This window comes from Ailuropoda melanoleuca, chromosome 1 (genome assembly GCF_002007445.2).
Source record: "Ailuropoda melanoleuca isolate Jingjing chromosome 1, ASM200744v2, whole genome shotgun sequence".
In the NCBI taxonomy this organism is placed as follows: Eukaryota; Metazoa; Chordata; class Mammalia; order Carnivora; family Ursidae; genus Ailuropoda; species Ailuropoda melanoleuca.
Window position 1 is genome coordinate 200,888,065 of NC_048218.1, and position 71,873 is coordinate 200,959,937.

The 71,873-nt window shown below is 43.0% G+C and overlaps 2 protein-coding genes across 10 annotated transcripts; one reads left to right on the forward strand and one right to left on the reverse strand.

The window, feature by feature from the left end:
* The first annotated feature begins 3,211 nt into the window (after positions 1-3,211).
* On the forward strand, positions 3,212-4,194 carry LLCFC1 (LLLL and CFNLAS motif containing 1). The gene is made up of 3 exons (XM_034647805.1): positions 3,212-3,236; positions 3,351-3,471; positions 4,016-4,194. Exons 1-3 carry the CDS (start codon positions 3,234-3,236, stop codon positions 4,192-4,194), a joined length of 303 nt encoding a protein of 100 aa, XP_034503696.1. The 5' UTR covers positions 3,212-3,233.
* A 604-nt stretch (positions 4,195-4,798) lies between these two features.
* KEL (Kell metallo-endopeptidase (Kell blood group)) lies at positions 4,799-24,000 on the reverse strand. 9 transcript variants are annotated; one of them, XM_034638585.1, is made up of 19 exons: positions 23,436-23,999; positions 22,995-23,142; positions 22,515-22,691; positions 20,885-21,009; positions 20,539-20,560; positions 20,414-20,462; positions 17,435-17,513; positions 17,147-17,227; positions 16,768-16,916; positions 15,598-15,727; positions 9,201-9,311; positions 7,936-8,034; positions 7,617-7,694; positions 7,069-7,169; positions 6,778-6,888; positions 6,568-6,635; positions 6,185-6,354; positions 5,767-5,862; positions 4,799-5,080 (listed from the first exon to the last, which is right to left on the reverse strand). In XM_034638585.1, exons 1-19 carry the CDS (start codon positions 23,475-23,477, stop codon positions 4,919-4,921), a joined length of 1,998 nt encoding a protein of 665 aa, XP_034494476.1. In that variant the 5' UTR covers positions 23,478-23,999; the 3' UTR covers positions 4,799-4,918. The 9 variants fall into 9 exon arrangements, with proteins under 9 accessions (XP_034494476.1, XP_034494459.1, XP_034494454.1 ...); XM_034638568.1 differs by having other exon boundaries at positions 17,147-17,335; XM_034638563.1 differs by having other exon boundaries at positions 17,147-17,335; positions 17,435-17,497; positions 20,414-20,560; positions 23,436-23,524; positions 23,706-23,998.
* Between the last annotated feature and the right edge of the window lie 47,873 nt (positions 24,001-71,873).

Sequence of the window (71,873 nt, forward strand, 5' to 3'; positions counted from 1 at the left end):
AGAACTGGCCTTAAAGTTGGAAATTTAGCTCCAAATCACCTGCCACAACTTGTTTCTTGGGAACCTTCTGCCTGTACAGATATGAGAGACGTGGGGGGACGTGGGCTGAGCACCCTCCCCCTTGGGGATCTTCAGGAGCAGGGGACCCCCCCTTCTTTTAGTGTAAGACCTAAGGATGGACAAAATGACCTTTAGAGGAGAATTGAAAGGAGACAAATAAGGAAAGGAGGAGATGTCAGAAACAGGAGGAAGCACGCTCTCACCCAGGGAGTGGGGAGGTGCCAGCCAGGAAGCGAGAGGCAGTCACCTTGTAGGGCCATTTTCTGCTTTGCTGGAGGTTGGGGCAGTGTGGGATGGTAATGGCCTCTGAAGCCTTGGGACTTCCAGTCTAAGGAGATGGACAGAACGATAAGGTTGAGGTGGGGGTTGTAGATGCGCTGATAAGCAGGGGGCTGGCAGAGAAAGGAGCACCTGCCTGCCGAGGCAACACTCAACCCATAAAGCTAATCCTGGAGGCGGTGGGGGCGGGGAGGGGCTGGCCCGGTCAGAGCCGCACAGAGCAGGTGCAGGGGGGCTCGCCACCAAGGGCTCTGTCCTTGGATCCGGGGTGGGGGGAAGAGGAGGGCCCAGGAACGGATCCCTACCTCTGGGTCTCCACCCTCTCATTTGCCCAGGTCCACTGCACAGGGGTCACTTCTATGTAGATAATTTTGGTAACGGCAGTACAGTACTGTAAACATATTTTCTCTTCGTATGATTTTCTTAATTCTCTCTAGCATACTTTATCATAAAAATACAATATATAATACACAATATGTAATATTGTGTATTACATATATAGTATTGTGTATGCTATATTATAGCATACAAAATACGTGTTAGTTGACAATTTATGTTTTTGGTAAGGCTTTGGTCAACAGTAGGCTATTAGTTATGTTTGGGGGAGTCAAAAGTTACACTGGGATTTTGACTGCGTGGGGGGTCAGTGCCCCTTAACCCCATGTTCAAGGGGCAACACTACTGCCTAATCTTTAAGGAGTTCCCTGTTCTCCTCTGGCTTCCTCCCCTCATTCCTCCACCCTTGTCATAACCCCTGCCACAACCCTATTTCTCCCTCCTTCCTTCTCATGCTCCTTCAGCCTCTTCTGTGGACACGAACACCTAGGACCTCTCTTCCTCAGGTAGCAGCCTCCCTGCAGTCTCAGGAGACTTAGCGATGGCCCCCAGGGGCCCAGGGGCACCTTACTACACTGTCAGGTCCCAGAGCCCCTTGGTGCCAAAGCAGTCAGACCTCACACTCTGATGTGATGAGGAGGGAAATGAATCATACCTGGATTTTATTTTCTAGGAAACACTCTCCCATTCCACCTCCCCACAGCCATGTAGGGAAAGGACTTGAATACTACACTTTAAAACATTAATAGTGATTTTCACTGAATGGTGGAGTTACTAGCCCTTTTCGCTTTTCATAGATTTTAAATACTTTTGTAATAACAACAATTACATTCCTGCAGGATTTATCTCTTCCAGCGCAGGGAATGGGACAGGTGGGTGGTGAGGAAATGCGAGGAACAGTGGTCAGTACAGCCCAGTTCTTTCCACACCAGCCTGCCCCACCCCAGCCGCCCTCCCCATCGATATGCACAGAGCCTGAGATGGCTTCTTTTTTTGCCAGGAAACAAGAGACTCCTCCCCCCAAGTAACCAGATTAGTGATTTTTTTTTTCCACCCAAGCATTGTTTCCTGGACCTGAAGGTCAATGAGTGCAAGGTAGGGGTGAGCAGGGTCACTTGCTTCCTTCAATCTTTCTTCCCCCACCATCAAGTGACCTCCTGTACCACTCCCCCGTCACCGTGTCACCTGGCCTGGATCAGCAGGAAGCATACAAGAGGTAGTAAGGCTGTCCGAGGAGAGCCTTCAGGTGAGCACATCTGCTAGCAGGGGTCCGTCTGCGGGAAGGAGTCTCCACTCGCACTCCATGTCTGTAATTTTCTTTTCCAGAAAGGGCACACATTTCTGTGCACGGCCCAGCCCTTGCATTTGGTGGTTTACTCGGGAGTGGGATGCTCGGGCTCCAGGAGTGGCGTGAGCTGGTTGTGCTCGCTCAGCTCTGCCCGCAGTCTCCTCCACCTGCCCCAGCACCCCTCTTGTAGCTCGTGGCCTGCGCTGGTTTCTGGTTATCCGGGCAGGTCTTCATCCTATCTCCCAAGCTCACCCCACCCCATCCCCATCCCCAACCATCTCTGCTCCAGGAAGTAATTAGCCACAGCCCATTACTGCCAACACATCTGTGCTCACCAGGTTCCTGGGCATGGCGGGCCTGGGGCACCGGGCAGCTTTCTCGAGATCTCTTATTTAGGGTCCTCGCCTCTCTACCATGCTGGTTCTTCTCTAAAGACTCTAATACTTCCATCGAGCAAGGAGTTTAGAGAATGAGCCTCTAACAACTTTTTCTTTGTGTCTGAGAATAGAAGAGGCTATAAAACTAGAGAAGGGGGGGTTCAGTCTTCCAGTACACAAGAGCAAAGGCTTGGGGAGAGGAAAATCTAGGGGAGGGTGAGGAATGAGGGAATAGTTTCTTCGTGAGTGCAGGACACCCTGTTCTCTGTCTCTGTCTCTAATATGCACACGTGTGCGCACGCACACACACACCATGTACACTTCCCTGCCCGTCCACCTGTGCCTCTCCACTTCCCTCATTTTTGATGGGCCTGAGTTTCACGTACAGCCCAGGACTTGAGGATCTGATATTTTCACATCTGTTCTGGGCCTCAGCCTCTACAAGCCACTTTCCTTGGAGAAAGGCCGCATGGAAGAGAGGAAGATGTGATGTCTAGAATGAAAAGAGGTGGTCAAGAGTGTTGCTCTGCCCCTATTGTCTGGGTGATGCTAAGGGCAAAAGTCATGTCTTTTGGGAAGCTTGGTTTCCTCATCTGTATAATGGGTATAATGATCCTATAACTTTGAGTCCCGGTTGCTATGCGGAGCTCATGACAAAATGGACCTAAAAGTACTTCGTAAATTCTTCAGTCATTTGGTTGCTCTCCACAGGATGACCCACTGCTATCATCCTAGAACCTTCTGCTGTCTGCTACCAGCTACTCACCACTCTCTTGCCTGGCAATGGAACTCTCTAATGACCTGAATGAGGGGCAGGCCCATGGCTGTGATGTCACAAAGCTCCTGAAGTCAGAGGTCCTGTGGAAGCGAAGGGAAGAAAACGGTGCTGGGAAATGGTAAGGGCCAGGACAGGGATAGGGGAGGGAGGCAGGGGAGCTGGCTGGGCACTGGGGAGTAAGGAAGGCCAAAGGCAGCGGATGGACAGGCTCATTACTTCCCTGGGCTCCCAGCTCTGCAGGGCAGCGTTCCTGGCTGCCATCCTGCTGCTGCTGCGGGTCAAGGGGGTGAAGCCTCAGAAAGGCAGCCTGGACCCCAACGAGGGGAGTCAGAACAAGGAGATACCCTCTACAGGTAGGTAGAGAAGAGAGGACGGTGTCTGGAGCCAGGGATCAGATCTCTTCGGAGTCAGTCCCCCACTAGTTAACAGGCTGGAGTAAAACCTGAGATAGGTTTGGGTCCCCTATTATTGTAGTGTGAAAGGGTCACTAAAGGGTTTAGGGCAGGGTTCTCAGCCAGGGCCATATTCAGGGACATGCCACAGGTTAGCTGAAAGTGCATGCGTCTTGTGTGTGTATGGGCACAGGTGTGTTTGTCTGGGAAGAGCCTCTGGTTTCTGTCTTTTTCTTAAGATGGTCCCTCCATCTCCAAATGGTGTAATGCACTTCGGAAGAGACAGTTCGAGGTGGAAATAGGGTGTGTGTGCTGTGGTTGAACACAGATTGGAGGAGACCTCTAAATGGTCAAGGACAGCATTGGCACAATTGGGCTAAAAGCCCCAGGCCCTAACTTCTTCCCAGATTTTCCAACTTTGTCGTGTTCCTGGCACAGGCCAGGGTCAGGGTGGGGGCAGGTTAGGATCAGCCCCCTCAGTGCCTTCCCCTCTCCCCTGTTCCAGAGCAGGATCAAGAGCAGTTTGAAGAGCACTTTGTGGCCTCCTCAGTGGGTGAGATGTGGCAGGTTGTGGACATGGCCCAACAAGAGGATGATAAGACATCAGACACGGCAGCTCTACGTGACCACCTGTCGGACCTAGCCTTCTGCTCCAGTCTGGCCAGCATCCTGGTTTTTTTATGAGGGACATTGAGGCTGAGGTGGTGGCCTGGCTCCTGGATGAGGACCTGGATATCTATCTCCGCTTCATGATAGCTTACTGACCCTCTCTCCCCGCTGGGCTCCAGGGCACTGCTCCCAAGGGAGGCATACTCATGGCTTCCTGCCTCTGGCCAGTGGCTCTTCACCTCAGGATGCAGCATCCGAGAGATCCTGGCATTGGCCTTCCAACCACCCGTCGTCACAGCCTGACTGCCTTCCCACCCTCTGAGCTCCATCTCCCAGGTCAGGAGACACCAGACCCATGCCCTTCTCTCTCCCGCACCTCTCCTGGCTCTGCTCGGGACATACGTTAGGGGAAGGGGGTAGCAACAATAAAAGTAATAACAATAAAATCCTGAAGACACTTGCGGGCAGCTTTCTGAGACTTAACCGAAGCCCTTTTGTCTCTGACTGGTCCGTTCAATTGCTGGACCTGTGGCCCACTGACCTTTAGACCCACTAGTTCACCAATCATTGGTTCTCTCCTCTTCTTATGTCTCTGGAACTCTCTTGGCCTTTTCTCCTCTTATCTTTTCTGACTTCTAGGCATAGAACATACCAAGAAAGAGTCATTAAGGGACAGACAGATGCCAAGTGCCAGTTTTTATTTTTGGAAGGGAAGGAGAAAGGGGATTTATTGCCTGATTCCATGAATGGAGCAGGGAGATGTCGTGACATCTGAATTGGAGTCTCTGCGGTAGCCAGGTTACCAGAGTTGGCAGCGGCTGGAGGGGTTCATGAGGGCACCATGTGGACAGTGGAAATGTCTGGCAAAGGCTGGGGTGTTGCTAAGGGGCCCGTGGACTCGAAGGGTGGGAGGGCTGTAAGGATCCTGGGGCTCCTGGGTACCAGGCTCCCTACACATCACCTGTGGAGAAAGAGAGGTGCACGCGGTGTAAGGAGAAGGACAGAATTTTCAGGTAGATCAGCGTCAGTAGGACGAGGCAGACCGGTGCCAAGGTAGTGACTAGGGACAGCAGACAGAGATGAGAGCAGGGATCCGGCCACACATTTGTCAGTCAGTTAATCTGGCAGGAGGCGTGTGAGGGGGGCCTGGGCTGTGCAGTCAGACCATTTGTCAGTGACTGAGAGGTGGGGTTTATTGGAAAAACTCTGTGAGGGGGTCTTTCAGTATACTGAGGAATTGGGGGCAGTGTCTTGTTGAGGGAGCACGTGGTACTTGGGGGTGCTGTCAGATGGGGACCGTACCTGGGGGCGAGGTCTCTGAGAAGGAACGTGGTCTATAGACAGCCTGTCAAAGGCTCATTTTTGAGGAGAAATGAGAGGGAAAAAACTTGTGCTCATCTCAGGGATTTGGCAGTAGCGTTTTTTCTTTATTTGAAGGGGGTGCTGAATTTGGTAGAAGAATTTATAATACTATGAAAAGATGGCCCCAAGTGGTATGTATGAAAGGATGACAGTGGGGACTTCTGTGGCAGAGGGTTGGGGCTGTTTGGGGGAAGGTGTTTCAGCGAGGAGCCATTCTTTAAGCATTAGCAGTAGGGTACTCCTCTGACATGGAGTGAGCTGCGGAGGGAGGTGGTGGCTGCCTACCTGGGCATAGCTTCGGAAGAAGAGTTGCTGAGGACTGAGGTCCAGGTTTGGCAGGATGGTCTCCCCACGGTGCCATAGCAGCCTCTTGCTGTATGCCTGGATATGGGGGTGGGATGGTGAGTAGCCCTTAGACTCCAGACCCACGGCCATTTGAAAGTCTGATGCCCTGCACACAACACCCAAAACCAGTTCGTGGCCTTTTTGCCCACGTTCTGCACAGACACACTGGTCTAAGCCAGGAAAAAATGTACTTGTGAGATCTATGGATATTCTAGAAAAGAGGGATCTGTGGGGTAGGAGGGGGATCCCTATCTGTTCAGTGGGTATATGAAGGGTAGAAGGCTTTACAACTATGTTTGCATGACGGATCTAGAAGGAATGGCTATTAACAGATCCTGGTCTCTTGGATGGGAGTTACCTGCAGTGCAATGGCCAGCCCCCCAATGTCTACAGCATTCTCCAGGAATGTCCGAGATCCATTAAAGAAGGTTCCATTGGGTAACGGAATGGTCTCATAGTGGTGTTTCAGGCACAGCAGCGCCCCCTGTAGGGCACGGGTGTCACAGGCTGGGCAGCCCCCAGGGAGTACTGTTGAAAATGGAGCCAGGTGAAGAAATAGTAAGGAGCCCTACAAGGATGAGGACAAGGGGGTACCACAGACTGGGCTGGCCCCCAGAACCATTGCAAAGGATTCAGAACTGTCCCGCCTGGAGCCCCCCCTTTCTCCTTCTCTTGGCCTCTTTTGGGGCCTTCACCTGGGTTCCCAAAGGCCCCACCTCCCAATGGCCCACTGTTACCCACAGAGCTGGTAGAAGATGTGCAACAGCTCATGGGCCATAATGCTGCCAGCAGCGCCAAAGTTCACGGCTCTGGGGAGACAGAGGTTTGTCTTACTCCCAGAGTCCTTCCAAGTTTTTGACCCCAATTCTCCAACCACAAGTCCCATCCATCGTAACATCTGTCCACCGTGCTTGGGAAATCCCCTGCCCACCGTCAGGGAATGGCCCCTACCTGGGGTAGCCAGGGTGGAAGAATGGCGGTTGGAGGAGTCCAGCTGGGAAGACCACCACATGGTCAGGTATTGAATAATAAGCATTGACCCCCCAGGGGGACACCTGCCACCTATGGGAAGAGCACACATGAACACCAGCTGCATCATTTATGATCCCGCCCACCAGACATAGGAAGTCCCTCTCAACTACTGTCACTGTTCCTGTTTCCCCAAGCCCCCAGCTTTCTTTCCTGCTAATCTTGAATGGGTATCTCTGAGATGCAGGGTCTGTGTCTCTCTTGCTCTTATACCTGTGGTAGGGGAAAGACTGCAAGAAGCTCTGGACAATTCTAGCTCGGAGGGATCGGACACAGCTCAGGAAGGACTGCAGGTAGCTGGGTCCAAGCTGTATCTGGGAGGAGGCAGGAGGTGACTCGGATACACAGAGACAAATACAGATACACACTAACATACCCTCGTGGGTACATCTGAACACAGACAGAGAAGCCCCGACACACAGTCATCCATAGTACAGTGGACAGCAGCACAATGACACGACCACGTGTCAGTGCAGACAGGCTTCACACGAATCAGCGCACAGATAAACACACTCAGGCAAGTCATAAGAATGCATGTGTATGTGCATGCACACACACTCAGTGTGACCTGAAAAGGTCAGTTCTTCTGCTGGCAGGACCCCCAGTGTGGATATTCACCCATAAAACCCAGCCAATAACAGAGCAAGGAAGGGGTTAGTTAGGGATTGCCCAGGATGAACAGATTGTCTGCCACTCAGGCGGGTCAGGGGGCTGAGGAGGAGCTGAGGACTAATGAGGAGCTGGCAAGGGCAGGGACCCACATCGTTGTATTCCTGTCTGGCCAGTGATGGCTTCAGGGCCCATTCAGGGGCCCCCATCTTCACCTGCAGTTGGGTGACCTGGGGAGAGACACAAATGGTAGAAGAAACCTAGCTACCCCAAGTTTATCAGAGGTAATTTCTCATGCTCACTGCCCTGGTCCCACCTTTTATATTGTCACCCGGATGCATGCGCAGCGTACTGGCGTTTACACTTGCCATGTGTCCTTGTGCCTTTGCCCTCTCCTCCCTCCAGGGTGATCTCTGGATCCAATACTCAATTCCACCCCTGCTGACTCCTGTCTTTCATGCCTGAAATTACCCTGTTCTGGGCCTCTTTTCGGGTCTTCTCATCCATCCAAGGAATCCTTCTGAGGCGGCTGACGAGGGCATTCTTGATCGCTGTGAATAGTTCCATGGCCTGTGAAGGAGCCGGGATAGAGAAACAGGATCAGGGCCAGCCTCCATCTGGGGTCCTGCCCACTGGGACTGTAGGAAGGGCCCTGGCCCCAAGGAGTTACCGGAGAAGGGGGAAGATCTCTGAGAGAGAAAGTAGGACGTCATATTTATTGGGTGACTAGAAACCCAGAGCACAGAGATCTGTGGGGACAGAAAGGAGGTGCCAAGCACAGAAAGGGAAGGTGGGAGCTGGTCACTCCTGAGGTGAACAGGGGAGACGGTTCCTTTCTGTGGGGAGATCTCAGCCTGCCAGGGGAGGGAGACACCGTCCTTACCCTTGGCCAGGCAATCCATTCAGAAAGCAGAGGGAGGAAGAGAACCATCATTCCCTTCTCTGCTCTTGAGGGCCCTTGTCCTCACACTCTCTTTATTAAGACCTCCTTTTCCTCTCTCCATCTTCCTGGGCATTTCAGCTTTCCAACAAGCTGAAGTCTTCCCAGCTTTACACCCAACTGGGTGGTTACTGCTTTCCCAGCCATCTACCATCTTGTTTGTATCCTTTCTTGAGAGAGATAAATGAATGATGATATCAGAAGCCTGAGCTCAAATCCTGACTCTGACTCTACAATTTGGTAGCTGTGTGATCTTGGGCAAGCTACTTAACCTCTCTGAGCTTCAGTTCTCTCTTCTCTAAAATTAGGATACACTAGGCATTAAAGTAGTTCATGCAAAGTGCTTACAAGAGTATCAGCCTCATGGTAGGCACTCAAAGACTACTCAGTACTCATTTACTTGCACCTTTTAAGATTATATCATTCCATTCTCCTGTCGTTTCCTGTGTTGTTAAAAAATCATAGATAAACAGGGAGTAGCCTTAGAGGCCATGAAGTTCAATTTTCTCATTTTATGGTTGGAGAAACACAAGAGCAGCAAAGTTAGGGAACTTGTTCAAATTCCATGCATGTTGTGCACACCTGTGTCCCGTAGCAAAACTATGCAAACCCTAGGGATGCAGCCTGGCCTCCTTCGACTTCTCTCCCATAGTGACCCTCTCTCTCTCTCTCTCTCTGACTGCCTGACTCCCCGACTGTCCAGACCATCCAGGAGGGCACAGTCAATAGAATTCGGAGAGAATGATTGGGTGGGAAGGGGTGGAGGGATGTGGGCTGGGAAAGAGCCCTCACATACAGCACTTTGGGTGCTCGGGCTGAAGGCCTCACGGACAAACAAGGTTGCCAGGGTAGGCTCGAAGAAGGTTCCTGTCTCCTCCACACACTTCATCCATCGAGGGCGGGCAGGCTATGGAGACAAAGCTGGAATGAATGGCTCCCATCAAGCATTCTTCCTCATCTATCTCCCCACGCCTATCTTGTCTAGACCTTTACCCCCAGAGGAGGCTCTCTTTTCATGTCTTTCTGGGTTCGTCTCACTTTGCTCTAGCATTCTTTTTGGTGATACACGTAGGGATGTTGCCGCTTGGTAATAAAAGAGGTTATGTCCTCCAGGATTAGTCTCGTGAGCCTGGATCGGGCAGATCATACTTATTTATTGACTACTGAATTTGAAAGCAAGTCCTCTCAGAGGCACCCTTCTGGAGAACAGAAAGACTCCTGGGTAGGAGAGGACTACATACCAAACCTCTCACCTCGGAGGTCTGTCGGCCACCTGGTCCCCACCCGCCACATGCACCATGCTGGTAGCCCAGTAAAGGCTGCCACCCTCTCATGTTTTTTTGTTTAAAATGGAAATTGGAGAAGGTAATTCCTCTCTCCTTTCTGCCACCCTCCCCCACTCTCCAATGGTTATCACGGATCATCTGGTAGGACTTTGTCTTATAAAGAAGAAAATGATCAGAGTGAAAATGGGTTTTAGATGCCATATTGTTTGGTAGGAGAAGGGGAGAAAAGAAGACTAAACGTGAATTCAGAGAGCTAAGAAACTTTCGGCCAAATCAGGGAAAAGAGGATGAGATGAAGGACATATCATCAACTTCAAAGGCAGACAGATGGTTAGACAAAAACTCAGAAGGGGGTTGGCAACTGGGGTGTTCTTAGCACAGGGACAGAAAAAATAAGCAACACAAGAGAGAGATGCTGGGGAGGTGTTTGCGGTGGGTGTGGATGGCTTTGAGGAGCTGACCATGAAGTGGGCCCAGAGATGACACAAAGCCAACTGAGAAACACACTCAAGAAGACCGAGGGTGAGAGAGCTGCCCTAGGAGAAGGCTGAGCTGGGACTCTGGAAAAACAGCTAATATGCTAATTTGGGGTAAGTGGGATGAAGTCACAAGACTTCATTCCTGTAACTTATTTACTCCTCACAGATCTCCTCGCAGGGAAGGTAGTTAGCTTGCCACTATGCTTTCTGGTGCCAAGATTGGACAGAGAGTTTAAGGGGCTTCCCACAAGAGAGGAAACAAAAAGGGAAGGCCAGTGTCGTCATTGAAGAAGACACTCCGGAGCCTGCCTATTCTGACGGCCACCATCTTGAAGGTTGCTTCAGACCAGTTGCCCACACTTGTGTGTTCTTGTCCCCTCTTGTGAGGTTAAGGACTCAGCCACTTTCTATAGTGTATTGGTTGCAGCTCTAAAACACAAACACGCACACTAAAGATGAATTGAAAGAGAACCTGGATCTGACAGCCATGACTGGGTCAAGGGCAGGCTCTGCTGCTCACCTTCAATGTCTGTCCACCCCCCACAGGCCTCCTGATGACAGGCTTGGATCTGAGACCGCCTTTCATCAGGCTGTTGTCGGGGGGAGCGGGGAGGGCCCACCCCCGGGGCAGCAGCAAACACATCAACCTTGAGCTTGTTAGTGTGATCTGCCTGCCCTTTCCACACCTCCTGGTTCCTGAGTTGTTTCCTGATCCCTTTGCTAATGCCTGCCCATTTTTTCCAACAGCTTTCGCCTCCTCCATGCCTGTCCCCATAGCCTTGGCCCCAGCAGGCTCTAACCTGGTTACTGGAGAGCATAGATGCCACCTCAGACTACCCATTGCTAACCTCTGTGAAACTCTGGGATTCTTTTGGTTGCAGTTGTGCTGGGTCACATCTCCCATGAGCAGGAAAATAACTTCCAGAATCTATAGATAAATGCAGGTCTTGGGGTGGAAGTTGAAAAGTTATATATTCATCTACTGGGGGTTCTGAGTATCTGAGCTGTCTCTCAAGACATGGAATGATAGAGCATACCATATATATTAAAAATAGAGAAAAAGAGGGGCACCTGGGTGGCTCTGTCAGTTGTGTCTGATTCTTGATTTCAGCTCAGGTTCATGAGATTGGGCTCCACCCCGGGCGTGAAGCCTGCTTAAGATTCTCTCGCTTCCTAACCCTCTGCCCCTCCCCCAACTCTCTCTTGTGTGCGCTCCCTCTCTCTAAAAAAGAGAGAGAGAAAGAAATATAGAGAAAAAAATCATTGCCAAAATATAAAAGATGAAAGAAATACTTCAAACTCAAGATAATGAAGCCCAGTAGCTTAATTTTAGGGAACAGAAGACAAGTTGTAGATATAACCTTAGAACCACAAATAATAATATTTAAGAAATAATAGAAATCAGAAAAAAATTCTAGGAGTCTGGAGGGAGGCACAAATTTTCTTAATCTGCCGTAGAGGGAAAGTAAATTTTAGAGATTACAGGCCAGCCAGGAATCCTTAATGTTAATTTCGACACCCAATTCTAGAATGAGTCATTAAACCGATCATTTCTGAACTCTTGAGAAACAGCATGTAATTACTAAGGGATCGCTGAGGATCACTGAGGCCAAATAATGCCAAAATAATAACAATTTTTCTGGTTACAAGCTTCACCAAACTAGGATAACCCAGAGACCAGGAGAGACAACTCAGATAGGGGCCATGTGGTGGCGTCACTGAGAAGCAGCTGGCGTCAGACCCACAGGGCATAGAGGGACAAGGGTCAATGGGAAGAATAGAATAGAGCTGTCTCACTCAGCCCCTGTCACTTGTGACCCCTGAAGAATTCCAGCCCGCTGCTGCCTACGTTTTATGTTTACCACACACGCACACAAAAATGCTGGAGATGTGACTATCGGCGTGCCATCTCCTAATTTTTGACTGTTGGTGATTAGCTAAAAGTTTGTCAAAAGCTTTAAGGCCAAGAAAACATGGCGACTGGCCAAATTCTTCCTCAAGGAACCACCACGATGCTATCTCTGAACAGAGAAGTCAGCATTTACTAAATGTGGGTTATTAACCCCTGCACTTCAGTTACACGAGCTGTCCACGGGAGAGGAATACCTGTCCTGCCTCCCCCACTGCATTGCTTGGGAGACCAGGTGAATCAACACATTGAAAGCGCTTTGTGAATCTTAATGTGTTGCCGTTGGTTCCGTGGAAGCATTTGGTAAAGCCATAAACTAAGTCCTTGTGAATGAGATGCAGGAATCTGTGTTGGAAGATAGTGTAATTTGTGTGGCTGCTTAGCTGGCTGGACCATAATGAAACCTCAGTGACTCATGACTCCAAGTCCGCATGAGCTTCCCTTACCATCCTACCAAAAACTGCAACACGCTCCCCACCTAGTGCACCGTCTCGCCCTTTCCTGGTTTCTTTCTCTGAGCTAATCACCACCGAACATATTTTATTACCGTAGTTTTTTGTCCTTCTTCCTTGGTCAGAATATCAGTGTCTGAGGGCAGGGGCTTTTGTCTTTTGTTCACGTGGTATCCCGTGTGCGGAGAGAAGTCTGGCACATAGGAATATTTATTGCATAAATGAACTGATGAATTTATAGCTAGGTCTTCCATGACCCTACATGCTGTTCTTCCTTCTTCGGGATTTTAATCATAGTCCAGATGAAGATACACTAAATAAAATTGCAAATGACCAAAGTGGGAAGGGAAAGGTAATGCAACAGAGGACTGGAACAAAGGCTAAAATTACCTGAACAAATCGGGATGTTGGGCTGAATATAAAGAGTTCACTCAACAGGTACAAATGTGATGTTCTCCCTTTACTTCTCCAAATTCAGCTGCTCAAGTTTAGTAAGACAAAGACCTGGCTTAACAGCTATTACATTGACTGTTCATTCAAAATCATTCAACAAAATATGGCCAGATAATGAGACCTAGTGTTTCTGAATTAGGACGCTATCAGTTAGAATTCATTCCAAAGAGTATGGTTAGAAATCTGCAATTAATAACCATTGGGTAGGACCACGAATTTTGGTCACATCAAGGGCAGTGCCTTGGCAGTGTCTGAGTCCCCTCTCCTCCTCACAGCACACGTCCATCAGAGTGCCTGTTGCTTACCTTCAAAATATGTCTTTTGAAACATAAAACAGATCAATCTTTCTGTAGGCCTCCATTTCATGCCGAGAAAAGCCAAGTCCTGCCAGTGGCCTATTGGGCCCTGGAGGATCCCCTCCATCCCCCTCTGATTTCCTCCCTTCAGCTCTCTGTGCCAGTAGCAGCAGGCAGAACCTTCCACGCAAGCCTCGCTCATCTCTTCTCAACCAGAGCTACAGGGGGATCCCCCACATGGCCCCAAAGTTTAGCCAGCCTGCTCCGTGCCTTGTCCAAATGAAATGATGTCCCTTTCTTTGCCAGAAAACCCTTTCAACTCTCTAGACAACTGCCTCTGTCCTGCCTCCAGCACAGAGATCCCACTGCCATTCAAACCCTCCCTCAGGTCTCCCTCTTGGGAACTCTAAGTGTTTGTTGTGCGAGCCAGAGTCTTTCTGGAATGCAGGTACACACATTCGTTTACTCCACATGGAACTGCTTTTGTGCTACAAGGACAGAGCTGGGTGGTTGCAACACAGACCGTATGGATCACAAAACCAAAAGTATTTACTATCTTGACCTTTGTAGAAAGAATTTTCCAACCCATTTTCTGTTTTCCTACCCACTTATTTCTCAATCCTGCACAGTATGTAATTAAAAATGTGGCCTCATGAGGTGGACAGGTCTGTTTTGGGGTCTGTTTCTTTACTTAATGAGCTGTGTGGCCTGGGGAAAGTTATTTGCCCTTTCTGAGAACCTTGGAGTGTTTCTGGAGGGTTAAATAAAAGCACCCACACTAAGTGTTCCAAGCAGTGCCTGACATACAGTAACACTCACTGTTCATTAGCTATTATTCTTATTCTATTTGTTGGTGGAACTTGACTCCACTTTCAAGCCCAAGGACAGCTATAATCCTAATGGGTATATGAGGATGGACATAATGGATATAAAGGATGTATATATAAGTATATAAAGGATGGCAACTTTAGCAATTTTTAAGCCTTCTAAGTCCTTTAAGTGTGATTTCAGTATCGGCACACTTACATCCTTCAAGAAGTGCCATCAGACCATGGTTCTGGGATTGACAGGAAGCTGTTTGTTGCCAGGGATTTTGTAGTAATGCCAACTAAGAGGAGTTGGAGCTCTGTCTCCTTCATCTGTGTCAAGAGAAAGGCTGGGTAGAAGCTTCTTGGGGACTTGCCCACTTGAGTGAAAGTCCTAAAAAGGAGTGTTTTGTTGTTGTTGTTGTTTTGTTTTGTTTTCTCTTACCACAGCGATTAAGCACAGACCCTCAAGCTAGACTACCAGAGTTCAAATCCGAGCTCTACCAACTTACTAGCTATATCACCTTGAGCAAGTTACTTAGCTTTAGTGCCTCAGTTTCCCCATCTAAAACAGGAATAAATGATATGCCTACCCCATGAAATTCTTCAGAGGATTAAATCAGTTCATACATATCTAAAGGATATGCGAGAAAAATATCTCACTCCCAATACTTGATAACCACATGGCAGTCCCTATGCATACATTTCCCCTCTCTGAATTCCACAGATGCTTCAGGTGGCCAAAGCAGTGAGTTTCTCCAAGCCACAGAAATGGTCCACAAATTACTAAGAAAAAGAAATCCCAGCGATTTTCAAGACTACACTGAGACCCTGACTGAGGTTGGAGCATACCTAATGTTCTAGATACCCTTGCTTACATTTGGATGTGTCTGACCTAGGGTTTCAAAGTTCTTGGTAAAGGAGGGTCTCCACATCTTATGTGACATGGGAGACCTGGGTTAGTGTTCGCTACACAGCCACCACCTCAGATATATCGGGATCTGGACCACAAAGCCCATGCTGTGGCCCAACAGATCCTATTAGATGTCAGAGATGAACTCTTTGTGAATCGCATTTGAACATCAAACACTGGAGTCACATAGATAGAGGAAAGGCCACTGCTTGCTACTCATGTCTGGCATCCCAATGAATCCTAAGCTTTAGGTCCATGTCCTTAAATCACAGAGCTCTAGATAACTAGGCAAATAGTTTAAAGGTCATGACAAAGGAAAAGCAATTGTTGATCATTTTAGAGTCTTATATTTACACCTTAATACTCAGCCAAAGTCAATAAAAGTAGCCAGATGTGTGTAAATGTCTGGTACCTGCCATCTCAGTCCTCAGTATAAGTACTGTAGGGCCAACCTGTCTGCTTCTATGGAAACACCAGATATTGAAGGGCACTGCCCTCATGCCCTCTCCCTGGGAGACATATGCCAACATTTATCCCTCAAAATGGCAAATGCTCCTTTAGCCCCCGTTCTGGGAAAATTCATCCCCTCCTCTCCTCACCATGGGTGGTCTTTCGGTCAGCTCCCCCAGTTTCTGGATCAACGATCTGTGTGCCTCCTGGAATTTACCGTCCAGGGCTGGAGAAAGGGTCCTCACCAGCCCCAAGATCATGTGGCTCTGCAGAAAGTCTCTGCGGAGGGAAGAGAGACGGGACACATACACCCAGGGCTCTGGGGGTGCCTCGAGAACAGCCTCCACTTGTGTAGTCACCTTGATACTCCCGGGGGAAGGCCCTTCTCTTCTGTATCTATAGAAAATAAGGGCTTGACCTTGGAATAAGTCAAGAAGAGCTTTTCTTGGTGTGAGCTGGAGAATGATAGTAGAAGGAACTAGATGCAGAGGTGACTTCTCAAGTCGCAGGGAGTGAAGGGTCTGAGCTAGAGGAAGACTAGACTTCAAGAATTTAACCAACAGATTCATCTACTTCCACAACCAAGAAATCTCAGTTCACTTTACAGCTGATTTGTAACTTTACATAAACTTGCTCACACCCACAAGAATGGCCCTTGGCTTCCTTCACAAAGAATTTCTAGAATTTGCTGCTACTGAGTTCCTATGAAGAAAGGCCTTGAGCCTGAGCCCCTGGAAGGAAGCTGCTGTCTTCAGGTAGTGGCCACCCAGGCACTGGGGTTGGCAGCCCAACACAGACCCTTACCCACAAGGGCCTCAGAATTCTCTCACAGCTGAGAAATGGCCTCTCCCCCAGCTTTTCCCCCAGAGAACCCCCAGCCTTCACTTCATCCATCCACTGGGCTCACGTGTCTCCACCTCCTGCCCACACCTCCCAGCTGCTGACAAGACGCACATGCCTTCCCTGTCCCAAGTGACCAGCCATCTAGCATCTCCTATAGCTTAAGAGGGTCTTCACAGGTTGGGTTCTACTCCCAGCAAGCCCTGTATTTTGCTGGACACCTGTATTCCTCATTTTATGTGGGCCTTCCCTTTCCCGTGTCCCCCAAGCCTCTCATATTTCCTGTTTTCTCCATTCCCTCTTGGGCCATCCACCCCAACCGTTCTCTGCCCTTTCGTGTCCGAGGATCCCTTCCATCAAAGGTCCTGGGAGGACCTTACCAGCATGCATTTTCCATAATCTTCTTTGTCCCTGAGGCCTCTGGGTCCTCAGACCTTTTCCATTGCCCTTATACTTCCCCAATCCCACCTGAGGCAAACCTGTGTAATGAAAGCTGCTCTTCCACCAGTTGAGACATGTTTTTCAAATACTCCAGATCATGGACCAAGAGGAGCTGGGAGGGGCTCAAGGGCATTGGCGTGAATGTCGCTTGCAAGCAGGACAACCAGTCGATGGCAGGGGCCATTTCCTTAGAGGAGGGACACAAAGGCTGAGGGGGATGGGATTGAGGAGAGGGGGTTTCCCTCCCTTAGGGTTTGACAGGGAGTGGGGAGGGGGGTGGTTGGGGGAAGGGATGGAACCAGAAAAGTTAGGGATGGGAAGGAATTAGGGAATGAGGAGAAAGGAGATAGGGAGAACAAGAAAGTTTGGGAGAGAAGCCCTCATGCCCATCCTCCTCCAGTCCCCGGTTCAAGGCACCTGCAGTTGGTCAATAGTGACCATCTGGAAGAGCTTTCCCTGTGCCCGCCGCTGCTCCAGGGGCCTCAGAAACTGAAACAGCTGCGAGGTAATGGAGATGGACAGGAAGGCATGTTCTTGCACCTTGTTTGGTTCTCCTCCCAGCAAGGTTCCCAGCTGGTTCAGATAAGTCAGGTATTCCCGCACAATCTGGGGGAGGGGCAACCTCAGTCACAGCCACCAGAGCCCCCTGCCTTTCTCTGAGCATCAGAGGTCAGGACCTGACCTTTGTCCACAGAGCCATCTTACCTGAGCATAGATCTTCTGTTCCTGCTCTTGCTTGAGGGGAACATCAAACTCTGGCTGGTCTATCTGGACACAAGAGATACTGGAGAGAAGTAGGGAGCATGGAGGAAGGAGAGGACAGGTGTGGGGAGAAGGGGAATGTACCAGGGAAAAGGGCCTCAGGACACAAAGAAGGAGCAGAGAGGACAAAGTAAGGGAGGGATTGGGGCTAGGGCGATGGGAGGAAAGAGTTTATACGTGGAAATGTCAAGACAGGGTGGGTATTTCAACCAGTTAGGGGGTGCTCAGCAAAAGAGAAACATACTAATCCGTGTCCTGAAGGGAGCCATCCCCTGTGCTAGGGCCAGGTCTAGAGTTAAGGAAGTGAGAAACTCTCTCAGGCGCAAGATTTAAGAGGTACTAAAAACGGTAAACAACAGTAATCCTAATCGGTATTTTTTAAAATAAAAATCAATGCTAAAATCCACGCTGACTAAAATATCAAAGCTTTGTTCGTCATGGATTTTTTCCCGAAAATCCCAAGTGTATTTTTTTATTCATTTTGAAGAAAAATTAAAGATTCTTTTCTTAAGTCTGCAATAAAATTTCAGTCCATTTTGGGGAGAAATAATCTCTTCAAAAAAACCCACAATGAACAAAAATTTCATATTTTGTTTATCATGGATTTTTGCATTGGCTTTGATTTTTTTTAAATATTAAAATATTTATTTTGGTTACTGTTTTTGGTATCCTCTTTAATTTTACACACAGGTAAGTGACTCACTTACCTCATCTGCCCCACCTTAGTCCTGGCATGTCCTTGATTCTGTTCTGAAGATCGTCGCCCCCACACTTTGCCTTTTTCTGCTCCAACTTCAATATCCTGCTCCCACCTCGAGCTGTACACTTCCCCCAATCTTGAAAAATCTTTCGCATGGCTCCTTTGTCACGTTTTATGTCCACATTTTGAAGAACTAAAAATCATCTATGTCCCTGCTTCAACTCCCTTGCCTTCCTCTAAAACTCTGTACAATCTGTCCATTTCCAGAACTGTTTTGATACTCTCTTCTAGAAGCTTCCCAATGGTGTCTTCTCATTCCTTATTCTCTGAGCTCAGAAAACTCTGGAATCCGTGACGATCCATCCCTCCTGAGATGCTCTTCCCCTGTCCGCTGTGGCTCAGCCATGCTGGTCTGACTCGCCCTCCCTGCCCCCAGACCCCCAGTGGGGTGCTCCCTCTGCTGTCCATCCTGTCTACCTATTTTTCCCCTCAGAGTCCATCCAGTCTCCAGTTGATGGTAACCATCCTCCTCCCATTCACAGTACATCAAAACTGTGGGGTCATTTTCCAATTTCTCCATTTTTTTCATTTACATTCAGTCAGTCACCAAGTCCTCTGGAAGCACCATGGACCATCACCACTGGGATGAAGTTGCCTAAATCTTCAAGCCTGGCCTTTCCTTTCCATTTCAATTCCTCACAATCATCTTAGTTCAGATCCTCCAAATTGGCTTACCTAGACTCCTCAACATCTCCAGGTTGACCTCTAACATCGCTGCCTCTGCTTAAGTGCAATGCACAGCCATCATATTCGAAAGGACCCAGTAGCATTTTTTTCCATTAAGTCGAAGTGATCACCTCCATCTGGCTTCTGAGGCCAGGAATAATCAGGCCCAACCTCAAATCTTCAGTCTTGCTCTTATCTATCTCCTGCCGCACCTCACCCCTCCCCCAAATCCTCTGTTCCACAAATCAGTCTTCTCACTGACGCTACAGAGGAGTCACACCATTCCAGCCTCTTCCCTTAGCTCAGGACTTTCCTGAAGCCCTCCTCATGCCCTTAGCTTCACCTTCACCTATGTGATTCAACCACCTTTCAAGACTCAGCTCACATTCTCCCCTCTCTGAGCCATTCCTTAACCATTCCAGATCTTAACTACTCCCTAAAGGCCACACCGATTAAGCTCCTGAGCATACCCTTTAGAACAGAAATTTAGAATGCCTCGTACTGAGTAACAACAGCTTTTCTTGTACATTCATCTCCACATAATTCTGTGAAACTTCTGAGAGCAGGAGCCAAGTAGATGGCATTGCATTGCCTACCACAATACTGATACCTTCAACGTTTTTATTTATTTGCTTGTTTAGCAAACACCTGCTGTGGGCCTCTGGCTGCCTGGCCCTCTACTAGATCTACTAGATCCTGGGGAACAGAGATGAATAAGGTGTGGTCCTGTTTTCAGGGGCTCATGGTCTTTAACATGGTGTTCGATGATGAGATTTGGCAAGTGGGAGGACAGAGGGGTCTACCTAACTCATAACTAGGGTGTCAGTGAAGTCTACCTGTAAGAGATAAAAATCAAACCCCAAATTTGAAAAGTATGTAAGAGTTTTCCAGGCTGAGTTTGGGAGGTTCAGGAGCAGTGTCACAAGCGAAGGGAGTCATAGATTCAAAGACTTGAGGAATATTCTTGAAGCTGTGAGGGAGCATGATTTGAGGTTTGAGGGGGACAAGGGATGGGGCAGGCGATAAGGCTGGAGAAGTGTGTAAGGGTCAGATCACAAAAGGACTTGCAAAGCTTTGCTAAGGATTAAGAACAAGATCGTGATGACCTGGTGAAGCATTGGAGGCATTTAAACAAAGACAATAGCATGATTAGTTCTTGGTTTAGAAAGGTCCCTCTAGCAAAAATGAAGGGTAGATAAGAGGAGAGCATACTGGAGACAAAGGGGCTAATTAAGAGGCTGCAGGGGTAATCCAGATAAGCAGTAAGGAAGATGGGAACTACATCTGTCTTCTCCGGACTGGCCCTACTGCTCCTTTCCCTAATTTCACCAAGTGTTCCTGGCTGTCACATCAATAATTTTCCCTTAAGATAGGGATATTTCCTGCATTGCACATTCATCCTCATTCTCCAGCCCACAACCTTCCACTAGGAGATGCTAGGCTAGAACACAAGGCAGGCCCATGTCTTACTGCATTTTTGCCAGTGCATCACTCACCTGGATGACTGGCGTGTATGGAGGGGTGGGACGAGGTCGCAGATAGGCTCTGAAGAATGGAAAATAACCATACTGACTCATCAGAAGTCTCAGAGTTCGGTTAAAGTCTAAGGAAGTCCAATTACCGGAGATTCGCCAGCCTCCGAGCTGGGAAGCAGAAAGATAGGGCTCAGCATAGGGGGATGGCCTGGGATACCTGCCCCTCCACCCTTCCTCAGACAGCCGCTATTTCCTCACTACTATTCTGGGTGCTTGGAACCCTCGAGGCTCCACCTCTATACTTCTTTCTCTATGATACCCAGGGTCCTTATGCTTCCAGAGGGTACTGCCATTTCCATTTCCCTCCTGGAACTTGGAGAACTCTAAGAAAGAGATATCCCCTCCCTTTGTAGAAAAAAAGGGGGGGCAGCCCTGAGCATACACTGGTCCTATGCATTATGTATCTAGAAATGTTAGTGCCCCGGGTCTCACCTCCTCAATGACTTGTCTGAGGGGGGCAGCCCCAGCAGCCTCGATGGCATCTGTGTCCATGCAGGAGCTGTAGAACTGGAAGGCTTTCTCCTCCCCAGAGCCCAGGTGCCAGGAACCTGGGGCTTCTAGAAAGGAAGCATGAGAAAATTAGAGGAGTAGAGAGCTGAGCAGGGAATGTGAGGGAGAAAGGAGAGACTCCCAGGGAAATGGAAGGAAGGGGAGGAACACAGGGATGCAGAGGCGGAATGATGGGAGGGCTGGATCAGCTCAATGGGGGAACAAGTGCAGGGAGAGGGAGTGTGGGGAAGACTGAGAAAAACAAAGGAGACATGAAAGAGAATCAGGGAAGAAAAGACATGGGAAAGAAGGAAGAAACGAGAACACCTAGGATCACCTATGGATACGGGAGAAAGGATGCAAAGGGAAGGCAGGAGGGAGGTGAGTGAAGAGATTAGAATAAATAGGGAAACCAGAGAACATTGAGGGACTGGAGGGAGGAAAACTCATCCAGAAAGGTTTAGCAAGGAGAAGAAACAGGGTCCAGACCCTTGCTCAGGACCCCAGGAAACAAGCAATAACCCAAAGGCATATGTTTTGGAATCAGCCACCCTGTAATACCCACTGCCTATCCCTCAGCCCCTGATACCCTTCACTCTCTTGTGGGCAACAGCATTCATTCTGAGCAAACATTTTCTTTTCATCTCTGGGCCTTCACTGGAAGCATGGCCCCTCTACCAAGGGAAGGCCTGCCTCCATTCCTTCTCCATCAATAGGAACGCAGAGGGATACATTCAGGTGTCCCAAATTCCAGCAGATACCACCACAGGCTCCCTCAGCTTCCTTATGCTGGAAATGTGTGCCTATCGCACCCCATCTCATTCCCCATCCTCACTACCATCTTCCAACTTCCTGGAACCCCCTTTCAACCTCCCAGATGGCCGCAGCTCCTCCCTCAGACTTTTCCTGTCAGTTCCTTCATCTTCTCCACACACAGCCTCTTCTGAACTCCCAGCGCTTTAGGTAGGCCCTGTTCTATTCCAGCACACCTTCTGCACCTGTCTGGATCCATTCCCTGGCACACAACCAGATAATCCACCCCTCCCACCACTTCTCACCCCACTGGCCACATCATCCCAACCAGCCAGCCCCAGTATCCCCTTTTTTCCAGTCAAGCTTTCACACCAAGGTCCAAGGTTTCCATGGAGAACAGGAGATAATGGTGAGAGGGGGCCGGGAAGTGCCGGGAAGTGCCCGGAAGGAGAGGATGACACTGACCACTGTTGGGGCGCTACAAGACAAGCAGGGTGGGGGGCTGGTGGCTGAGAGTGATGGACACCTGAGCTTATGTGCAGCAGGTTGAGCGGATGCAGGTGGCGAAGGTCCCAGGCATGGGAGAGAAATTGAACATTTAGAGGCAGTAACAAAGAAGGGGAGAGCTTGAAGAGAACACAGTAGTCCGTGGGCAAGCAGGAAAGGAAAGATGACAAGAGGGACCAGAAGAGAAGGCGGGAGGTACTGAAGTGCAAGCTGCGGTGACAGAGAAGCAAACCAGCTGTCCCACAAGCACACAGGTTTGGGACAGCAAGATAGTTCTAGGCTCAGAGCCACCCACTTGCCCAGAGTGCCTCACCCAGTATTCTCCGAAGTCGTCTCTTGTTCTCCTCCGCAAGAGCCTGGAAAGAATAATCGGTCCCTTTGGCCTGTCCGCAGGCAAAGTTGAAGAAATCGGTGCAGGGGGCCACACTGGTGTTTCCAGAGGCCAGGTAACGAGCCAGGAGATCCCAACACACAGGAGTCATACAGGGGCCTGTGGGGAAAAGCTCAGAACTGGGAGAAGGAGAGAGGGAGAGAGAAAGGGACAGGGCTCCCCCAAGGGGCTAGGCAAAGGAATGCCTGGTGAGAAAGGGGAGAGGGACCCTGTGAGAAGGACAGGACCAGGAGCAGGATTGGGAGGGGGAAGTCCTCGGGAGGTGGGGAGGAAGGAGAGAGTCAGGCAGGACTGAGTGGTGAGTATATCTGTGGGCACAAAGCCTCATGATGCTGGGCAGGCAGATGCTGTCCCTGATGAGGAAGGGCTGACTAGGTTGGGGGATTCCAGAATCTTGCTTACCAGGGCCACAGCTCCGGAAGATGTAGACCAAAAGCACAGAGAAACCAAGGAGCAAACTGAAAAGCAGGCCAGCCGTTAGCACCCGCCTGACCATGGACCACTGTCTGCTGGGTTCAGTGGCACTGGGCAGCCTTTCTTCTGGAGCTCTCTGTGCAGGCAACCAGGAAGTAAAAACCACAAGATGGAGGGGATTGGGAGAGAGGGGTGAGGAAGAGAAAGGAGAGAGGAGAAAGAAAAAATTAGTGCCAGGGCCCCTTTGTAGAGAGACAATTCTCTTTCTCCCTAAACCTAGCCCTATTTGGACCCCTGGGAGATGCGCAAACAAGAAATGCCACCTGTTCTGGGTAAGGACCAAGCAGGCTGTGAGTGAGAGTTTGTGGGATGTTAGAGCTGGAAAGGATGTCGTTCATCTGTCCCATAAGGGTCAAGGACAGCACTTACCTCCTGGTTCCAGGGAGGTCTCATTCCACCTGCCTGGCTCATTCCCCCGGTCCCGGGTTCTTCCCCACTCTGGTCTCCACCCTCCTGAACTGAGGAGGAGGGAGGGGAGAGAAGCTGGTTCAGGAAGGGGGTGCATTAAAGAGAGTTATATCAGGTCGTTTTGACGCTTCCTGTCACACAGGCGCTATCATCCAGGGCAGTGTTCCCAGACGGGCTTCAGAAGAGGCCCCTCCCCTGGATGCACCCCCACTTTCCTCCCTCTCTGGATACCTCTCTCTCCTTTCCCGTTTCTGCTCTCCAGGTCTCACATCCCCTCCTCTCTACTGGGGGGCACAGCACTCACGCACAGGGCCATCCACCCCCACCCTAGCCACCTGACCCCAGAAGGGAATAGTTTTCTCCAGGGGACTTGCTCTCTGTTAGTCCTCCCTAGCTCCCAGAATCTTCCTGGCTCTGCCCTAGGTGCTGAGTCTTAAAACAGGGGTTCAGGAAATGGCCTCCCTCCTACCCCCACCCCAGTTCATTTGTCCTGGAGAAGGGGCACTTCTGCCATTTGACCCTCCTGTCCCCATACCCATGCTATTGGCCTCTGGGTGGAGTCTGTTTATCAGTCCAGAGACACCCAGACCTCTCCTCCTCCTTTATCTTAGCTTCTCAGGGGAGGCGAAGGGAGGGAGTCTTCACTCCCCAAGCAATCTTGCTCTTGGGTGGCTCCTCTTGTCCTGCTCTGTGCCTTTGCTCAAGGAGTTTCTTTATTTCTGGAATATTCTTTCTTCACCCCTTTCTCCTAGGATTGAAATCTTCTGGATCCTTCAATTCTCAGGTAAATGCCACCTTAGCCAGGAGCCCTCAAAGCTCCTGGGAATGCTTGATGGCTCTCAGGGTATGTCATACCTCGGCTGTTTGCAGGCAGAACAGTGCACCGCCAGGAGACCCTGATCTGCTAATTATTAGCCCCGTGACAATAAACAAGCCACTTAAATTTTCAAACAGGTGAGAAAGTTTTATTATCTAGAAAATGAGTCTAATATTTGCCTTGTCCACCTCACAGGGTCTCATACAGTCTACAAAGAATGAGGCATTGCTGAGTCTTTCATTCTGTGTTCTCTTCTGCAGGTGCCTTGCATCTTCATCTCCCTAGTGACTGCAAATCTTTAGTGGCAGGGATGGTGTCCCTTTAGCCTTCGTATCTACCTAAGGTGCTTTATAAATATTTGTAGGAATGAATTGCATTCCAAGCCAGAAACTCCTTTTCCCACATCATATTGAGGTCTCCCCTGTGGTCGCAGTGAGCACATTTCTGAGAGAAGGTATTTCCCCTTTGTCCCTTGTTTTCCCATCCCAGGCAAAATAGGATAGTCTCACTAATGATTCCTCGACAGTATTTCTTGCCCACATCAGCACTGTGCTATTGTGCATTTGTTGGGATGGAGGTAAGGCCCTCCCGTCCATGGTTAGTGAAGTGGAACAAAGCTATCATGACTATGGTGGCCATGTTATAGAGTATCAGGAAAGTCATGAAGAAAAGTCGGGGCTTCAGGCATCACAAAAGGAGAGATTGAAGTCTTCTGAAGAAGAGTTTAACGTGATGAAAATAGTAGCCATGCAAAGCTGGTGTGGTACTGGGGATCTGGACTGATGAGATGAGAGACAAGAGAGGCATTGCTACTTGGGTGGTAAAGGAATAATGACGTGAAGGCTTGGCCCAGGTTGACAGTGGAGGGGATGTAAATACATGGACAGAAAACCTTTATGGGAGGGAATAAAGTCATGGAAGTTGATGGAGTTGGGGAGGAGGAAGCAAGTGTAACGGTCACAGATGGGCTTCATAGTTTGTTTCTGGATGACCAGGAAAATGGTGATGCCGGTGGAAATCGTAGTTAAGGGCTGCTGTAGGAATCATCTTGAGACCAAAATGATGACTTGGGATTTGAGAGATTTTCGGTATGTTTGGAATTGTACCTTCTTTTTGATCTCCCCTTCCCCAGATGATCAACCTGGAACTTCTAGCTTCCCTCACACCCATTCCCCTCCCCATTCCTTTCCTACCCAGTCAAGCCCTCTGGGCTGATATTTCTCTAGGAAAATGGTAGTAGGGACAATTCAGATTAGATAAGACCTGGATGAGGCCCAAGTGTGCTGTGTTACATGAGCCCTATGAACAGGCACTGTGGCCTGGGCTTAGTGTCTCTCCTAGAAACGCTGAGCCAACCATGGAGATATGGCAACACGGTTGCCAGCCCTCCCCTCCCCACCCTGCTGCCTCCTGGAGGCAAAGTCACCTCTGTTCTGGGAGCTGCCTCAGGAGCATAACCACCTTATCTCCCACGTCCTACTGTGCAGTGAGTCATCACCCACCACCACCGCCACCAGGCCCCAGCACCCCACACACCTCCAGGGCAGCTATCACAACTGGCTGTAGGCATCCATAGAGCCCCGGCTAGCAAGGCTAGCAACCACAGGCTCTCAGAGCAGGCACATCTTGGCAGACACCGCTTCTGCTTGCTCTCAGTGTTCAGTGTGGCCTAACCGAATTCCAGGATCTTCTGTTTGATACCATAGTAATATCAAATAATAGTAATAATAACAACAGCATCTACTTTTTACTGAGCACTGGCTATGCACCAGGGACTTGAATAAATGCTTTGCTCACGTACATGTTTTCCATTCAGTCTTCAACTCTATGAGGGAGATGAGAGCTATTTTCCCCACTCTACAGATTAGAAGACTGGGATACATGGAAGTACAGCACACTTGCCCCAAGTTATAAATCAGCAGAGCCAGTACTGAAGCAAAACCTTCACTGTTGAGGCCCTCAGTCATTAAGTTTCTATTTTTGGAAGGCTCTTCCTCGTCAGAATCTTCTCCTGTCCAAACTCTTTCAACTATTCTTCACGGCTTGACCTTGTTATGACTGCCTTGGGAGCTGTTATTCTCCAGACTCTCAAACATCCATTTCACCTTTTGAAGATCATGTCTTTGTTGTTGTCCATAACCAGCTCGCATCAACAGTGTTAAAAGGATCAAAATTAAGGAGGGACATTTACCTACATATCATAGCATTTATATGCATCAGTGACAATTTACCTCTCAGATCACTTGATTTCAGTGATAACAACAAAAAAACTTCTTCCTAAGGAGCAATAAATTCTGTCCTGAGTGAACCCGAGTAAGCCTTGATGTTACAGGCAATTCTAGGCAGGCTGACCAGACGAGGACAAAACAGATCACTGGGTCAGAGTTGAGGACATTCTAATTGCTTTCTCAAAGCAAGCCATATTGAGAGTTAGGGATCACCTTTGGGAAAGAAAAATGTATGGTTTTTGAAACAATTTAAGTGAAAAGTCTAAATGAACTGCTTTTAATATTTTAATTTCCATATATACTTTCTCTTTTATAGACACAAGACTAGAATACATAATGCCTATTGAATTAGGTTATCAAATTAATAAAATATATATATATTTAAAAAATAATAGTTGGGTTGGTGTTGAGCACGGCAAAAGCTTGAAAGTAATGTAATGCCCCAGAGACTGAAGTTTGACATGTGTACGTGTCAACAGCGTTTCGAAAGGAAGATACTTGTACTTTATTTTCTAGTATTTTTCCATGCCACCACTCCCTTCTTTATATATGTGTAGCAAATCATCACATTGTATACCTTAAACTTACACAATGTTGCATGTCAATTATATCTCAATGAAGCTTGTGGGAGTGCTGGAGAAGATCACCCTTACCAAGGTGGGTAGACATCATCCAATCTACCACATGCCTAGATAGAACAAAAAGATAGGGGAAGGAAAATTTGCTGCCTTTGCTTCAGCTGCGACATCCATTTTCTCTTGCCCTTGGACATTGGTGCTCCTCGTTCTCAGGCCTTTGCACCAAAAGTGCAATCATTAAAAGAAGAATTAACAAATTGGATTTCATCAAAATTAATAATTTCACTGTGCAACAAACAATGTTAAGAGAATGAAAAGACAGACTACAGACTGGGAAAAAAAGTATTTGCAAACTACATATCCAACAAAGGACTAGTATCTAAAACATATATTTTTAAAAACCTCTCAAAACTCCATACTAAAAAGACAAACAATCCAATTAGAATATGGGCGGTAGACATTAAGAGGTATTTCCAAAATGGATATAAAGACAGCAAATAAGCACATTGAAAAATGTCCAACATCATTAGCCATTAGAGAAATGTAAATTAAAACCTTAATGAGATATCACTGCTATGTATCAGAATGCATAAAATAAACATTGGCAACCAAGTGCTAGGGAGTACACAGAAAAACTAGATCACTCATACATTGTTTGTGGGAATGTAGAATGGTACAACCATTCTGGAAAATTATTTGGCAGTTTCTTAAAAACTAAGTAAGTTACTACTGTGTTATCTGTCGACTATATTCCTGAGCATGTATCCCAAAGAAATAAAGAGTTATGCTCACATAAAACCATAAACAGATATATGTAGCAGCTTTTTTGATAATAAACAAACTGCAAACAACTGGATATCCTTCAATGGGTGGATAGTTAAACCATGGTAACCCGTATACCATGGAATATTACTCAGCAATAAAAAGGAACAAAGTAACAATACATGGGGCAACCTGGATGAATCATATGCTGGGTGAAAAAAAGCCAATCCCAAAAGATTACATAGTTAATGATTCCATTTATATAACAAAGTTTACATTCCAAAATTATAGAAATGAAGAACAAATAAGTGGTTGCCAGGGGATAAGGAGGGGTAGAGATAGGATGGGAGTTGGCACGGCTATAAGAGGGAAACATGAAGGATTCTTGTGGTGGAAATGTTCTGGGTATTAATTGTATCAATGTCATATTAATGTTAATATCCTGGTTGTGGTGTGCCTGGCTGGCTTAGTTGGGAAAGTGTGACTTTTGATCTTGGGGTCATGAGTTTGAGCTCCATGTTGGGCGTAGAGATCACTTAAATAAATACTTATTACCAAAGACATCCTGATTGTGAAACTACTACAGTTTTGTGAGGTGCTACTATCGGGGCAAACTGAGTAAAGGGTACATGGGTCTCTCATATTATTCCTTACAACTGCCTGTGAATCTCCAAGTATCTCAAAAAAAAAAAAAGTTAAAATATGATTGTGGATAGACTGGTGATGGGTAGTAAGGAGGGCACGTATTGCATGGTGCACTGGGAGTTATACGCAACTAATGAATCATCAAACTTTACATCAGAAACCAGGGATGTACTGTATGGTGACTAACATAATATAATAAAAAAAATTAAAATAAAAAAATGATTGTCAAGTTACAAAATAGGTTCGATAATTGTCTCATAGAATGAACTGGATAATGTATTAGTCTAATTCTTTATCGCAAGCAACAGAATCTATTCTGGATAATTTACTCAGTAATGAAATCTATTCAATGATATTTGGAATTTCACAAATTCCAATGGGATGGGCAGAGAGAATCAAAGGCTATGCAGCAAAAAACCCAGAACCACGCCATGCTCTGGCCAACATACCTCTCCTGCAGCCACTGCTGTGCAGACCCTGTGACTCCCATTGGCGATGCTGGTGAACAGACAACAGGAGCTCTGGCGCTACATTTGCCCCAGGTTGATCCACACTGATTCTCCTATTTTTCACTTTGCAACTGATGTCTGGTACAGGTGTCTCTGATTGGTAAAACCTAGATCATAGCCTGTGCCTAAGTACAGGAGAGTCTGGCAAAGCATTGCCTGGCTTCTAGCCTGGAGAAGTGGGATTTATAAAATTCTCCAACTCTAGAAAGGTGTTGAAAATATCTTTGTCAGCCACAAACATAATGAATATCCACCTGAGTCGAAATCAAGAGTCAGATGCTTAATGGACTGAGCCACCCGGCACCCTAGGTTCAGTTAGTTAAGCTTCTGACTCTTGGTGTCCACTGGGGTCATGATCTCAGGGTCATGAGAAGGAGCCCTGCCTGGGCTAGCACGAGCCTGTTTAGGATTCTCTCTCTCCCTATACCTCTGCCCCTCCTCCCATTCACACACACACACTCTTGCTCTCTCTCTTTAAAGTAAATAGATAAAATCTTTAAAAAAAAGAAGAAGAAACATTTCAAATTCTGATGAATGGGGTAGGTAGACAAAAGAAGTATGCTTCTTTGATAACTTACCCATTTCCCCCCCTCAGTTCTTATGATTTTCTATTTCTTGATCCAATGTGCATATATTGTATTTTTATTAAAAAGTCATAAATTTCACTTATCTTTTTGATTGTATTAACTGTGCCTAATATTTTAAAATTAGTTCTAACATTTTTTCCATTGCTATACATTCTTTTCGTTTCTAATTTTATTTTATTTTGCATTCCGTTTTCTTTTTTATTACAAAAAACATGTTCCTTTGTAGAAAATCTGAAAATCAAAACAAAAAACAAACAAAAATAATTTGAAATCCAGGACCTAATAATAACTCCAATGAACTCCCCAATAGCCATTTTCACTCATACTCCATTGGAAATGCAGTTTAGGTGGATTGACTCCACCACCATACTTGGGGCAGACCTCATTTGACCTAAGGATCAGAGTCATTTCACACCCCCACTCCCCACTGCCTCACCAATGCAATTAGCTCAGTTATAATCAATCAGTGCCTGGCATCCTCCTGGCCATAGTGATTGGTTCAAGAGTGGACACATGACCTAGGTTGGTCTGGTTTAAAAAAGTCCAAGACTTCTGTCTGTTAGGAGAAGAGAAGACTCCACCTCCATCCCAATCCAGGTTTGACTAGTATAAAGGAGAAAGATTTAGCCCCAGAGCTGCTGGAAGCCTGTGTGGAAGTAGAGCTTATATTCAGGAGATGGAGTTAACAATGGAGAGAGAGAAACTACGTCCTCATCCCATCATTTGGTTCCTAAAATCAGATTCTCCTAAGTCTAGTCCCCAGTTGTTCTCTCTTCCTAATTGAACAAGACGAGATTTCCACATTTCAGAAAATGTGTATTTTCCCTCCATCCCTGCTCTAGATCCACTTGTGTAGCTGTCTTGGTAAGGGGTCTCCAGGACAATTCTCTTTTGAGGACTGGAATTTCCCAAGCAAATCCTATTTTGAAATGATTTTTTTAATGGTGCTTTCCAGATTGTCTTGTACATTTTTTAAAACCTGTGGTCCATAAATATAGAACTGGCAGATGTCACTTGATTTTAGTACAGCAGTTTGAGTTTTGGTGCCAATGCTATGTTTGAAATGTAAGGATGTTATTGGATTTATACTACCTATATTTAAAAGACTAGTGGGTTATTTGACCCTGGAATGGCTAACCACTCTAGAGAAGGGTCAGAATCACACTGTGGCTCTCCAAAAAAAGAGATGATCCAGAGGCTGATTGTGAATGTCTGAAACTACAGAACAAGCACCCCTGTCCAGGCTACTACTCCTGAACTTACTGAAGCTCACTTAAAAGTGCTGTTCCTCCCCTGAATGAACCTGGGGACAGCCAATTCCCTTGAGGGCTTGCAGACTCTCAAGAGACTGCCCAACTTTTCTTGCAGCACTTCCATGCTCACTGTACCTGGAAAAGCCATAAGACAACTCTTTAATCTTCTTTGATTTAAGATTCTCCCCTGAGAGGTAGATGAAAGCAAGCATGCTTTGTTTATATATTGAGACTCACTTGAAAAATAAAGAATCCATTCTGACCCACCCCAGAATTAGAAAGATAGTAGTCCACGTGAAGCTCACTTCAACTCCCATTCTTCTATTTATAGATGGCAGGTAGAACTTCTAGACCTTGTGTATATTTCTAGTAGGCATTAATCAGTACAGCTGTTCTCTACTGAGGTCATAGCTTCTCCATTTTGTATGAAAACTCGAATTTCTAGCATGTATTGAAACTACTGTACTCATTGTACCTGCCTCTGACCATGCGTGACATATGGGAGTTTCCACAGCCTCAAAGAATACACCACCTTCTCCAGGCCTCCATTCACTTCACCTTCTTGCTTAGATATTTTTGCTGTTTCTGAGTAGATCTAAAAAAAAAAAAGTAATAGAAGTGGGACAGGGCAAGGGTATACGAATTGTTCTGGCATCCAGAAGGAGAGATAGACAAAACAAGTATACAAATGAATACTGCATTTTAGGTGGTGAGAAAAAATAAAGCAGAAACAAGGGTGGAGAGAGATGGAGGGTAGTGGTAACGTAGCACCATTTTCAACAATGTGATCTGGCATTTGTGTCAAAGGAGTGAAGGAGTCAACCAAGTGATGTGAAGGAAGACTTTGAACTTTCCTTTATGTGTGATGGGAAGTCACTGGACAATTTTTAAAGTGTTAGCCAATTTCCTGGGGAGGTGGTGTTGAAAAGCAGAAAGGCTGGTTAGGATGCTATTGGAATCATTGCAAACTCCAGGCTGGAAATAAACAAATGAATTAAAGCAATAGCAATGGAGGTGCTAAGGAGCAGCTGAGTTCTAGATATATTCAAAGACAGTGCCCATAGAACCAGCTGATGGATCCCGTGTGAGATGAGACGAGACGAGACGAGACGAGATGAGATGAGATGAGATGAGATGAGATGAGATGAGATGAGATGAGATGAGATGCAAGAGATGGAGCAAGCATAATGCCTAGATTTGATACCCGAAGAGCTCTATGAATTCTTATGGCATCTTCTAAGGGAAGGAAAACTGAGGGAGGGAGGGTGAGTGGGTGCCTGTAGAGAGTTTTGCTTTAGGTGTTTAAATTGAAGGATGCTTTTTAGACATTGAAGTAGAAGTGTGAGTAAGAAATTAAATAAAAACATCTAGAGATCAACAGAAAGGTCAAAGATAGACATAACAGATTGGACGTTTGAATTTAAGTAGATCATCTTTAAAGCCAAGGGACCAGAGAAGATCATGTAGGGATGAATCTAAGAGATCAGAACATAGGCCTCTCCAACATTTGATGGCCAAAAAGAGAAGAAGCCAGGAAAAAGATTGATTTGGGGAATGTTAGGCTTGTGTGTGTGTGTGTGTATACTTTGCTCCTTTTTTCATTGATAAATGTTGCAGATATCCAAGACATGTATGGGAGATGTATGGGTATCCATTCATATCTCTTTATGTACTAGAATTATTCTATATCTATTAAATTATATTTATCAGAGATTTATCAATTTTCTTCTCTTCAAATAACCAGCTCTTAATGTTATGTATGATTTATACCAGTTGTTTTCCATGTTATTAATTTATGCTTTTATATTTTTTCCTATTTTACTTTAGATTAATAGTTTGGCTTGTTCTAGAATTTTACAGTATAATAGTTTTTTCACCAATACCTCTTTTTTATTTCTTCTTACTAAAGACCTTTAAATGAGTACATTTTCTTCTAAATGCTGTTTTGGCCACATCTCAACACATTTTGCTATTCAGACTTGTGTTTATTATTATTTTAACATAGATTTTTAGGGTTGCCTGGGTGGTGCAGTCGTTAAGCGTCTGCCTTCAGCTCAGGGTGTGATCCCAGCATTACGGAATCGAGCCCCACATCAGGCTCCTCTGCTATGAGCCTACTTCTTCCTCTCCCACTCCCCCTGCTTGTGTTCCCTCTCTCGCTGGCTGTCTCTATCTCTGTTAAATAAATTAATAAAATCTTTAAAATATATATATATATATATTTTTATTGCATTCTTAATTTTATTCCTAAGCCAATGTTTACTTATAAAAAAGCATTTTTTAAAAAGATTTTATTTATTTATTTGAGAGAGAGAGCGGGAGAGACAGAGAGAGCACAAGTAGAGGGGAGGGACAGAGGAAGAGGGAGGGGGAAAAGCAGACTCCCTGCTGAGTATGGAGCCCAATGTGGGGCTTGATCCCAGGTTCCCAGGATCATGACCTGAGCCAAAGGCAGACTCTTTTTTTTTTTTTAAAGATTTTATTTATTTATTCGACAGAGATAGAGACAGCCAGCGAGAGAGGGAACACAAGCAGGGGGAGTGGGAGAGGAAGAAGCAGGCTCATAGCGGAGGAGCCTGATGTGGGGCTCGATCCCATAACGCCAGGATCACGCCCTGAGCCGAAGGCAGACGCTTAACTGCTGTGCCACCCAGGCGCCCCCAAAGGCAGACTCTTAATTGACCAAGCCACTAGGTGCCCCTTAAAGAGTATTTTTAATATCCCAAGAAATTAAGCAATTTATTAATATTTTTATTATTTCTTCTTTAAATATGTTATGATTAGAGAATGTGTTGGGAGAATTCTTTCTATTAGGCTGGTTGCTGGTATTTTAAAAATACCTTTATAGCCTATTTATGATTTTTTTTTTGGTGACAGCTATACACTGGTATGTTTTTTATTTCTTTCATTAAATTTCCTAACAATTTGTTAAAATTGCCTTAATAAAGCCCAAGGCAGACCCAGACTAACCAACTAACACCACGCAGACCAAATACTGTCCACAACGGGCAGAGAAAGCCACTGCAGATGACTGGACTGAAGTTAAAAGTGTCTCAGCCACAATAGTAGGGCACATACAACACCTGGAGACACCCCTTGAAAGCACTGGGTTCCAGGGAACAGAGGACACTGCACTGCAGGGCACTACAGGACCTCTTCTTCATAAGGCCACTACATTCAAAAGCAGGAGTTGTAATTGATTTTCCTAACACAGAGGAACAGACATCGAGAGTTAGAAAAAAAATGAGGAGATAGAAGAATATATCCCAAATGAAAGAACAGGACAAAATCACAGCAAGAGACCTAAATGAAATGGAAGTAAGTAATATGCCTGATAGAGAATTTAAAGAAATGATCAGAATGATACTCACTGGACTTGAGAAGAGAGTGGAGGACATCAGTAAGACCCTCAACATAGAGGGGGAGAAAATCAGCAATGAAGAACAAAATAAGTGAAATTAAGTATACTCTACATAAAGCACAATAACATTCACGTTGTAGGGGTCTCAGAAGGAGAAGAAAGAGAACAGCGGTCGGAAAATTTATTTGAAGAAGTAATAGCAGAAAACTTCCCAAATCTGCGGGAAGGAAACAAGAAATTCAGATCCAGGAGGCACAGAAAGCCTCCAACAAAATCAACCCAAGGAGGTCCACACCAAGACACATAGTAATTAAAATGGCAAAAAGTAATGATAAAGAGAGGATTTTAAAGCAGCAAGAGAAAAGAAAACAGTTACATACAAGGGAAACCCCGTGAGTCTATCAGCTGATTTTTCAGCAGAAACTTTGTAGGCCCGAAGGGAATGGCATGATATATTTAAAGTATTAAAAGGAAAAAAAATCTATACCCAAGAATACTCTACCCAGAAAGACTATCATTCAGAATAGAAGCAGAGATAAAGAATTTCCCAGACAAACAAAAATTAAAGGAATTCATGACCACTAAACCAGCCCTACCAAGAAATGTTTAAGAGAACTTTTTGAGTGGAAAGGAAAGATGAAAAGTAAAAGTAAGAAAAGTAGGAAACCCAAAGCAGTAAAAATAATTATATCTGTAAATATCAGTCAGGGGACTCACAAAATAAAAGGATGAAAAGTATAACATTATATACCTAAAACACTGGAGAGAGAGGAGTAAAGAATGTGTTCAAACGTAAGTGAAACTTACGTATAATTAATATAGACTGTTATATGCAGAAGGTGTTATATACAAACCTAAGGGTAACCACAAATCAAAAACCTGTAAATACAAAAAATAAAGAGAAAGGAATCCAAGTATATCATGAAAGAAAGCCAACTAATCTTGAAAGAAAAGAGTAAGGGAAGAAAGGAACAGAGATGAACAACAAAAACAACCAAAAAACAAGTAACAAAATGGCAATAAGTACATACCCATCAGTAATTACTTTGAATGTAAATGGACTATATGCTCCAATCAAAAGATATAGGGTGACAGAAGGGATAAAATAACAAGACCCATGATATGCTACATACAAGAGATTCATTTCAGACCTAAAGACAAACGCACATTGAAAGGAAAGGATTGGGGGGCGCCTGGGTGGCTCAGTCGTTAAGCGTCTGCCTTTGGCTCAGGGCATGATTCCAGAGTCCTGGGATTGAGCCCCGCATCAGGCTCCTCTGCTGGGGGCCTGCTTCTTCCTCTCCCACTCCTCCTGCTTGTGTTCTCTTTCTCGCTGGCTGTCTCTCTCTTTGTCAAGTAAATAAATAAAATCTTTAAAAAAAAAAGAAAGGAAAGAGTTGGAGAATCATTTATCATGCAAATGGAAGTGAAAAGAAAGCTGGGCTAGCAATATGTTTATCAGACAAAATAGACTTTGAACAAAGACTGTAAGGAGAGATAAAGAAGGACACTGCATAATCATAAATAGAATAATCCAACAAGAAGATATAACAATTGTAAATATTTATGTTCCTAATATATGAGCATCCAAATACATAAAGCAACTAGTAACAAACATAAAGGAAGTAATCAATAGTAATACAATAATAGTAGGGGACTTTAATACCCCACTTACATCAATGGATAGATCATCTGATCAGAAACAGTGGCTTTGAATGACATATTGGACCAGATGGATCTAACAGATATATTCAGAACATTTTATTTTCAGAACATGTCATTTTCAGGTGCACATGGAACATTCTTCAAAACAGATCAAATGTTAGACCATAAAACAAGTCTCAACAAATTTAAAAAGACTAAGATATACCATGCATCTTTTCCAACCATGATGCTATGAAACTAGAAATCAACCACAAGAAAAACAAGTCTGGAAAGACCACAAATATATGGAGGTTAAATAACATGCTATTAAACAATGAATGGGTTAACCAAGAAATCAAAGAGGAAATCAAAAAATACAAGGAAACAAATGAAAATAAAAACATAACAGTCCCAAATCTTTGGGATGCAGCAAAAGCTCTTCTAAGGGGGAAGTTTTTAACAATAGAGGCCTACCTCAAGAAACAAGAAAAATCTCAAATAAACAACTTAAGCTTACACCTAAAGGAGGTAGGAAAAGAAGAACAAACAAAACGCCAAACCAATAGAAGTAAGGAAATAATAAAGATTAGAGCAGAAATAAATGAAATAGAAACTAAGAACAAACAAACAAACAAAAACAAAATAACACAACAGAACAGATCAATGAAATCAGGAGCTTGTTCTTCGAAATGATCAACAAAATTGATAAATCTTTAGCATAACTCATCAAAAGAGAGAGAGAAAGAGAGAAAGGACTCAAATAAACAAAATCAGAAATGAGAGAAGAGAAATGACAACCAACAGAGGGATTGTAAGATTATGAAAAATTGTATGCCAACAAACTGGACAACCTAGAAGAAATGGGGCAATTCTTAGAAGCATATAACTTCCCAAAACTATATCAGGGAGAAATAGAAAATTTGAACAGACCAACTACCAGCATTGAAATTGAATAAGTAATCAAAAGCTCCCAACGAACCAAAGTCCAGAACCAGATGGTTTCACAGGGGAATTCTACCAAACATTTAAAGAAGAGTTAACACCTATTCCTTCCAAACTATTACAAAAAGTAGAAGAGGAAGGAAAACTTCCAAATTCATTTTATGAGGCCAGCATTACCCTGATACCAAAATCAGATAAAGACACTACCGAAAACAGATAACTACAGGCTGATATCTCTGATGCAAAATCCTCAAAAAAATATTAGCAAACTGAATCCAACAATACATTAAAAAAATTATTCACCACAATCAAGTGGGATTTATTTTCAGGATTGAAGAGTGGTTCAATATTTGCAAATCAATCAATGTGATATCTCACATCAATAAGAGAAAGGATAAAAACCATATGATCATTTTAATAGATGCAGAAAAAGCATTTGACAAAGTACAACATCCATTCATGACAAAAACCTTCAATAAAGTAGGTTTAGAGGGAACATACCTCAACATAATAATGGCCATGTATGAAAACCCAAAGCTAACATCACACTCAATGGTAAAAAACTAAGACCTTTTAGCCTGTGATAAGGAAAAAGACAAGGATGTCCACTCCCACTGCTTTTAATCAACATAGTACTGCAAATTCTAGCCACAATAATCAGAGAAGAAAAGGGAATAAAAAGCATCCAGATTGGTAAATAGAAGGAAGTAAAACTTTCACTATTTGCAGATAATATGATATTATATATAGAAAACCCTAAAGACTCTACCAAAAAACTACTGGAACCAATAAATAAATTCAGTAATGTTGCAGGATACAAAACCAATGTACAGAAAATCATAGCATTTCTATGCTCTAATAATGAAGCAGTAGAAAGAGAAATTAAGAAAAAAATCTCATTTATAATTGCAAAAGGATAAAATACCTGGGAATAAACTTAACCAAGGAGGTGAAAGACCTACGCTTTCAAAACTATAAAACCTTGAAAGAAATTGAAGACAACATAAATAAATGGAAGGATATTCCATGCTCATGAATTGGGAAAACAAATATTGTTAAAATGTCCATACTACCCAAAGCAATCTACAGATTTAATGCAGTCACTATCAAAATACCAACAGCATTTTTCACAGAACTAGACCAAACAATTCTAAAATTTGTATGGAAGCACAAAAGACCCCGAATAGCTAAAGGAATCTTGAAAAAGAAAAATAAAGCTAGAGGTATCACAATTCCAGATTTCAAATTATACTATAAAACTGTAGTAATCAAAAATAGACACATAGATCAATGGAACAGAATAAAAAGTGCAGACATAAACCCGTGATTGTATGGTCAATTAATCTTCAACAAAGGAAGCAAGAAAATGCAAGGGGAAAAGACAGTCTCTTCAAAAATGGTGTTGGAAAACTGGACAGCTACATGCAAAACAACTTTGAACCACTTTCTTACACATCCACAAAAAAAAAAAAAAACCTCAAAATGGAGTAATACCTAAATGTGATACCTGAAACCATAATAATCCTCAAAGACAGAACAGGCAGTAATTTCTCTGACAAAGGCCATAACAACATTTTTACAACAAGGAACTTTTACAACTCAACACCAAAAAAACAAATAATCTAATTAAAAATGGGCAGAAGATATGAAGAGATATTTCTCCAAAGAAGACATACAGATGGCCAAGGGACGCATGAATATCAACATCACTCATTATCAGGGAAATGTAAATCAAAACTACAATGAGATATCATCTCACACTTGTCAGAATGGCTATAATCAAAAACACAAGAAACAACAAGTGTTGGCGAGAATGTGAAGAAAAAGGAACCCTTGTGCACTGTTGGTGGGTATGCAAACTGGTGCAGCCAGTGTGGAAAACAGTATGGAGGTTCCTCAAAAAGTTAAAATTAGAACTACCATATGATCCAGTAACTGCACTACCAGGCATTCACCCAAAAATATGAAAACGCTAATTCGAAAGGATATATGCATCCCTATCTTAACTGCAGCATTATTTACAACACCAAAACTATGGTAGCAGCCCAAGTGTCCATCAATAGGTGACTGGATTAAAAAAAGATGTGGTATATATACACAATGGAATGTTATTTAGCCATTAAAAAGAATGAAATCTTGCCTATTGCCAACAACATGGATTGATCTAGACAATGCTAAGCAAATTAAGCCAGTCAGAGAAAGACACATACCATATGATTTCACTCAATATAGTAAAAGAGACAAACCAAAAAAAGGAGACCAACCAAAAAACCAGACTCTTAACTATAGAAAACAAACTGGTGGTTATCAGAAATGGGTGAAGGTGAGTAACCGTTCACTTATCTTGATGAGCACTGGGTAATATATAGAAATGTTGAATCACTATATTGTATACCTGGAACTAATTTAACACTGTATGTTAACTATACTGGAATTAAAATTTAAAAAATAGCCTGAATAATTGGATTATTTTCATTAATTCATTTTATCATGGTAATGTCAGTCCCTTCCTTTCCCACCCCTAAGAATCACCACTACGTTTGAGGTAATCCTGACCAAGCAGAATTACATAAGGGCCTTAGTACTACACGTATGAGGAGTTGGTGATGAGTGCTGTTGCCCCTAACAGATTATTTGTGGTGGTCAGAAGGAGGCAGGAGGCTCTTAGGTCATTGTTTTCCTACCATGACATCTACATTGACTGAGGCCATAGAACTGCTTCGTCCATTTCTGGTGGCAAACTCTTTCAGGACTGCATCTCAACTCCACCTGGACCATCACTGTTGACTGGGAAGCTTGATCCTGCTCCCAGAACTCTCAGCACTGGATAAAGATGAGTCAACCACAATTATGCACCCCCAGTTACTTTCTGGTGCTAAAGCTTTTTGCATTTTAGGCCCTATCTGGAATCTTCTCAAAGTGCTGAATTCTGCCAAAAAGAAATCCACATTTTCTCCTGGGATCTACCCACCTTGGGAAGTTACAATATTGTTAAGTCTAATTCTGACTTCCTTCTGCCACATCTGAAATGTTAAAGTCCAACATGCCTGCTACCTGAATCGGCTGAGGTACCTCATATTCTGATAATGTGCTCTCACCACAGATGCATTGTCACTTTCTCCAGGTGGTCTGGGTTATCGGAGAAGCAGATGCCAAGACCAGATTAACTATGCAAGTTTCCTTAAAGAAATGCTAGGGAGAAAATATGGGAAGAGAGCCAGAGAAGGCTGGGAGAGTCATCAGGTACAATGCAAGACCAACCTGGAGTGGAGGAATGAGGGACAGAAGGTGGGTGGAAGCATTTTAGACTGTCACATAATCTAAGGATGCTTGGAAAATCATTGAGGAGTCTCCAAGCTGAAGTTTCAGTCAGAGGAATCCCTTGTCTCCAAAAATGGGTGTGCCCATGGGAGCAGCCTGTGGGTGCCAGAGCCTCCCACAGTGATAGATTCCACAGCCCAGCAGCTGGAGCTCTCCTCGCTGTACTGGAAGGTCTGCAAGGAGAGTTCTGACGACTGCCACACTCTCCTTCATTACAAAGTTTTCATTAATATGTTTTAGTGCTACATTGTTTGATTGAATGTAAAATTGTTAAAGTGTTCTTTCTCATTGTGCCTTTTCATTATCTTATGTAGTGACTATTATGATTAATAACTTGTGCATTGTCTTCTATTATATTGAATATCATTTATACTTCCCCTATAATTTAGTAGTATCTTAGCTCTTCTATTTTTAAACTGTAAGCTGGTTTTGCTTTCAAATATAGAATGAGACCTTTTTTTTGAGAGGTGAATTTTGTCTTCTGAGAATGTCTGAAATCCACTCTACTCAATTTTTTTCCTCCTATACTTGTTACTCCGTTTTGCTTTAACAATTATGCCTTTTTATACATAGACTGAATTTACATGTACTATTTTTCTAAAAAGGTTAGATAGCTTTATTTAACTCAATTCTATAAGGTTAACTAACGTTTTAATCTGTATTTATATTAAACATCCAAAATGGAAACTTTGGACTCCTTTCTCTGACACAAAGTTTTACACTAATTTTTCATGTCTGAATGTGTGTTTTGTTCATTCTCTTCCTTGATTTCATATATGGTTTTGAGTCCAGCATTATATTGATCATGATATCTGCCTCATAGCTGTCAGAGTAGTTAGTTAAATCTTTTCACCATGATTTTCCCGTACAGTAAGCTGCTAAAAATAACTTAAATGATTAACTTAGAGATGAGATATGTGGTCAAAAAAAAAAAATCTCTGTCCAGCCTTTGAACCTGTAAAATATCATTCTACCTTTTTTCCCCAAATGATTGATCACTCAACCAGAAAAAAAAAAGGTCTTTGGGGGAATAGATATTCTTTAAGAACTTACAAATACTTACCTATTACAGGATTTTATGATTTAGGTTTTAAAAGTTGTAGCCATCCTGCTCTGTAATCTTTTGAATATTTTCAGTTCTTTTTTAGATTCATGTATTATCGTTACACTGTCATTGAAATGAAAGGTGAAAGCAAATAAATCATCCATCCTTTTTTTTTCTGTTATTAGCCAGTATGTTTTTGATTGTGAAGGACAGAAACCCAACCTGAACTAACTTGGTCAGAAAAGGAGACTTGTTCCTCCATGTAACTGCAAGAAAGGAAGAAGGGCAGGAGTATAACTGTGATCATTTTCTCTCCATCTCTCATCACAGCTTCTTTCTAATATTGGCCTCATGATCTTCTTTTTTTCTTTTTTTGATTTTTTTTTCTTTAATGATTTTTTTTATTATATTATGTTAATCAACATACAGTACATCCCCGGATTCCGATGTAAAGTTTGATGCTTCATTAGTTGCGTATAACACCCAGTGCACCATGCAATACGTGCCCTCCTTACTACCCATCACCAGTCTATCCCATTCCCCCACCCCCCTCCCCTCTGAAGTCTTCAGTTTGTTTCTCATAGTCCATAGTCTCTCATGTTTCATTCCCCCTTCTGATTACCCCCCTTTTCTTTATCCCTTTCTTCCCCTACCGATCATCCTAGTTCTTATGTTCCATAGATGAGAGAAATCATATGATAATTGTCTTTCTCTGCTTGACTTATTTCACTTAGCATTATCTCCTCCAGTGCCGTCCATGTTGCAGCAAATGTTGAGAATTCGTTCTTTCTGATAGCTGAGTAATATTCCATTGTATATATGGACCACAGCTTCTTAATCCAGTCATCTGTTGAAGGGCATCTCGGCTCCTTCCATGATTTGGCTATTGTGGACAATGCAGCTATGAACATTGGGGTGCATATGGCCCTTCTCTTTACTACGTCTGTATCTTTGGGGTAAGCCCAGTAGTGCAATGGCTGGGTCATAGGGTAGTTCAGTTTTTAACTTTTTAAGGGACCTCCACACTGTTTTCCAGAGTGGCTGTGGCCTCATGATCTTCTGCCAACTGGCCTCCTCCATATAGGTGGTGACAGCTCCAGGGATCTATGTTCCTTAATTCCCACTGCTGAAGAAGGCATGACTCTCTTTCTCCTTGTGTCCAGTGTGAAAAATGCCTAGAAAGGACTGTGACTGGTCTTGCCTGGGTCAGGGAGATACCTACATCATCAGTTATAATTGGGGTGAGTTGGTGGTCTTTAAGCGATTGGCTCTGTTTGGGGTAGGTGCTTGCCTTTAGGACCATCATTTGTGGTCAGGAGCATAGAATTGAAAAGAAAATCTCACATTCTTTAAGCCAAATGTTTGCAAAAGGGAAGGAAGCATTTCCCAAGAGAAAGGGGTGCTGCCCCAGAGAAGGGAGGGAGGAGTTTTAGGCAAACAAAACAATCCCTATTCATTACAGTAACTTTTGCTGATTTGAAAACACCCATTCAAGAATTCTCTTTAAACTCAAGGCAGATTATTATACTCTATTCTCAAGTTCAACGACTTTTATTACTTCATTTTAGTCCAATTACAGTTTGACTACATCGGGTTTCATTTCATAGTCTATCCCATTAACTGGGATTTTCAGGGTTAACAATATTTTTCTTTTTAAACATTAAAAAAAGTAATTCTTGAACCATCAAATAAGATAGCTAATGTAAAGTAAAATGTGATTTTCTGGACTTTGCCCATTCTCCCAAATCCATGGTCAACTGATATAACAGTTTGTGTATGTCTTTCTAACCCTTTTCCCATCCATATCTTAACACACACGGTGCATGCATTCCCCCAACGACACACAGAAATTCTCTTAAGCGAAATATATAATGATGTTTTGCAACTTGCTTTTTAAATGTATTTTAAAGTACTCAATTTTATACATCAGTATATATAACATTCCCTCGTTTTTAATGGCAACATAATATTCCGTTGTGTGGATATACATAATTTGTTTAATCAGTCCCTTTTCAGTGGACATCAGAGTTTTTGTAGCTTTGTCACTTCAAAGTAAAGGATATGTACGTTTCCTGCAGTAGTATACATATTCTCGTGTATATATCACTGTACCCTTCTGTGAGTATAACTAGAAAAATGATTTCTAGAAATGGATAGCTGGGTCAAAGATTATGCCAACAATATTCTTAATTACTCTATTATGGTTAATCATTAAGTTACTGTCTCTTTCATTCTAACCTGTCCTAGATTAATAACTGCTACAATTCCTGTCATTTCTTCGCTCATAGATATTTCCCTTCTTTACATTTTGATCGTGATTTTTGAAGTCATTTCATTACAGAGAAATTAGAAATCTCTTTTCTGGGCTCTTATGAAATTATTTTATTATGCTAGAATATTTTTCTTGCCTCACTTTTTCATATCTACTGTCAGTTTTAGATATTGATGTTTTCATTCATTGAAGCTTTGTGCGGTGATATTTAACGTGTTCATGAGAAAAAGGAATCTGTGGCCAGTTATTTTGCCATTTTTGATGATGTCTCCAATTAAGCATTTTTAAAAATATATCCCAAAACACCACCTATCTGAAATATATTATTGTATTTTCTAGGGAGCCTAAATTTTAAATTCTTTACCATCAAAAGTTATTCTATTTCATTTAAACATTAGGGATAAAAACCAGTCTCAACAGGTCCTGCTGAGCACACCTGGATGTGATTCTGGTCCCTCAACACCACTCTTGGGACATCACCGTCATCAGGATATAATCTCTGAGAAGGTTTGTGTCCCCACTAATGAATCTGTATCTTGCTGTCTTTGGTCCTTGGATTGGCTCCGTGTGCTTCTTTTCCCCAACATACTTCTCCGATTGTGAACTAGCATTGCTCAGTGCTTTCAGTAGGCCTCCTGTATCTACTTTTTTATGAGCTAACCACTTTATCACACTTAATATAATTGCCTTCAATAAATAAGTAAATAGATTAAAGGAAGTCTGATGGACTTCCGCTGAGTAAAATGCCTAGGCTTTATTTTATACATGGACTTTGGGACATCTATTTTGCCTGCTTGATGGCTTATTTTGCTATTTCCTGATCCTAGCCAGATTCTGGAAAGGTAAAGTAATTCTATAGTTGAATTTTGGATGAACAAGACCTTACAGTATATATTAATTGGCACACACAGAGAATTAGGATTATAGAGTATCCTAAACACAGAATTTTTTTAAAGTGCCAGGATATCAAAGAAAGATAAAACCCTACTCAAATATTAAAGCATGAGAACATAATATACTTACATGGCTTAAAATTTTAAAAATACTTTAAAACATTTTGCTTCCCATCTGTTCCCCAGCCACCTGACTCCCCCCTCCCCAACAGGCAACCAATGTTATCAATGTTCTAGTGTAGTTTATAGAGGTATTTTAAGCATATATACGCAAATTCTCGCAAACGCATTTTTCTTCTTTGTACAAATGGCAGTATATTAAACACATGTCCTACACCTGGCAAAATATCTTGCCCATCGTTATATATCCATACATAAGGGACCACTCTTCTTGCTTTGCCTTTTTCAGTGGCTCCAGATTATTCTACCATATGGATGTGCCATTGTTTATTTTGCTGTTTCCCCACTGATCAATATTTAAGTTGTTTTCAATCTGTTGCTTTTATAACCAATGATGCATTTTAATAACCAAATACATACATCCTATCCCTGTGCCAGAATATGTGAATGACAATTCCTAGAGGAGGAATCACTAAGGCAAAGGGTATAAAAGTACTTGTAACTTTGATAGATATTATGAAACTGCCCCTTATGCAGGTTATTTCATTTTATACTACCTGCTTTCCCATGCTGTGTTATAAAACTTTTTGATATTTGTCAATATAATAAGTGGGAATGGTATTTCAATGTCATTTTAAATCACACTGATCTCCTTATGAGTGAAGATGATGATATTCTCATATGTTCTTATCTTTTGTCCATCTTTTCTTTTTTATTGATTTGTAGGAGCTCTGTATACACTAGGCAAATCAATCTTTCATCCCAGATTCATTTCTCAGTTTGTCATTTGTCTATTTACTTTGTTTTGGGTGATATTAACTACACTGGTTTTTAAGAAGTTCTTCATAAATTCAGACTTGTCAGTCTTTTCTTTTTTGACTTCTATGTTTATGCCATACTTAGAAACGTCTTATCCGTTCCTATATACATTCTTTTATGGTTCAATTTTTACAATTAAACATTTGACGCACTTAAAATTTCTCTTGGTGTGGTACAGACAGGAATGGATTCAACTTAATTTTTTCCCTAGGTGGTCACCTAGTTGTCTCCCCACATGTTGAATAATCCATTTTTCCCACATGACAATACTTCTGAGTGTTCTACTAATAGCTATAGAATCTGTTTTACAGGGTTAGTTCCTCCTTACTTTTCTCCTTCAGAATGTTTTTGGCTGTATTTTCTTGCTTATTTTCCATATACAAACTTTAATCAGCTTGTCTAGCTTCAAAAAAAAAAGACTGATTTTTTGGATTGGAATTGTATGATTTTTATGGATAAACTTAGGAAAGCATTGAACCCTTGTGTTGTTGATTCCACCTTTCCATTTGTTCACATTTCTTTTGTGTTTCTCAGGAGCATTTTGAAGTTTTCTTCATGTAAATCTTGAACTTCTTAGCTTTATTCCAAGTAATGTGTTATATTTCTTTGTTGTTGTAGCTTTTATAAGTGGGGTCCTTTTCCTCCATTACTTCTTTTAATTGGATCTTTTTGTATGTGTGAAGATTTTTATTTCTGAGTGTAAGTTTCATTACCCAGCCACATTACTGAGTCACCTTACTGTTTTTTTAGTTTATTTTCTTGAATTTTCCAGATATACAACCAAATTATTTGAAATTAGGTTAATTTTGTCTTCTCCTCCTTTCTAATATCTTATATCTGCATGCTTTCTCTTGTCTAATTTCATTGGCTAACATGCCAGAAGTTTTAATTCATTTACTTAGACTTAGAGAAGTATATACATTTAAATTGAAGATCTGTCATTTCATGAAACATGTAACCTGCAATCCATCCCTTCACCAGGACCACAGAGAAGGCTGAACTCTAGGAAGAGGGTCTGAGCAAAAGGAAAATCTGGACAAAGGAAACCCTGTATAAACTCTGAGCCAATAGACAAAAATCCCTTCCCAACCAACCACCTTGCCTCTAGGGAGGGCAAAGACTGATACTAATGTCTTTGCTGACCTCTTCTGGCTAATATGAAATCAGTCAGAAAATGGCAGATTTTATTATTTTTCCTAGACTGTTTGTCTGAAAAGATTTTTCAATATCCCAAAAGTTATTTCTAAATTTCATACTTTTCTTTAATCTCCCTGCCTCTTTCTTTTCTTTCTTCTCTTTTATAAAATTTCCAAATCCTTAGTCCCCTTTTCCTCCTTCAGATTTTTGGCTGCTTCCACATTCCTGTATCCACAAGTATTATCCCTGACTATTTCTGAACTCCAAACTCGCACAATCCTTGGAATAGGGCAGTTGGGAAGTCCATGGTCACCTTGGTTGGAGCAGTTTTGCTGGGCAGCTGGGAGGAGAATCCATCCTGCTGTGGGTGAAGAAATGAATGGGAAAGTATGGAACTAACAACAGTGGTTGTATAGTTCTATTTCAGGAAACTTGATGATAAAGGAAAGAGAAGATTGAATGGTAACTTAATGGTTAAGAAAGAAGAAGAGTACATTCATTCATTCATTGTCTAGGGTGTGAGGTGGCCATGCAAATGCACCTCTAGTATCTCTAATGGTGGGGATTGTAAATGGTGGGCAGCCCCAGCTGCTGTGCTCTGAAATGCTTCCCTGTCTGTGTTGCGACCATGCATCTCATGGCTACTCCCTGCTGATGATGGTGAATGGCAGGGGCATTAAAACAGGTCTGTTCCTGGAACAGATGGGTGACAGGCTCAAGAACAGCTCAGTGGTCTTGTTGAACGTCCTTAGGACTGTGCTACAGTGTCAGGCTCTGTCACCCAACCTTCTCACCTGCCTTCCCTCCTTCAAAAGGCTCATCATACCTGCATGACAATCTGATGGCTCTCCCTGACTCCCCTTTCTTCCTCATAGGCATTTTCCCTAAGAAATCTCTTGGACTTCTGATTCTGCTTTGTGTCTACTTCTTGGAGGACCCAGTCTAACACAGAGTGGAATAACCTTGAGCGGGTTTGAAGGATATGAACAGGGGTGGAAGAAGAATTTTTGATTCCCCATTGTCTTTCCTGCAGATTCCTTTCCAGACTTTCCAGTTTTTGTCTGTCAGCCACATTTCCTGCTACCTTATCACAACTTTACCCTCAATATCTTCATTCTCTCTATGGGATCCCTGACCTTGTCCCAACTCTGAACTTTCCATCTAGCTTTCAACCTAAGAAAACCAAAGTCATTTAAGTAAAATTGATGGACTCCAAGGTGGGCAGCATCATACCCTCCTATGGTTTTGCTTCCATTGGGGAAATGTTGCTCATTTTCTGATGGCCTATATAATGACATATTGAAAGGGTCCTTTTCATTGTCATAGAATTTCAAAGGCCAAAGCTCAAGAAATAGATATTAAGGTACCACAAATTCTAAAGGAGAAATACCAGACACAACTTTACAAGACTTTCTAAAAATGGGATGACCTTCTAGGGTGCCTGGGTGGCTCAATAAGTTAAGCATCTGACTCTTGGTTTCGGCTCAGGTCGTGGTCTCAGGGTCATGGTCTCAGGGTTGTGGGATTGAGCCCTGGGCCAGGCTTCCTGCTCAGCAGGGAGTCTGCTTCTCTCCCTCTCTCTCCCTCTTCCTCTGCCCCTAAACGCCTCTCTAAAACAAACAAACAAACAAACAAATAAATAAATAAATAAATAAAATATTTTTTAAAAAATGGAATGACCTTCATTTCACCACCAAACGAGGCTATAAAGACAAAAGACAACAGTTACTGTGGGAAGAAATTCAAAGGGCTAGAGTTCTGTGGTCCCTGCTCTGCCCACTCCCACACATCTCAGGCAGGTAAAGGCACTCTCCAAAATGAAACCACCACATAGATTAGAAATGCAGGAGTGGTGTGTTACTTATCCCACTCCTTGGTTGGATGCAAAACCCCACAGACCCACCCTGGTGCCACTAAAGGAGCAGCATGGTGACAAAGTTCTAGGAAGAAATGAATACCTATCCTCAGAGTTTGAGAGAGCAGAGAGAGCTTTTCCTCATCAATGATGAGGATGATCACAAGTCTGCACTCCTATCATTGATACAGCAAAAGGGGCAAGTGGATCCACAGAGGTATGAGCCATCTTGAAGTTTCCTGGCCCAAGAGGGCTACCTCCTTGCATGAGGACACCCTGGCACTGAGAGCCTCTAAGTTGAACACATAGAGCAGGAATTAGAGGGGGAGTCACTAAGTGATGTGAAATGCACATGTTCTTTCAGGATCTCTAAAGAATCCACAAATGTACCCAGTGAGAACCCCTGCCCCACAAAGGGCATCATCAGGTAAGGTAAAGGATTAACAGCTCCAGGCAAGTAGAAGGACTGCAGTCCCTTTCCCCTAACTTCCTCTTCCTTGTCCTGACACCTTTAGAAGAGTCAGAGCAGGGATGGAGAATTGGAGTAGACCAGCAAGGAGGAATTAGAGAGCAAACCATTCCCGCTCTCCACCTGCAGGTCTCTGAGGTTCAGGTCAGGAGAAGAAAACCTTTAAATGAGATGAAACACTGAAGTTCTAATATAGACTAGGATGCATGGTTTAGCACCTAATAATAGGTCTTCATGAACAATATGAAGCTGTTTTTGTAAGAAAAGTGACTGGAAAATTGTAGGATCTGCCCTAAATGTCACAAAGAAGAAGGGAAGGGAGATCTCTTGGAGCGTGTTGGAAGCAAAGGTTGAAAGAAAAATAAAGCCATTTCTTATTTCTATCCCATTAAATTTAGCTCATTTAATAAGTTGGCTACATACACTTTCAGATGTCTTTATACAAAAAAGCAGTGATTAAAAGGACCACCTTAACCAAGTTAATTGTAGTTGGGCTATTTCAAGGGAGCCCTATATCTTATTCCTAAGTCATGTCATTCTTTACGGATAGTATTGGGGCTTCCTCCAATTTCGTGGACAATCTAACTGTGTGACCCTCATAGATCACTGTAATCTCTAAGACTGTGGGGCTCAGACAGGGGAATAGGCAGATGCCCTCTTCTTTTAACCTCAAGAAGCATTCCTTGTGACTTGTTTTTGATCCTGCAAAACCAACCATTTTCATTCTGATCTCTCCAAAACTGTGTATATTCAAGAATATGAAAAGCATACTGTTCTATTTAATTATCATGTGTAATTTTAAATATTAGCTAGTTACAATAAATTAATGGTTGCTTGGCAACCAAAGAGCTGAGATTTTGAAAGGAAGTACTCCATTACTATTCAAATCAGAATGGCAAGATTTGTGGAAACATCCTGAGTTCTGTTGAATTCTTTATGATGGAACCAAAACCTGGGACAGACAAAGGGGAAAACAAGGGAACACTCACATTTTATAGCTTAGTTAATTTTAGGAGAGTAGAGAGGAAGTAAATTGCATCTCATCTCCTAGCTTGGGGTAGAACTGCCCAATTTGAGAACAAGTACTAATTAGCTGAAAGTAAAGCTCAGCTGTGACTTGGCTAAAAATGGGATCTCTTGCAAAAATGTACTGTAAAACTGAGTGCGGTGAATCTGATTCACTTTGCATGTGAAAACTGGACTCATACTGACAAAACAACATGTGAGAAAAGAGTTTTAGAGCATTTTCAAAACTTTAAGGCATTTGGTTGGAGAAATGACCAGCTAGCTTGCCCATAATATATCCAGAAATAAAATCCAGACTGAAATTTCTGGCTCAGACTCTTTTGATGAGGGTGTCTCCAGATAACATTAACTTGATTGGCTAAGGGTTAATCTAATAGCCAAGAAAAGGATCTGGGAATATGAACAACATTTTTTAACAAAAGAAAGAGATGGGAAACGGACTCTGGATAATTTGGAAGCCTTTCAAGAGGGTTTTGGGTATCCATACAAGCTCTGGAGGAAAATTTAAGCAATCATTTTGAAGCTTACATTAGTAGTCACTCAAAACTATTCAAATGATAGTGAATTAACACATTTTATTTTGAAAATCCTCTGTACTTAACTTTTGACTGAATTGCAAATTCTATTGGAGCAGGCAAGGTAGTTTTGATTATGATGTTTAAATTAATTAACCTCTTGTGACTTTCTGCATTAGCCGTACAAATAAAACTTCCTATAATGTTGGAGGCTTAATAAATCGATGTTAACATTTGGTCATCACGCACATGGATAATATGCTCTGTAAAGATGTGGAAGATTCTGGCAAAAAGGCATGCTTTACGGAGGGGGAACTGGTTGGCTGGGGAGGGAGGGTGGGAGATTGCTTTCCACTTGCTCTTTTTGTTTCCGTTTGCTTTTCATTTGCTCTTACAATTTTGTACATTTGAACTTTATACCATATGGAGTTATTAATAATTCAACAAAGAAATACAATTTAAAATAAACATTAAAATTAAATTTTAAATGCATATAGTTCAAAGAAAAACAATATGATGTAGTGGGAAGAACGGGATCTGGAATTATAGTCCTAAATTTGAATCTATACTGGCCTTTGAGTACTTAGGACAGCATGGGCAAATTAATCAGCATCTCTGCCTCTCCTTTTTCCTTAGCCTTAACCTGGGGCAGAACACTTCATTTACATGGTGGTGGTGAAGATGAGGCAGCAAAGTCCCCAGGACAGATCTGCTCCACGGTATGGACTTCACAGACTGTGGTTACATTATTAATGGCACTCCATCTATTCATAAAAACTGTTTAATGTATACCATCCATAATCCCCACAGGGACAATAAACCCAGTTAAATATGTATCTGAGAACTCGGTTTTCTCAGACATAACAATCTGGGTTTTATAGTTCTAACTATGGCCCCAATATTTGTTCCCAGGTCCTCAGGTCTTCTGGAAGGAATCAATATAATATCGAATCCCCTTCACTTGTTCTAATTTCTCCAGGCCATAGTTCAATCCAGTTTTTAACAATTAGCTCAATTCTGTTTTCCTATTCACGGAAATAAACTCTGTTATCATTCTCAAGTAGTGAGTCTCTCTGTGTGTGGATCTTCCCCAATTTTTGAAAATCTAATGTGCTTCAGAAATGTCTACTATTTTCAAGTTTTTTTTAAAAAGCCCCCCAATTTTTTTTCTTTTCTTTTTTCTCTCTCTCCTCCCTCCCTCCCTTCCTTCTTACTTCCATTCTTTCTTCCTTCTCTACTCCGGAAAATGAGCGTATGCTCTGGTTCTCACTTTTTCTTATGAAATCATCCCTGGAATACAGTTTGTTGGAAGACAGCTCCCAGGTATGACCACTGAATTATTCAGAGCCGCCACTAGGTGGAGGTGTAGACACATTTCTGAGAAGGGGCACACCTGTGAAACTTGGTAATTGTGGTCTCCGAAGATTCTGGCTCTCGATTTTGTAAAGGGTGGGCGGTAATAGTAGTTGTTTATTAACATTAATTTACTTGAAAAAAAAGGATAAATATAATGAAGATACCTATAATCAAGCAGAAACTATCTCAAGCAAAAGGCTTCTCGTATCACCTCTGGTCTCTAGTCAACAGCGTTCAAAGATTTTAGTTAAGCATCTGAGTCTCAACGCATTTGCCTTTCCTTTTCATTCATCCCATAACCTGCTGTCCGGGCACCTCATATTCACACATCTGTATAAAGTACACAATGCCTTTTTGTACAGTGTGAAGGACTTCAGGGTGCATACGTTGTGCGTGCTATTGGTCTGCGGGCCACGTGCAACCTGAGCCAATGTGATGCACGACGTGGGCCGCTCTGGAGAGACAGCACCCAGGACTTCAGTCGCAGGACTCCCTTAAACGGTAACAGATTGTGAAAACCCTCTACTTGACACTAAAAGGTATAAAATGGATTGTTTTAATATTTCTTAGTGAGAAATTAATACAAAACTGCAAAATCAGCTATGTTTCTCAATGGATGGGCATTTTATTTATCAGAGCAGCAACTGCATACGTCGAAAATTAGCCCTGCTCCTGAGGCAGTGTGTAGGCGATGCTTGGTGCGCACAGCTATTCGCAAGCTCCTTGCAGTAACACTGGTTGGGAAGGAAGCACCAGGGTGGTGCTTTGGCACCAAATAAGTTCGAGTTCAAATACAACTTCTGTCCCTTTCAAACTGTGCTTAACCTCTGTGGGCCTCCTACTCTTCATCTATAAAGTGGAGATAATAAACTTTTCTTAGCAAGGCCGTTGTGAGGTTTACAAATAATGTATGCAGGATCATCAGGATGAGATCTGGAGGTGTGTTCTCAGCAACGGCGTATCTGTTGCTGAACGGTAAATTTCACTCTTAACATAGTTTTGCTGTATCTGTGATATTTAGAGACATTCTTTATCTTTTCCTATTGGACCCCAGGTTTTCTGTCCTATTGTTGGCCAACTAGTTGTCCCAGGATTTTACCTGCATTTGTTCTCCCCAGCTGCACCAGCCCAGCCTCTGCTCCTCACCACCAGGCCCTGCCTCCAGGAATCTTCCCTTTGCTTCTATATGGAGTCATCCTTTCGAACATCAAATACTTTTCTTTGTACCCAGTCAAGTCCTCTGCTACCTATCTCTTTTCCTTTGCAAGTTTCATGATCTTATCTTGGTATCTATTCACCATCTACTCCATCTCCATCTGTCCAATGTCCTATTTGAAATTACACCAATGCATTATACTTTTATTTTAACTCAAGGGGAAAGAATCATCATTATAACCCCCGTGTAAGTAAGAGATTGGCCAATTTACCATATTACTAAATGTGGTCAACCTTTTCCTAATTCTTTTTTGTTTTTCAATCTCCCTAAACACCTTACTTGTGCACACTGACTTCTTTCAACATGTTTTTTTTTTTTTGGATAATTCACCCCATAGTTCAGCAAGGGCTACCAGACAGCTTACATGCTGTCTCACTCTGTCACACACAATATTCTAGAAGCATCACTTCATCAACACCACTTTCCTCTCTTAAGAGGCCCCAAATCACCACAGCAACATTTTGGTGTGGTCCCCTTTTTCCTTAATGTGGCTTGGCCCTCAAATATCCCACTTGTAAAGAAACAGGTCTCACACACTTAGAAAGAACAGAATAACCATCACTAGGCTTGTCAGGTAGATGTTACGTCTGCAGTATAGACCCCATCCTCCCCAGCCTCCTGCGCCCATCACATCTGGCCCGCTCCCTGAGAGAGGGCTCATCCTAATTTGAGTCTGTCGTCCTGCCTATAGATCAATCAACAGACCCCTTCATCTACCAACGGTCATCTGTTTGTTTTTTTCTTTCATATGTTAGCTACACTTCTGTTCCCTGGAAAATTATTTTTAGGATTTGACCATGGATCTTTCTTGATTTCCACTGATTTCCAAGCAACCTAAGCAATTTGCAGTGTTTGTTACCATGAACCTGCCTGTTCAGTATATACTCTGCCTTGTACTTTTTGCTCCTTAGTCCATCTTCTGCCTTATAATTCGGCAGACCCAAGTTTAATTTCTGGCATGAACATTGACTAGCTATGTGAATTTGGACAACGATTTATGTAAAAGAAAAGTCCAGATAATCTCAGTTCCACCTTTGGCATTGATTGAGGATTTGATATGTACCTGTTCCTTTAAATATCACATTTTTAATTTTCTCCAGCTTCCTCAGAGGTCAACCCTGTAATATTCAGGGAGGTTGGATATCTGACCTGGCGTCACACAACTCAGAAATGGTAGAGCAGAAACTTGAACCTAAGTCTGGTTATAAATTTCATGTTTCTCCATTAATCATCTTCCAAAGGCAAGGGGGGATTCAGGAAAAGAATCTGGGCTCCTGGGAAAGCTTCTCTTCTGCATTTATAGCTTCTCTAACTGGAACAGTTTTCTACTCACATCTTGGAGTGTTCCAGGAGGCTCTAGGAAGGTAGAACATCTGTGAAAGAGAAATAATGTAACCTGGCAGAAGCCAGTTATTTTCTAGATTCCAAACTTCTGAGGGGGAAGTTCCTGCTTACAAGATGGCCTTCTGAATGTTCTCATGGTTGATTGAACACCAGCTGCATCTACTCTGAAACATCTATTTAACGTGACTAGGAATACATGCCAAGAGGTTAACCTTGAAGGAAGTCAGGTCCGGTTGAAAACGAGAATAAAAACAATGGGGATTTCCCATTTTCTGTCCGACAATGCTCACCTTTCTTTTCAAGCATGAAATCAAACATGATTGATTCTGAGAATCATTCCTTTATTTTAGTCCCTCCTGGCTGAGTTGGAGGCTCTCCCTCTATGTTGACACCCACCCCCACCCCCGTGCATGACTCTCTGGGGGACCCTATCACTTTGGGCTGCTCCCTGAATCAACCCCTTCCTCCTTGCACTGTGAGCTCCTTGATGGAAGAGCCTGGACCTCATCTCTGAATTCTCAGTGCCTAGCATAGGGCCTGATGCAGAGTGAGTGCTCATTTGCAGTTTGTGTGTGTGAAAGAGGGAGAGAGGGAGGGGGAGATGGAGGAGCAGAGAGAGTTTGGGAATTGGAAGGGTGGAAGAGGAGAGTAAAAGAGAAGAGAGAAAGAGGGAAAATGGAAAAGAAAACAAGAGGAGGAAGAAAAGTTAAAAATAGATGAATCCAGTGAAACCACTCTGAGATATTTGGATCCAGACTCCATTAATTACCTGGCTCCCACATGTTTCCCTAATAAGGGATGGTGCTTTACATCCCTGAGTATAAGCTTCAATTCATACCATATCTTAAAGCTCTTATCTGAGTATTCCCCTTTCTTCAGGGATGGTTACCCTAAATGGTTATAGGCTTTAGGGGCAAGTCTGGGGAAATCACACTGAGTATATTTGCTGTGGTATCACAGGGTCCTCCCTCTGGTGCTTCTCACTCTTTTATTTACACCATTTTATATGATACTAGAGCTGAGAGCTGGTTCAAATCTGGAGACTGGGCAAAGGGATCATGACTCCATTGGAGTAGCTGATCTGAGCCTTCACCTTCATTCTTGATTTCTTTCAGTTATGTACACTAAGCAGTACTCTTGTCAGTTGCCCATATATCTTGCCCCATGAATACCGTGTTCTGTTTGCCATATCCAAAGATGCAGTTCAAATTCCTCTTTGCCATTTTGACCTTGTTGCTTAATAGAAGAAGTATGTGCACTTTGCATCAGACAGTTAAGTGTTGCCATGTGGCCTCTCCCATTCTGGTTACCTGTATCCCCTTATCATTAGGAAGCCAAGTTCTATAACAGCATCTCCTAACAACAGCCTTAGCTGATGTTCTCTCTAACCATACAGTTTTATCACCTTACAGAGCAGAGTATCCTCCAAGCCTCCCTCCCAAGCAATATGGCCAACTGGTGGTTTCTCAGTCTTATATAATAGCCCCATTATACATTTCTACTTTTCCAAGCCTTTTGATCCTTTTCTTCAGAGTCTTTGAAGGCAATTTTTGGCATTTCTACTTAATTTAATGAAGGCTGTCACTTTTTTCAAAATTCTATGAGTCAGAAAATAGCATATATTAGACCTTTTCCCCCCGGACCCTGGGGAAGGTTTTAATCCTGCATGAAGCCGGAGATAGTGCTAAGCATATCAACAAACTCTCTCTAATTCAGATTTAAGTTTCAATCAGCTTTGATCCACCACCCTCTAGACTCACTCCTGGGCAGGCTTTTCTAGTGCTTGCTAGTGCATGTTAGTCAGTTCTTGCAGAAACTTTAATGTGTATTGCTCCTCTATTAGCAGTTTGGGCTCTTCCCTAATTTATGTGAAGATTAAACCTAATTTGTGAATCTGGTGGAAGAAGAAGAGATGGATACAGATGCTGAGGAAGATAGCATTGTCAGATAAGGCCTGTGCGTTATCTGACCTCTTACAATCCTAAAGGAATGGAGGGAGCGTATCTTTCCAACAGGGGAGTACATCATTTCTGCAGATCAAGAGAGTTCAGAGGAATCTGGGTGTTCAAAGCTCTCACCTGTATCTACCTCAAAATCCTCATACTGAGGGGTGATACATACTGAGACTGAGGGGTCCCACTCATTTCCTATCAAGGCCCTGTCTTTGGAACAGGAGAGTGTGCAAGGCTAAATGAGCCTTCTTTGAAATGACATTACTTTTATAATTAAATTCTGTGTCTATTTTTCACTCTGTCAGTCCTTTGACTACAGAGAGTGAGTGTCTCTTCAATGTTGCCACCGAAGGCCCTGGGAGTCTCACATTTAGCTTTAAAAAGAGCTGAGCCTGCCATTTTCTCTCCTTAACAACAGCATTTCACAAAATCTATCAAATTCCATAGTCCTTATAGCTACTATTTTCCATGAACCTCTCAGATACTAGTCTACCAGAGTGAAAAATCTTGACAATTGCCTTTAATATATCATTGTAATCATTCTAGGGTCTATCGAAACCGCCAGTGATTGACTTCCGACCAACAAGTGATCCATCTCCAGACTCCCCTCATTTGTGTCTGCTTTCAAGACCACTTCCAATACCAACTACTTTAGACTGGGTTCCTTAGAAATGGTCTAAGACAGGGATTCCTGAGGAAGTGATTTATGGTGGGAGTGCTCTCTGGAAAGGAAGAGCGAGGGAAGCAGAACAGGGCAAGGAAAGAAGGCTAATTAAAGATGTGGTCTTAACTGGGGGCTAGTTCAGCCTGGTCCCATAAGACTTTTGACAAAGGAATAGCTCCACAGAGTTGGTCTCATGTTGAGACAAATGTAATGGCTTTTTGTATCTCTCTGTCAGTCAGTCTTTCTCTGGAGAAGGGGGGGTTATAAACTTCCGTGTGAGGGGGCTCCTGTCCAGTCAAGGGCAATTCTCTGAAGGAGGAGCAGTTGGCTGCCCCCAACTCTCACAGTAGCTGGGGGACGGGTTCAGTGAGCTGGTAGAAGAGATGCTGAGAAGGGGGTGCCAAAACTTCCATTTCCACAACAATTTCCAAAAAGTCACTTAAGAGAAGACATAGTTTTTTTTAATATCTAGTGAGAGACAGATCTCATATACAAATGGAATTGTCTTAAGTAACTAGAGAGAAGATTCCAACAACAAGCAAATTTCAAGGGAGTTATAGATAAATTATTTAGTTGCTTGTGTGTGTAAGGTTAGAGTCAGATTAATTTTTATAAAGTTAGAACAGTTTTTGTTGTCTTCAGTACAGCTGTTAACATCCTATTTGTAAAAAATGAATAGAAGATAAAAGTAAGTTTTTAAAAAGTTCAATCCAACTCTCTTAATTCTAGAAAAGAAAAGTCTTTATTTAGTGGTGAAGAAGAGAAAACAGATTTAAAACCTGGTCAGTTTTCAAAGAATGGTATTTAGTGCTAAGCATATGGAAGAAGATGCCTGGAAGTCCAGGGAAATAAAGAGAACATTGGTGTAAATAGGTGATTTTGTGGGAAACTCTGTTTTAAGCCATGCACATTTGTGCCTTTGAGATTAATAGAAAGTAAATTGGGGAGAAAGTATAGTGAAAAAAAATGTTTCACCAAAACTAGACTGTCTCAGCATACTGAGGACAATGGCCAAGAGATAGGGGATTATCCGTCATACCAATATATCTATGGCTAGAGTAAGGAAAGGTAAACAATGTCAAAAACAGTTCTAATATCACTGTGAAGTTTTTAAAACATTTCATAAATATAAAGTATCAAGGTGATTATTGTATTCTGTTAAATCCAATGATGTATATATCCAGTCTAGATACTCTAAGACCAAGACACAGCAGCCCACCACTAAAGGTATTTGAAGCATCTGGTTCACTCAAGGCAACAAAATACCCCCAATCCAGCTCATCGTCCTCACCACATTAACTGAACCCCTCAAACTTACAAATGGACCAAAGAAGAGGTTTGCCTATTTCCAGGCATAAATACTATTTACCTCAGACTCAACCGTTCTACATATAGTGTATAGCATTTAATTTAAAAACATATGACACACACATGCACTCAGAGAAAAAATAACCCATTTTTAAGAGAAAAAGTCACATAACTAAACTCAGAGCAGATCCAGGTATTGGAACTATCAATGAGAGACCTTAAAACAATTATAATTAACAAGGGAACTCTGCAGACTGACTGGCTAGTTAAACAAGCATAATTTGTGGGAATTATAATTTTTAAAACCACTTAATGTCCCTAGAAATTGTACTAAAGGCATATATTAAGTGAAGAAATGTTTATTAAGAGAATCTGGCCAGAACAGCAAGAGCCTATGGCACTTGAACCATGACCCAACACTTTCCTCCCCCTTCCCAATTCAGTATGATGGAAACTCCACTCCAGGCAGGTACAGCCAAGAACAGCGGGCTCCCTTACCCCCAGCTCCAAGTTAAGGGCTATGGCATTTTCCCAAAAGAGGCATGGGTCCGCCTCTTCCTCCCGCACAACTACATGTGGCAGAAGCTAATTTCTAGGACCGTGCAGAAAATGGTTTGGGAAGCCCTGCTTTGCTCAGTTTCCATTCGTAGAGTGGAGGTTCTAGCTCAGGAGCAGCATGTTGAGAATACGAGGGCCCCAATCACCTTTCTACATCCTCACTCATAGGACAGAGTTTCCAAAGCAGGAGCGGCGAACCAAAAAGTTCAAAAACTATTGCTATTGCCCAGCACCCTGCAACTAAAGCAGGGAATCACTTAGAAAGGATTGCACTACTGTCTGCAATCCCAGTTACACAGTCATGGCTCAGATATTTTTCCCAGGGGAAGAGCAGCTCTGAAGGTATTTGAAACAGTGTGAGGAAATTCAAGCCTAAGGGTTCTTTCAAAAACAATAAAGGTTTTGGTGGTGGGCAAAGGAGGAGTCTGGTAACCTCACAGGGGATTCAAAGAAAAGTATAGGGCAGTTAGTTTACCAGAGAGAAACAAAGAAAGAGGCAACTAAGAAATGCCTAAGAAATTACTGTTATATGAGGGAGACTGTGTATATGCTTAAGACTGTGGCCTCTAAGGAGTGACATCAGAAGATACACATTGCCATGGAAATGGACTTCACTAAAATAGTCCAGCCAGGACACTAAATAAATCAACAAGCAAACTATAGCAACAAGCCCCTGAGGTGGGCTACCAGTATCCAGAATGTTACCATATAATATCTAAAATATCTAGAATGTCTAGTTTTCAATGAAAAATTACAAGACATGCAAAGAAACAAGAAAGTATGACATATACACAACAGGAAAAGCACACAACAGAAGCTGCTTATAGAGGGGCCAGATATTACACTTAACAGACATAGGCTTCAAAGTAGCCATTATAGGGGCGCCTGGGTGGCTCACCCCTTAAGCGTCTGCCTTCGGGTCAGGGCATGATCCCAGTGTCCTGGGATCGAGCCCTGCATCAGGCTCCCTGCTCTGCTAGGAGCCTGCTTCTTCCTCTCCCACTCGCCCTGCTTGTGTTCCCTCTCTCACTGGCTGCCTCTTTCTCTGTCAAATAAATAAATAAAATCTTAAAAAAAAAACAACAAAAAACAAAGTAGCCATTATAAATACGAAAGTAGCCATATAAATATGTTCAAGGAACCAAAGGAAAAAACTGTTTAAAGAAGTAAAGGAAGATATGTAGACAAAATTTCTCCACAAGAATATCAACAAAGAGATCAAAATTTAAAAAAAAAATCAAATGGTAATTCAAGAGTTGAAAAGTATAAGTGAAATTAAATATTCAGTAGACTGGTAGTGGGTAGTAAGGAGGGCACATATTGCATGGTGCACTGGGTGTTATACGCAACTAATGAATCATCGAACTTTACATCAGAAACCAGGGATGTACTGTATGGTGACTAACATAATATAATAAAAAAAAATTAAATAAATAAATAAATAAATAAATAAATAAAATAAATAAAAATTTAGTAGAAGAGCTCAACAGATTTTTTTTTAATGATTTTTTATTATATTCTGTTAGTCACCATACAGTACATCCCCGGATTCCGATGTAAAGTTCGATGCTCCAATAGTTGCGTATAACACCCAGTGCACCATGCAATACGTGCCCTCCTTACTACCCATCACCAGTCTATCCCATTCCCCCACCCCCTCCCCTCTGAAGTCTTCAGTTTGTTTCTCATAGTCCATAGTCTCTCATGTTTCATTCCCCCTTCTGATTACCCCCCTTTTCTTTATCCCTTTCTTCCCCTACCGATCATCCTAGTTCTTATGTTCCATAGATGAGAGAAATCATATGATAATTGTCTTTCTCTGCTTGACTTATTTCACTTAGCATTATCTCCTCCAGTGCCGTCCATGTTGCAGCAAATGTTGAGAATTCGTTCTTTCTGATAGCTGAGTAATATTCCATTGTATATATGGACCACAGCTTCTTAATCCAGTCATCTGTTGAAGGGCATCTCGGCTCCTTCCATGATTTGGCTATTGTGGACAATGCAGCTATGAACATTGGGGTGCATATGGCCCTTCTCTTTACTACGTCTGTATCTTTGGGGTAAACACCCAGTAGTGCAATGGCTGGGTCATAGGGTAGTTCAATTTTTAACTTTTTAAGGGACCTCCACACTGTTTTCCAGAGTGGCTGTACCAACTTGCATTCCCACCAACAATGTAGGAGGGATCCCCTTTCTCCACATCCTCTCCAACAATTGTTGTTTCTTGCCTTGTCTATCTTTGCCATTCTAACTGGCGTAAGGTGGTATCTCAGTGTGGTTTTGATTTGAATTTCCCTGATGGCTAATGATTTTGAACATTTTTTCATGTGTCTGTTAGCCATTTGTATGTCTTCATTGGAAAAGTGTCTGTTCATATCTTCTGCCCATTTTATGATTTGTTTATTTGTTTCTCGTGTATTGAGTTTGAGAAGTTCTTTGTAGATCTTGGATACCAGTCCTTTATCTGTGGTGTCCTTTGCAAATATATTCTCCCATTCCGTGGGCTGTCTCTTAGTTTTTTTGACTGTTTCCTTGGCTGTGCAGAAGCTCTTTATCCTGATAAAGTCCCATAAGTTCATTTTATCTTTTATTTCTCTTGCCTTTGGAGATGTGTCGTGAAAAAGGTTGCTCTGGCCGATGTCATAGAAGTTGTTGCCTATGTTCTCCTCTAGAATTTTGATGGATTCCTGTCTCACATTGAGGTCTTTCATCCATTTGGAGTTTATTTTTGTGTATGGTGTGAGAGAGTGGTCAAGTTTCATTCTTTTGCATGTAGCTGTCCAATTTTCCCAGCACCATTTATTGAAGAGACTGTCTTTTTTCCACCGGATGTTTTTTCCTGCTTTATCAAAGATTAGTTGCCCAAAGAGCCGAGGGTCCATTTCTGGGTTCTCTATTCTGTTCCATTGGTCGATGTGTCTGTTTTTGTGCCAGTACCATGCTGTCTTTGTGATCACAGCTTTGTAGTACAGCTCGAAATCCGGCATTGTGATGCCCCCAGCTTTGTTTTTCCTTTTCAACAGTTCCTTGGAGATTCGGGGCCTTTTCTGGTTCCATACAAATTTAAGGACTATTTGTTCCAGTTCTTTGAAAAATGTCCTCGGTATTTTGATCGGGATAGCATTGAAAGTGTAGATTGCTCTGGGTAGTATGGACATTTTAACTATGTTAATTCTTCCAATCCATGAGCATGGAATATTTTTCCATCTTTTTATGTCTTCCTCAATATCTTTCAAAAGTGATCTATAGTTTCTAGCATATAGGTCCTTTACGTCTCTGGTTAAGTTAATTCCAAGGTAACGCATGGTTTTTGGTGTTATTGTAAATGGGATGGATTCCCTAATTTCTCTTTCTTCAGTCTCGTTATTCGTGTATAGAAATGCAACTGATTTCTGGGCATTGATTTTGTATCCTGCCACCTTACTGAATTGTTCTATAACTTCTAATAGTTTGGGAGTGGATTCCTTTGGGTTTTCCATATAGAGTATCATGTCATCTGCAAAGAGAGACAGTTTGACTTCTTCTTTGCCGATTTGGATACCTTTGATCCCTTTTTGTCTTCTGATTGCTGTTGCAAGGACTTCTAGTACTATGTTGAATAATAGTGGCGAGAGTGGGCATCCTTGTCGTGTTCCTGATCTTAAGGGAAAGGCTTCCAGCTTTTCCCCATTGAGAATAATGCTTGCAGTAGGCTTTTCATAGATGGCTTTTATGAGATTGAGAAATGTACCCTCTATTCCTACACTCTGAAGGGTTTTAATCAGGAAAGGATGCTGTATTTTGTCAAATGCTTTTTCTGCATCAATTGAGAGGATCATATGGTTCTTGAGTCTTTTCTTGTTGATATGATGTATCACATTGATTGATTTGCGAGTGTTGAACCATGCTTGCATCCCAGGTATGAATCCCACTTGGTCATGATGGATAATCCTTTTAATGTACTGTTGGATTCTATTAGCAAGGATCTTGTTGAGGATTTTGGCATCCATATTCATTAGAGAAATCGGTCTGTAATTCTCCTTTTTGAGGGGGTCTTTGCCTGGTTTGGGGATCAAGGTAATATTAGCCTCATAGAATGAGTTTGGTAGCTTTCCTTCTGTTTCTATTTTTTGAAATAGCTTTAGGAGAATAGGTATTATTTCTTCTTTGAATGTTTGGTAGAATTCCCCAGGAAAACCGTCTGGGCCTGGAGTTTTATTATTTGGAAGGTTGTTTATCACTGACTCAATTTCTTCATAGTTAATTGGCCTATTTAAGAAATCTATTTCTTCCTGTTTCAGTCTTGGTAGTTTATAGGTTTCCAGGAAGGCCTCCATCTCTTCCAGATTGTTTAGTTTTTTGGCATATAGCTGTTGATAAAAGTTTCTAATAATCCTTGCAATTTCAATGGTGCTGGTCGTGACCTCTCCCTTTTCAGTCATAATTTTAATAATCTCAGTCCTTTCTCTTTGTTTTTGGACAAGTTTTGCCAGTGGTCTATCAATTTTATGGATTCTCTCAAAGAACCAGCTTCTAGTCCTGTTGATCTGCTCTACTGTGGTTCTGGTCTCTAATTCATTGATTTCTGCTCTAATCTTGGTCAACTCCTTCCTTGTCAGTGGGTTAGGCCTGTCCCTCTGTTGCTGTTCCAGTTTCTTGAGGTGAGAATATAGAAACTGCATTTTAGATTTTTCTATTCTTTTGAGTGAGGCTTGGATGGCTATGTATTTCCCCCTTAGGACTGCCTTTGCAGTATCCCATAGGTTTTGGACCGTTGTGTATTCATTCTCGTTGGTCTCCATAAATTGTTTAATTTGTTTTTTGATTTCCTGGTTTATCGAGTCATTCTTGAGCAGGATGGTTCTTAGCCTCCAAGTGTTTGAGTTTCTTCCAGGTTTTTCCTTGTGGTTGAGTTCCAATTTCAGAGCGTTGTGGTCTGAGAATATGCAGGGGATAATTTCAATCTTTTGGTATTGGCTGAGACCTGTTTTGTGTCCCAGAGCATGATCTATTCTTGAGAATGTTCCATGGGCATTTGAATAGAATGAGTATTCTTTGGTTCTGGGGTGTAGTGTTCTATATATATCTATGAGGTCCAACTCGTCGAGTATGGCATTCAAAGCCTTTGATTCTTTGCTTAGTTTTTGCCAGGGTGTTCTGTCTATTTCTGATAGTGGGGTGTTGAGGTCCCCTACTATTACTGTGTTCTTATCTATATGTCTCTTTATTTTGGTTAAGAGTTGGCTTGTGTATCTTGCTGCTCCCCTGTTGGGGGCATATATATTAATAATTGTCATATCCACTTGTTGAATACTTCCTTTAAGAATAATATAGTGCCCTTCTGTATCTCTCTCTATGGCCTCTAGTTTAAAATCCAGTCTATCTGATATGAGAATTGCTACTCCAGCTTTCTTTTGAGGTCCATTTGCGTGGAAGATGGTACTCCATCCCCTTACTCTAAGTCTGAATGCATCTTTGGGTTCAAAATGAGTCTCTTGTAGACAGCAAATGGATGGGTCATGTCTTTTTATCCAATCTGCAACCCTGTGGCGTTTTATGGGAGAGTTTAAGCCATTTAGATTGATAGAGATTATTGACAGATATGATTTTAATGATGCCATTTCTCTTTAAAGTCTTTGTATCGGTTGTGACTTGCTGCTCTGTATCACTCTTGGGGCCTTTTTACCTTTATAGAGCCCCCCTTAATATCTCCTGTAGGGCTGGTTTCGTGGTTACGAAATTGGTTAATGATTGGCGATTTTGGAACGTCTTTATTTCTCCATCAATTCTGAATGACAGCTTTGCTGGATAAAGGATCCTTGGCTGCATGTTTTTCTCTGAAAGAGCTTTAAAAATGCCCCCCCAAGCCTTTCTCTCATTCCAGGTCTCTGTAGACAGGTCTGACGTAATCCTGATACCTTTGCCTTGGTACGTGAGAAATTTCTTTGCCCTGGCCGCTTTCAATACTGTATCCTTGGATCTAATATTTGCGAATTGCACTATGACATGCCGTGGCGTAGGTTTGTCCTGGTTGAGCTTGGATGGGGTCCTCTCTGCCTCTTGGACACGAATGCTTGTTTCCCTTGCTAGATTAGGGAAGTTTTCAGCTACAATTTGTTCAAATATCTCTTCTAGACCTCTGTTTTTCTCCACCCCTTCAGGGATGCCGATGATTCTGACATTGGATCGTTTCATAGAGTCAGTAATCTCCCGTAATCTACATTCGTGGGCGTGGATTTTTTTAAGACCAGCTTCTATTTTCGTTTTTTCTTCTACTAACCCATCCTCCAATTCGCTAACGCGTTCCTCTGCCTCGGTGACCCTGGCCGTCAGAGCCTCTAGTTTTGACTGTATTTGGCCCACTGAGTTTTTAATTTCTGTCAGATTCGCTCTCATTTCTGCCCTTAGGGATTCTATATTCTCAGCAACGCTTTCTCTGATGCTTTTTTCAAGTTTACTCATCATCTTGACCATTGTTGCTCTGAATTCCATTTCTGATAATTTGGATACATCCAAATCTATTATTTCTGTGGCAGAGGCCACAGACTCATTATCTTTTCTTTGCTGGGGGGGACTTCTCCTTCTCGTCATTCTGATGAGGAGAGATTGCGGGGTTGTCCAGAGCCCAAATTATTGACTGGGACCCAGGCCGTGCACCCTTGTTTTATAGAGATCTTAGGGATGTGGGCTTCTTCTTTAAAGATTTTATTTATTTATTTGAGAGAGAGAGACAGTCAGCTAGAAAGGGAACCCAAGCAGGGGAGTGGGAGAGGAAGAAGCAGGCTCCCACCGGAGAAGCCTGATGAGGGACTCCTTTCCGGAATGCTGTGATCACGCCCTAATCCAAAGACACGCACTTAATGACTGCGCCACTCAGGCGCCCTGGGTTGTGGGCTTCTTGATTTTTCAGCCTGCCTTCTGGGGGAGAGGTCTGCCGCGCTGATACTCAGGCAATCCTGTTTGGGTAGAGTCTCCGTGTCCCCTGCAAGGGGGGATGGGGATGGACGCCCTGTGAGCTGGTATTTCTGGGCTTTTGTTCTCTGGTGGCTTTCCCTGGCGGTTTGCTGTGCCTCTTCTGAGAGCAGAGCAGTAGCGGCCGAAATTCAGCCTCTGTCTCAGAACAGAGGGATTGCGGCCCATTCTCCACTGATGTTCTGGCCACTTTAACTCTGTTTCTGTTGGTGGTGCTCAACTCTGCAGCATCCCGGGCTGTGCGNGCGGTCTGCTGTGCCTCTTCTGAGAGCAGAGCAGTAGCGGCCGAAATTCAGCCTCTGTCTCAGAACAGAGGGGTTGCGGCCCATTCTCCACTGATGTTCTGGCCACTTTAACTCTGTTTCTGTTGGTGGTGCTCAACCCTGCAGCATCCCGGGCTGTGCACCCCGCACCTGGCGTCCCAGCCCTCACTTCCAGGGCCGGCGCGTCTCTGTCCTTTGTGTTTCTAACCCCGCCAGCTGCCATCTGCCCCGCGCATGCTCCCTAGCTCCCTGTTTCAGTATGGCTCGCCTGTGCTCTGGAGCGCCAGTTTTCAGTCTGGTCGCGCTTGCACTCCTGAGCTCTTGGTTTCACTCTAGTTTGAGTGTGCGGTCAGGAGCTCCTGTTTTTAGTTTGGACACGGGCGTTCTCAGGCTCACTGCCTCAGTCCGCTCTCTTGCGGGTGCTGGTCTGAGAGTCCAGCCCGCTCCCCAGCACAAGGGGCTATTGCTTCCCGGAGCCTGAGCGCAGAGGCTCCCTCCCCCTTCCCTTTATCTTCCTATATCTGTGCTCAGANGCTCCCGAGCTCCCTGTTTCAGTATGGTTCGCCTGTGCTCTGGAGCGCCAGTTTTCAGTCTGGTCGCGCTTGCACTCCTGAGCTCTTGGTTTCACTCTAGTTTGAGTGTGCGGTCAGGAGCTCCTGTTTTTAGTTTGGACACGGGCGTTCTCAGGCTCACTGCCTCAGTCCGCTCTCTTGCGGGTGCTGGTCTGAGAGTCCAGCCCGCTCCCCAGCACAAGGGGCTATTGCTTCCCGGCGCCTGAGCGCAGAGGCTCCCTCCCCCTTCCCTTTATCTTCCTATATCTGTGCTCAGATTCACAGCTCCCCGCTTCGTACCTCAATACTCAGCACTGGAGATGTTCATTTGTAGAGATCCAGATGTATCTTCCTGCGTCTCAGGCTGATTCTGTGGGTGTTCAGAATGGTCTGGTAGATATCCAGCTCGACTCGGACCAGCTGAGAAAGGGTCGCCTACTCCTCCTCCATCTTTTCTCCTCCTTGCAGAAAGTGGTTGCCTTTCTGTTCATAGAGTTTCTGCTACTCTTTTCTTCATTCTCCAGTTGCATTCATAGGTATTCGGAATGGTTTGGTAGCTCTCTCACTGAATTCCTGGACCAGATGAATTTTAGGTCTCCTGCTCCTCTGCCATCTTGGAACGCCGAGCTGGAGCTCAACTCCTGTTTTAAACTGGGTTCCTTGCAAAAAATGGTGGCTATTCTCTTCTTAGAGTTGCTGCTATTCTTTTCTTCATTCTCCAGTTGAGTTTGTAGGTGTTCAGAATGGTCTGATAGCTATCTAGCTGCATTCCTGGGACTAGACGAAATTTAAGCCTCCTGCTCCTCCGCCATCTTGGACCGGCCTCTTCAACAGATTTTTAACTGATAGAAAAATAAATTAGTAAACCTGAAGACAGATCAATAGGAATTATGCAACACAAAAAACAGAGAGGAAAAATAATGATGAAAAATGAACAAAACCTCAGATAAATATGGGACTCCATTAAGTTCACCAGCATACATATATATATATATAATGAGAGCACTAGAAGCATAGAAGAGATACAAAGGATAGTAAAAAATAGTTAAAGAAATAATGGTTAAATATTTTCTAAATTTTAATACCATTAATAATCACATCCAAAAAGGTCAATGAAATCCAAGTAAAGTAAATTCAAAGAATCCACAAACAAAAACATAATAATTCATGGTCTAAAAGACAAAAAAAAAATCAAAGCATCAAGAGAAAAACTTTTCATGTAAAAAAGGACCCCAATAAGGTTAACTGCTGACTTCTCTTTAAAACATTTAAGACCAGAAGGCAATGGGATGCTATATTCAGAGTGCTGAACGGGAAAAAAAGTCAATAACTATGTTGTACACCTGAAATTAAAAAACATTGTGTGTAAACTATACTTAAATAATGAATAAACAAACAAATAAATGCATAGTCAATCAAGAATCTTCTATCCACAAACTCTTTCAACAATGAAAGTAAAAGAAAGATATTGCCAGAAAAATGAAAACAGAGATTTTATGGCTAAGAGACCCTTCTTACAAGAAATACTGAAGAGGGGCACCTGGGTGGCTCAGTTGGTTGAGTGACTGACTCTTGACTTTGGCTCAGGTCATGATCTCAGGGTCTCGGGATTGAGCTCTGCCTCAGCCTCCACACTCAGTGGGGAGTCTGCTTGAAATTCTCTCTCTCTCCCTCTCCCTCTGCCCCTTCTCCCTGCGTTCTCTAAAATAAATAAAGTAAATCTTAAAAAAAAAGAAGAAATACTGAAGAAACCTCTTTCAATCAAAAGCAAATGATCTCAGGCTGGACTTAGAATCCATATGCATGCAAAGAAACAGCACTGGTAAAGGTAATTCTGTGATGATAAATGACAGGGTAAGTGTATATTTCTTCCCCTGCCTTCTACTAACTGATTTAAAAAGCAACTGTATAAAACAATAAGTACATAGTTGTAGCATTGAGTGGATAACATAAAGAAATGTAATATATTTCCCAATAACAGCATGAAGAAGATGGGTAGAGGCAGAGCTATTTTGGAGAAAGAAATTGACACCAAATGGCAACTTGAATCTGAGGAAAAAATGAAGAGTACTAGAAAAGGTAAATAAAGTTAATATTACAAATGCTATAAACACTAGCTCTCCTTTTTCCTCCCAGGTTCTTTAAAAAATATATAAAGTAAAACATTAAAAAATAAAAATATATAAAGTAATAATTGCAACAATGTATTGCTAAGTTTGCAACTATACAGACACATGTAATAACAGTAAGAAAAGGAGGAAGGGGAGAGAGCTACATAGGAGTAATGTTTCCCTAGCTAACTGGCATTGTTAGTATAAATCTAAGTCAATCCTAAGTTAAGATGAACATGGTGAGCCATAGAGCATCACCTAAAAAAAAAAACAAAAACACACTTTAAAAAGTTTTAAACTTTAAAAAGAAAACAATCAATAAAGATATCAAAATGAAAAGCTTTTGCACAGTGAAGAAAACCATCAACACATTATAAAGGCAACCTACCGAATGGGAGAAGATAGCTGCAAATGATGTATCTGATAAGGAGCTAATATCTAAAATATATTAAAAAACAATACAACTCAACAACAAAAACCCAAATAATCCAATTTAAAATGGAAAAAGATCCTGAATAGACATTTTCCCAAAGAAGCCATTCAGATGGTCAACAGACACATGAAATAATGCTCCACATCAATAATTATCAGGGAAATGCAAATCAAAACCACAATGAGATATCATCTTACACCTGTCAGGATGGTTAAAATTAAAAAAAAATGCAAAAAATAACAAGTGTTGGGAAGGACATGAAGAAAAAGGAATGCTTGTGCACAACTGGTGAGAATGTAAATTGGTATAGCCACTGTAAAAAACAGTACAGAGTCTCCTCAAAAAAATATAAATAGAAATACCATATAATCTAGTAATTCCACTACTGGGTACTTACCCAAAGAAAATGAAAATACTGGGGCGCCTGGGTAGCTCAGTTGGTTAAGCATCTGCCTTTGGCTCAGGTCATGATCTCAGGGTCCTGGATCAAGTCCCACATCAGGCACCCTGCTCACTGGGGAGTTTGCTTCTCCCTCTACCTCTGACCCTCCCCACCCCGAATGGTCATGCTCTTGCTCACTTGCTCTCTCTCTCAAATGAATAAATAAAAAACGTTAAAAAAAATGAGGAAAAAGGAGACAAGATGGTGGAGGAGTAGGGGACCCTGTTTCAACCAGTCCCCTGAATTTAGCTAGATATCTACCAAACCATTCTGAACACCCATGAAATCAGCCTGAGATATAAGAATATGTATCTGGATCTCTACAAGCAGAAAAACTGCCAGCTGTGAGGTATGAAGGGCAGTATCGTGAATCTGCAGGCAGATATCGGAAGATAAACAGAAGGGGGAGGGAACTGCCATAACCTGACACCTGGGAAGTGATATAACACCAGAGCGCAAAAGTGTCCTGTGCTGGGGTCTGGGCACAAACTTGCAGAGCAGTGTGGCTGGGAAAGGGCTTTAGAGCAGCCCCCAGACAGGATCATGGAAATGTGGGTGCACCTGGGAGGCTGTGGTTTTTAGCAGTGCTTACAGAAACAGAGACTGTGTGTCCTGGAGAGCTCAGTGAAGAACAGACTATGATTTCTCTGCTCTGGGACAGAGGTTTGGGAGGGCCATTTTTGCTCGGACTCTCGGAAGAGATGCAGAAAGCCACCAGAGAATAAAAGCTCAAAAAACTGGTTTCCACTGAGCCCACTCCCCCAACAGGGGGCAGGGCAACTCTGCCCAAGCAGGGTTGCCTGAGTAACAGTGTGGTACACCCCTCCTCCAGAAGAGAGGCTGCAAGAACAAGAGGACAACAACCCTAGGATCCCCATAAAACAGGTGCATCTTCTTTGGGTCGTGGTTAATACTTTGGACTCTGTACATTCCCTCAACCTCCCCTCAACAGAATAACTAAAAGGAGGAACTCCCAACAAAGAAAAGAACCAGAGACTATGGCTTCTGCTACAGAACTAATGGATATGGATATAATAAAGATGTCAGAAATAGACTTCAGGGTAGCAATTACGAAGTCGATATCTAGGCTTAAGAAAAATAATAGCAACAATATAGAATCTGTAAGGGCAGAAATGAGATCTGATCAGGCCAAACTTAAAAATGCTATGAATGAGATGCAGTCTAAACTGGATACCCTGACATCCAGGGTAAATGAGGCAGAAGAATGAATTGGTGAGCTAGAAGATAAGATGATAGAAAGGAAGGAATTGAGAAGGCCTGGGATAGATAGCTGGAAGCCCATGAGAACAGACTCAGAGAGATCAATGACACCATGAAACGTTCCAATGCCAGAATTATTAGGATCCCCGAGGGAGTGGAGAGAGAGAAAGGACTAGAAGGTATATTTGAGAAAATTGTAGCTGAGAACTTCCCTAATCTAGGGAAGGAAACAAGTATTCATGTCCAAGAGGCAGAGAGGACCCCTCCCAAGATCAATAAGAACAGACTAACACCCCAGCATATATTAGCAAAGCTTCCAATTTTAGAGCCAAGGAAGCTATCCTGAGAGCAGCTAGGGGAAGAGATTTCTTACATACGGAGGGAGGAATATCAGAGTAATGTCAGACCTGTCCATGGAGACCTGGCAAGCCAGAAAGGGCTGGCAAGACAAATTCAGGGTACTAAATGAGAAGAACATGCAGCCAAGGATACTTTATCCAGCAAGGCTGTCATTCACAATGGGTGGAGAAACAAGGAGCTTCCAAGACCAGCAGAAACTGAAAGAATATGTGACAACCAAGCTGGCACTGAGAGAAACATTAAGGGGGATTCTACAAAAGAAAAAAGACTCCAAGAGTAATATAGACCAGAAATTTACAGAGACAATCTATAGAAACAGGGACTTCACAGGCAATATGATGGCACTAAAATCATACCTTTCAACAGTCACTCTCAATGTGAACAGTCTAAATGCTTCCATGAGATGGCACAGGGTTGCAGATTGGATAAAAGACATGACCCATCCATATGCTGTCTACAGGAGACTCATTTTGAACCTAAAGATACCTCCAGATTGAAAGTGAGGGGATGGAGAACCATTTTTCATGCCAACGGACCTCAAAAGAAAGCTGGGGTAGCAATTCTCATATCAGATAAATTAGATTTTAAGCCAAAGACTGTAGTAAGAGATGTAGAGAGACACTATATCATACTTAAAGGGTCTATCCAACAAGAAGATCTAACAATTGTAAATATCTATGCCCCCAACATGGGAGCAGCCAACTACATAAGCCAACTGTTAACCAAGTAAAGAATCATATTGATAATAATACTTTAATAGTAGGACACCTCAATACTCCACTCTCAGCAATGGACAGGTCATCTAAGCAGAATATCAACAAAGAAACAAGAGCTTTGAATGATACATTGGACCAGAAGGACTTCATAG

Bases quoted from the DNA above. Each gene is read 5' to 3' on its own strand.
- LLCFC1 (XM_034647805.1), top strand. The intron at 3,472-4,015 runs GTAGGTAGAGAA...CCCCTGTTCCAG, and splicing joins CAAGGAGATACCCTCTACAG to AGCAGGATCAAGAGCAGTTT.
- KEL (XM_034638563.1), bottom strand. From the start codon at position 23,477: ATGAGCCAGGCAGGTGGAATGAGACCTCCCTGGAACCAGGAG. The intron at 23,143-23,435 runs GTAAGTGCTGTC...TTGCCTGCACAG, and splicing joins GACCTCCCTGGAACCAGGAG to AGAGCTCCAGAAGAAAGGCT. The intron at 9,312-15,597 runs GTGAGGAGAGGA...TTGTCTCCATAG, and splicing joins TGACCGAAAGACCACCCATG to CCTGCCCGCCCTCGATGGAT.